At 35.1% G+C, this 58,466-nt stretch overlaps 2 protein-coding genes across 3 annotated transcripts in view; one reads left to right on the forward strand and one right to left on the reverse strand.

The window, feature by feature from the left end:
• The first annotated feature begins 2,832 nt into the window (after window positions 1–2,832).
• Window positions 2,833–29,636, forward strand: LOC125669769 (pyrethroid hydrolase Ces2e-like). The gene is made up of 11 exons (XM_048904524.2): window positions 2,833–3,187; window positions 5,655–5,813; window positions 16,190–16,343; window positions 16,717–16,902; window positions 17,240–17,427; window positions 17,637–17,784; window positions 19,151–19,249; window positions 24,938–24,999; window positions 25,442–25,571; window positions 27,735–27,870; window positions 28,559–29,636. The coding sequence occupies exons 1-11, from the start codon at window positions 2,999–3,001 to the stop codon at window positions 28,815–28,817; spliced, it is 1,710 nt and encodes a 569-aa protein (XP_048760481.2). The 5' UTR covers window positions 2,833–2,998; the 3' UTR covers window positions 28,818–29,636.
• Window positions 29,637–58,184: 28,548 nt separating this feature from the next.
• The window catches only part of LOC125669773 (uncharacterized), a 12,215-nt gene continuing 11,933 nt past the window's right edge, over window positions 58,185–58,466 (reverse strand). For both annotated transcript variants that reach the window (XM_048904534.2, XM_056162920.1), the window contains exon 4: window positions 58,185–58,466. This exon is cut by the window's right edge and continues 424 nt beyond it. The gene's annotated coding sequence lies outside the window, so the exon portion shown is untranslated.

A 58,466-nucleotide genomic window follows, 5' to 3' on the forward strand; every position in this document is an offset into this window, starting at 1 on the left:
AGCGACTCTGTAAATTTTGTTTTCTGTGTGTATAGGGATTAGCGATTCTGTAGATTTTATTTTCTGTGTGTATAGGGATTAGCGATTCTGTAGATTTTATTTTCTGTGTGTATAGGGATTAGCGATTCTGTAGATTGTGTTTCCTGTGTGTATTGGGATTAAGGCCCTTTTATACTGAGCGCGAACACGAACGCGACAGCGAACACGACCGCGAACGCGGCGTTCGCATTGGATTGCTTAACTTCATTTTAAATGATGTTGTTTATACTGACGGCGAACGCGGCCGAATTCATGTCCGCGCGGAACACCGCGGAGATAGCCTCCAGAGCGAATTTTTGGGAAAAGACCGCGCGAACAATTTTCATTAGCCAATCAGAATGTGAGGTCAAAAATCATACTTGTCTGTGACAATTCAGGCTTCATCATGCCAGGTGACAGAACAGAACAACTCATTCTCTTAATCGAGGAACATCCAATTATTTATGATATAAATGAAGATATGTAGCTCGCCATGGCCAAAACATAAATGACCTCGTGTCATCTGCGAATTTCCACGAGTATTACCGCTTTCAATACGAACAATGAATCGCGCGGAAAGTCGCGTGAAAACTCGCAGTGGTCGCGTTCGCGTTCGCGCTCAGTATAAAAGAGCCTTTAGCGATTCTGTAGATTTTGTCTTCTGTGTGTATAGGGATTAGCGATTCTGTAGATTTTATTTTCTGTGTGGATAGGGATTATCGATTCTGTAGATTTTGTTTTCTGTGTGTATAGGGATTAGCGATTCTGTAGATTTTACTTTCTGTGTGTATAGGGATTAGCGATTCTGTAGATTTGTTTTCTGTGTGTATAGGGATTAACGATTCTGTATATTTTGTCTTCTGTGGTTATAGGGATTAGCGATTCTGTAGATTTTGTCTTCTGTGTGTATAGGGATTAGCGATTCTGTAGATTTTATTTTCTGTGTGTATAGGGATTAGCGATTCTGTAAATCTTATTTTCAGTTTGTATTGGGATTAGCGACTCTGTAGATTTTGTTTTCTGTGTGTATAGGGATTAGTGATTCTGTAGATTTTGTCTTCTGTGTGTATAGGGATTAGCGATTCTGTAGATTTTATTATCTGTGTGTATAGGGATGAGCGATTCTGTAGATTTTATTTTCAGTGTGTATAGGGATTAGCGACTCTGTAGATTTTATTTTCTGTGTGTATAAGGATTAGCGATTCTGTAGATTTTATTTTCTGTGTGTATAGGGATTAGCGATTCTGTAGATTTTATATCTGTGTGTATAGGGATTAGCGATTCTGTAGATTTTCTCTTCTGTGTGTATAGGGATTAGCGATTCTGTAGATTTTATTTTCTGTGTGTATAGGAATTGGCGATTCTGTAGGTTATGTCTTGTGTGTATAGGAATTAACAATTCTGTAAACTGTGAAAGAATATATTGAATTTTTGATGATAGGGATTTCTGATTGGTAGGTCTATGAGTAAGTTAATGCTAGAAATAACATTATTGCTTTCCTACAATAGCAGTCGGTTATATCATTTAGTTTTTTCATTTGAATTGCTTTTATGATCGAAGATATTAGTGTGTCCTAAGTTTAGTGTTTTGTAATGGTGGGTCTGTAGCTCTCTGGTAAAGAGATGCAGTTTTGCAGCGTCTTTATTATAGTCAATACAAGAACAACAACAGGTGTGTTTACGAAGCTATCATAAGCCTAAGATATATCCTAAGTCTGTCTTAGGACACAGCTTAGTCCTAAGTCAGTTTCTGGAAATCTTCCTAAATCTAAAGCCTCGCCATGAGTTCTACCTATAACTTTAGAACAGCAGAAAACTTGTCCCAAGATCATTCTTGCTTATGATAACAAAATAAGGACACTAATCACAAAACTTTTATGGTGGCATATCTCTGCCATCAATTGTCAGATAATTATGTCCACTTGTCAGATCTTTATGTCGACTTGTCATATATTAATGTCAACTTGTCAGATCTTTATGTCGACTTGTCAGAAATTAATCACCATGACTAGGAACTCAGTATTTTGTTATTTACTCGTGTTAATTCCACTAATTGTCATCTACTTGTCATCATGACATCTGACTGAGACAAATCGACATAATTTCCTAACAAGTCAACATAATTATCTGACAAGTCGACATAATTTTCTGACAAGTCAACATGTCGACTTGTGAGATGATCATGTCGACTTGTCAGATAATTATGACGACTTACTGGAAATTGATGTCGACTTGTCAGATGATTATGTTGACTTCTCAGATCTTTATGTCGACTTGTCAGAAAAATATGTTGTCATCTGGATGGCACAAATTGGGCATGGACATATATATATATATATATATATAATATATATCGTATCTATTTTCTCTAGATGCCATTGTATGTAGATTTTAATTGTGAAGATGCAAATATGCCATTACATTACTTGTAAAAAAAAAAAAAAAAAAAAAAAAAAATTATGTAAAGGAATAAAAATACCCCTAAGTACTTTGGGTGAGCATTATAACCCATGGGACTTTAAATTCCGACAGTTGATTTTAAAGATTTGCACAAAAATCCATCTTAAATAAATGTCAGTTCCTATTCCAATAGATTTAATCGGGTTAATCCGACCATGATGCTAAATAATATGAAATCGGAATGTTGGTACCATTTAGTGCAGTGTTTTACACATTACATTCATTGATGAAAAACTACAGACTAACAAAATATACCGAAAATAAAAACATAATTATCCGTATGTATCTTGACGACCTACTGAAGCCGTGTTGACGAGACGGAAACAAATTGTAAACGACGTTACATGTAATTTATGTATTATAAACAAAGTTTGCGCGAAGAAAGCAACAAATGATCTCTTTTGCTAAGAATTTATCAGTTGAGTCGAAGATTGCGTCCCACAAGGCAGGAGTTTGGTTCACCGTATAAATATCAATCACGATGTATTAGCCTCAGATACTAAATGATATTCCTTGCAAAATGTTGTCAGTGTATCTATGTTTTGTTGTCTACTGCCTTCGCGTGTGCAGTTCTGAGGAGGACGTTATAAGACAGACGACCTACGGAAAGGTCCGCGGTTTTGTTACCGAGCGCATCCCCGGTAAAAGGATTTACACTTTTCTGGGAATTCCGTACGCTTCGCCACCCGTAAAGGAACTTCGATTTGAGGTATATCTCTGTTTGCTTAAATTTACTTTGTTTAATCATTTAAAAAAAAGATGAATATAACTATATGTTTTGGTGAACATAATTTTAAGATATAAGTAATTAAAAATAAGAACATACTTATTGAAAAAGGTCTTTACTGTCGCAATACATTTCGTCTTTTGAACTGACTTGGAACTTTTGCTTTTTGTAAGAATATACCCAGGTTCCAATTTTTTTTAGAGTGGTTCAAGGCAGTGGAGACAGTATTTCTGTAGTTCCAATCAATCGAGCACAAACACTAATACTGTGTGCATGTACAGATATTATAAGAAATCGTAAATTTATAGTAAAGGTGGCCTTGATAGATTTCTTGTCAAGCATTAGCAATATCCGGCGACAGCCATTACCCTGTATCCGAACAGACATGGACAGTTTTTGTTGAGTATATGGGATTTCAATGTGGCCGTTAATGAACTTTTATTGCAGATTGAGTACGCCACATCACATAAACGCTAGGATGCTAGTTAAAAAGCTATTCCACCATGCAAGAAGTAATATTCTAAGTGGATTGGGGTCCATTTGTGCATGTATTGAATCTCTGACCCAGGATTTTCAATGTCGCTTTCAAAGTTCATGTCGTAGAAATAAGCATGAAATTAAATCTTACTTTTTACACCATTTAAAATAAAAGCACACATTGTCAAACTTTTCAGTAGAATTTTTATTTAAATAGAAGATATGTTATGTATAGAAACATTGTGTTAAACTCAGCATCAGATTATTATCAAAGAATATTTGGAATTTTATTTTTAGATTAAGTGGGTGTTTTGGTGGGTTAGTGCGCTAAATTCTGTTTCCGGTAATGTCTTATTGTTCTTGTGAAGTAAGCACCTCTTAATCTGAAGAACGAAAAAAGATTAAATATTTAAATGGAGTACGGATCGGGAAACTTTAGAGACATTTTTATGTTGTTCTCGCATTTCATAATTTGTCCTCAAACTTTTTAATTTAGAAAATGATTGTTATAATGTTCGTCAGATGTCTGAATTTCTTGTATCAATAGCTAACTATCTATGGCGAGGGTAATATAAAGAATGTATCATCTTATATTTAAACTTCTTCAGCTATAAAAAAGAAACTCAAATGAATATATACCACTACCATTCTCAGATCTGTAACGAACTGTATCCTTGATTTTAGTGGGGGAAATATTGGAGATGAATGATATTTTGTATATATGTATATATGGTTTTGATATCATGAACAGGAAACCCCTCTCCAGTTTACTTTAAACAGCGGAGCTTGGTTTCCATTTTGACCGTGTCTGCCTGCTACACATTACCTGTCCCCGATGTGTAATGTAGAGATACAAATATTCAATAACTTTTAATAATTAAAATTATGTTCTTCAACTCATTCTAGCGTATAGATACCAGAAAACCAACACATTTTATTCAGATGCTGTTTGTTTCTTTTTGTATTTTCAAGAATTTTCAGATTTATTTTGCGCGTTGTTCTGGTATTTGACATGAAGAGAAAAAAGAAGCTATTTTTGGCATAAAATGGATCGACAAGGTTTATTCCTTACATGAACATCGCCAGCAATTCATTTGGGAGAGAAAATAGATAAAAGGAATATATATTAATATTTCATGCCATTTACTACATTGATTTAATCATGAGTAAAAACTGGAAAGTGTTTCGCAACATGAGAGATCTGTGATCCCATATATAATTTTACAATTGCAGAGATAACTGGTTTTTGGAATGGTTGCCGTTCAGGCGGCTTTTGTTTAGCATGTATGTTTTATCGTTAAATAAACATCCTTGCTACCTCAGCTGATGACCTAGTGTTAGTTTTGGAAAACACAACCCAAATTCTGACAGCAGGTCTAATTCTGTTTTTAAAACTCTGTTACTTCAAAAACGGTTCCTAAAGATAAGGACATTGTTGTCGAAACAGAGAACTCTGATTCCAAGCCGTTTGACATTCCGGAATATTTTACCCGCGCATGAATGAATGCAAAACACGTGCAAAATGTACGATCTGCGAACACAGCACCTGTAAATATTAACATTTTGGGAGGTTTATCGTGTCAAAAGTTACAAGTCTAACGTTTTAAGAATAAAAACTTGTAGTTACATTCGATGTCTTCGCAAGTGTGTCTATTAATAAGATTCAAGTGTCAAAATACGAGAGGGAATGCTCTCTTAATAGTAGGTGTGTTTGTTACATAACTGACGTAAATACTTGATATCATTAAAAAAATAATAAAAGAGAAGAAAAAAGAAGATTGAAATGCAATCACAGCTGATTTAAGTATGTTTTTGTGCATTGCTTAGAAACATCTTTCGGAACGTGAATACTTTCTCCGAGTTTTACATTTGTGACATTTTTAAAAAAAAAAGTTTGTACTTTAATTAATTGTGACTGGAAGAAAATATTTGGACCACTTTGAGCATTGTTAAATAGTTTTCTCTCTTTCAGAGACCAGTTCCTCCCACTCCATGGAAAAATGTACTCAGGGCTTTCACGTTACCACCGGCCTGCATCCAATACGACAACATGATGTACATCTTGGAGCATTTTCCTGGCTTTTACAACAACAGCGAAGATTGTCTGTACATAAATATTTATGTACCTGAGGTAATCATCATCACCATCATCGTCATTGTCGTCGTCATCATCGTTCTACCGAACCACCACTGCATTTCGAAATATAGAATTCTCATAAATTGAAATTCCGGTGAGCGTCCTTCAAAGACTTGAATTAACAAGCTGCGATTTATGAGTAGAAAGCAGTAAACTCAAATGCGATAATTATATACGAGGAATTCTTGTAATAGATAGTTCTAGCAAAACTACACTACAAATGCCATCTTGGAGTAAGTGATTAAGTTATCTATTGATATTAAATCCATAAACCCAAATCATGCTTGCATCTGCAAATCGCTTTCGCTCCCTCTGATTTTCCACAGGGGAAACATGTATTTTTAACAGTTGCTATCTGCTTCTTCTCAGTTTCTTTTCAAGACAAGTATCGTTTGGTTAACGCACCGCATCCTATGTTTTTTACTTTCTCCGACTCGTTTCATACTGTTTAATTTCATTGACTTTTCATGGCATCTAGGGAAAGTAAATATGTTTTGTGCAAGATATTCCATCTGTGGATTTTTTAAGTCCTCAATCAAAATGAAATTCTTTAGCGGACAGTAACACTTGCATACGTATACATAAACCGTCGACGTTGTCTGTAAATACCCGGATGTTGGCTTAAATCATTGAACTTTTTGTACTTTTCTTACAGAAAGATACATGAAAGAAAATTCATAATCAATCGGGACAGCGGTTGACGTAGAGCTGCACGTTGAATTGCTCAGGGAAAGCAGATTGCGTCAATTTGCTACTGTTCATTGTAATTGGTTTCAACGTAAAAATATGCGTTGTCTTTCAACGTCTGTAATGAAAACTGTGATTCGTCTGTAAGTGTTTAAATATTTAAGGAGCTATTATTCAAAGTCGAAGTCTATTAAATGACTGACATTAACTTATCTATATTAAAAGAAAAGGAAAATGACTGAATTAGCGGGAAGTAATTTTCACAATTTTCTCGCCATTCAGAAAATCTCAGCGGGTATGCACCGGGATTCTGTCTTATCACGGGAAATGGAGAATTCGTTCAGAAAATGTTTATAGAGCGCAAGCATTTTCATCAATGAATGGAAGTATAGTGCTTATTAAACTTTCGTTTGGGTTTAACTTTTAAAAAAAATATATAAATACGAATTTGTGTGAAACATTGCAATGAAGTTGATAAGGTAAATTATCGAAGATTACTCTCTACAGTTTCTAAAAACCTTTGAAAATAGAACTTTGATAACGTAGATTTCCAAACCAAAATCGGGTTTTGTTATGTATTTTTCATTGATTACCCCTCCCCAAAGTTTACACAATTACTTTTACCAAATTTACAATTTTTTGCTCAGCAGTTAACATAAGAAATTTTAAATCATAATGTAGCAAAGCATTCCAGAAGAATTTAATTGTGGATTTGATTTATCGGGAAATGAAAATACATTTCGAAATTGATAACTGATTCTTATATCAGTACAGCGTGTTTCAGAAAATTTAACAATATTTTCATTACATTTAGGCCGTTCTTAGAAATATATTTACCATTTAAAAGTGTACGATTTATTCATGCCTATATATCGTGACAAACAGAGTTGCTATCAGCATTGACTCTATAAAAATTATCATTGACTCTATAAAAATTATATATACATCAGTTTCTGCAAAAAGGTGCTTAAGTGTGCGACATCGTAAATGGTTTGTGTTTAGTCAAAGTCAGGGTAAAATAATAATTACAAGCACCACGAGAATAATGTGTTTCACTTCATAATGAACACTTAGAAAATGTCCATTCTTATTCACCTCAGAATGAAATGATAGCCTTCATCTAGGACTATCTTGTTGTCTCTTTCTATTTGTTCATATACCACATAGTGAAAGTTTATACTGGGCTGGCTTAGAAATAACTTCATGTTAGAGAAACCTGCAGACATGTTCACGGAGCTATATTAGGACTAAGACGTGTCCTAAGTATGTCTTAGGATACATCTTAGTCTAAAGTCAGTTTCTCGAAGCTTTCTTAAATTTAGGCCTTGCCATGAGTTCATCAAAACTTTAGGACAGCATAACTCTTGTCCTAAGATCATCCTAAGTTTGTATAAACATGGCGACAACGATGCTCTCTCTCTCTCTCTCTCCTGCATTCTGATCTGTATCAGTAACGGGTTATTGTAGTCATACAATATATGCTGATCTGTAACAGTAACGGGTTATTGTAGTCATACAATATATATTACATTCTGATCTGTAACAGTAACGGGTTATTGTAGTCATATAATATATACTGATCTGTAACAGTAACGGGTTATTGTAGTCATAAACTTATATTGGTGAATATTGGCACGAGTTGGCTGTAAAAATGCACGAGCTTGCGAGTGCATTTTGACAGCCAACGAGTGCCAATATTCACCTATATAAGTTCAATAACCCTTTTATTATATAGCTAAAGTATTTAGTTGTTAAATTATATCCCTTTTCACTAAAACTACTCCAAAATAGACGATGATTCATCAATATTGGCAGTGAGCATGCATTTCTTAACTGTTCAATAATTAACCCGTCATTAATGCATGAAGCAAACTGATTTTGTAAATGTGGACATCATAATTTATGTACAGTAAAAAACATTTTGCTTAAGTAAATATCAAATACCGGCTCTGTCAGATTCGGAGGACCGTTGTCTGCCATTTTGGCTTGTTTACGTCGTTACGGTAACGTCAATATTGAACGCTCATACTCGGAATGTTTCGGGCGCATACAATTTACGCAATGCAAAGTTAGCGTTCAATAACTTCTCAGGATATTGAACGCTAACATTCTCTAGATTTTACGCAGCTTTTATATTAGACTATTTATTAGCTATATAATAAATACTGATCTGTAACAGTAACGGGTTATTGTAGTCATACAATATATACTGATCTGTAAGAGTTACGGGTTAATGTAGTCATACAATATATACTACATTCTTATTTGCAACAGTAACGAGTCATTGTAGTCATACAATGTATATTACACACTGATCAGTAACAGTAACGGGCTATTGCAATGGGAACACCTCGCCCTTTCCTCCGTTCCTACGTAAAGGGCGAGGGGTCCCGATTGGGGCTATTGTACTCATACAATGTATACTGATCTATAACAGTAACGGGTTATTGTAGTCATACAATATATATACTGATCTGTAACAGTAACGGGTTATTGTACATGTAGTAATACAATATATACTACATTATGATCTGTAACAGTAACGGGTTATTGTAGTCATATAATATATACTGATCTGTAACAGTAACGGGTTATTGTAGTCATACAATACATACTACATTCTGATCTGTAACAGTAACGGGTTATTGTACATGTAGTAATACAATATATACTACATTCTGATCTGTAACAGTAACGGGTTATTGTAGTCATATAATATATACAGATCTATAACAGTAACGGGTTAATGTGGTCATACAATGTATATTACATGCTGATCTGTAACAGTAACGGGTTATTGTAGTCATACAATATATATTACATGCTGATCTGTAACAGTAACGGGTTAATTTAGTCATACAATGTATACTGATCCGTAAGAGTAACGGGTTATTGTAGTCATACAATATATACTGATCTGTAACAGTAACGAGTTATTGTAGTCATACAATATATATTGCATTGTGATCTGTAACAGTAACGGGTTATTGTAGTCATACAATATATATTACATTCTGATCTGTATCAGTAACGGGTTATTGTAGTCATACAATATATACTGATCTATAACAGTAACGGGTTATTGTAGTCATACAATATATACTGATCTATAACAGTAACGGGTTATTGTAGTCATACAATATATACTGATCTATAACAGTAACGGGTTATTGTAGTCATACAATATATATTACATTGTGATCTGTAACAGTAACGGGTTATTAGTCATACAATATATGCTGATCTGTAACAGTAACGGGTTATTGTAGTCATACAATATATATTACATTCTGATCTGTAACAGTAACGGGTTATTGTAGTCATACAATATATGCTGATCTATAACAGTAACGGGTTATTGTAGTCATACAATATATATTACATTGTGATCTGTAACAGTAACGGGTTATTGTAGGCATACAATATATACTACATCCTGATCTGTAACAGTAACGGGTTATTGTAGGCATACAATATATGCTGATCTGTAACAGTAACGGGTTATTGTAGTCATACAATATATATTACATTGTGATCTGTATCAGTAACGGGTTAATGTAGTCATACAATATATACTGATCTGTAACAGTAACGGTTATTGTAGTCACACAATGTATATTACATTGTGACCTGTAACAGTAACGGGTTATTTGCTAATACAACAAGTAATACATACCGAGTTGCAGCAATAATTGGTTATTGTAGTCATACAATTCTTATAACATACTGATCCGTAACAATAGCAGATCAATATTTTGTAGCGGTAGACTCTCATTTCATTTTTCTTTAAATAGAATTTTACTGATATATATTTTGAACAAAAATCCTTACAACGTTTTGATCTAAATGAGATTGTTTATTAAACTTCAGATGAACGCACTTGACGTTTTAAATACCTATAATAATAAAAAGTGTCTTCCTATAAGCAAACTAGTGACTAGTTTGTTTACAGGAAGATAATTTATTCATTGTAGATATCGTCGAGTGCCTGTGTTCATGTGATACTCTACAAACCTTAAAGGGACATTAGCTATCATTTTGTCATAAAAAATTGAATTCAATGAAAATTGCCCTATATTATATATTTCAGTAATAACACCAGTATTCAATTATTTCAAACACCTTTTTCTTCTCAAAGCAGACACATGAATTTTGGTGATTAAATAAGTATTGTCTTGCTTATATATTTCTTTACATTAAAACAATTATCTAACGTAGTTTTAATAGGTTTCTCTTGTTTTTGTACACGATAAATGTTTTTATTAGTCATTATGCTATTGAGAGATTTTGAGGGGAAAAAATGTTTCCCATCACTTTAACAACTAATGCCCCTTTCAACAGATACTCTCTAAAAATCTTAAACATACACTCTCTAAAAATCTTAAACAGACACTCTCTATAAATCTTAAACAGACACTCTCTAAAAATCTTAAACAGACACTCTCTATAAATCTTAAACAGATACTCTCTGTAAATCTTAAACAGACACTCTCTATAAATCTTAAACAGATACTCTCTGTAAATCTTAAACAGACACTCTCTGTAAATCTTAAACAGATACTCTCTATAAATCTCAAAACAGATACTCTCTATAAATCTTAAACAGACACTCTCTATAAATCTTAAACTTACACTCTCTATAAATCTCAAAACAGACACTCTCTATAAATCTTAAACAGACACTCTCTATAAATCTTAAACAGATACTCTCTGTAAATCTTAAACAGACACTCTCTATAAATCTTAAACAGATACTCTCTGTAAATCTTAAATAGACACTCTCTGTAAATCTTAAACAGATACTCTCTATAATTCTCAAAACAGACACTCTCTATAAATCTTAAACTTACACTCTCTATAAATCTCAAAACAGACACTCTTTATAAATCTCAAAACAGACACTCTATAAATCTTAAACAGACACTCTCTATAAATCTCAAAACAGACACTCTCTAAAAATCTTAAACAGATACTCTCTATAAATCTTAAACAGACACTCTCTAAAAATCTTAAACTTACACTCTCTAAAAATCTTAAACTTACACTCTCTATAAATCTTAAACAGACACTCGCTATAAATCTTAAACAGACACTCTCTATAAAGCTTAAACAGACATTCTCTATAAAGCTTAAACAGATACTTCCTATAACGCATTATAAAAAATATAATTTCATTTTGCTTAAGGAATGCAGTTTTCACGGTTGTAGGAAATCCCCTCGGTTTTATGGTCAAAATTGATAAATTACACTATCACATGCTATTGTGTATGATTTAATGATCCATTTACTTTCTATGTGTTGCTGGACTGTTATCATACTTCTATCACGCAGAGGATTTGGTTGCATGTTTATTGAAACACCCTGTATTTTCTATGTAATGGAATGCGTTTACCAGGTAAATTGCACGCACATATATTTCGCGTATTTCCTCTTAATTGATCTTTTTATTAGCAATTATGGTGGCCATGGAGCTATATATACCACACATTTATTCCAAAATGAAAATATATATCAAAATTTAATCTCATGGATTCTTATGAACTCAGACTGGTTGGCGTGATTCATCGTTTTATTATTTACCGATTAGAAAATATACACATGTACATGAAATTATTAAGAAAATGCATAATGCTTTCAAAAGTTTACAATCATCCTATGATATCTTATGCACAATTTCATTTAACAAGATGGTCCTTAAATGGTAACACGAGCACATTAGTGAGTAGAAATAGCGATTCTGGTCCACTGGCTGAAATGAGCCCCCCCCCCCCTTTTTTTTTATCAAAGTTTGGTCGTCTGTCTGTAGGTATATGTATAGTTAACATGTCATGTTTTTTTTTCTAGCTCTTCTCCAGAACCAAATGGCCAATTTCCACCAAATTCGCCACTAAGTATCACTTGTATGGCAATCCCTTTTACTATTTATTCGTAAAATAAGATATCTCTTTAAATAAGATAGATATCTTTTTACACTAAAGAGATATCTCTATTGGTTTTAGAGATATCTATGTAAGTTAGAGAGATATCTTTTTATGATAGGGAGATATCTCTTTAACCAAAAGATATATCTCTTTAAACAAGAGATGTCTCTTTACGCTAGGGAGATATGTCTTTCTCTTTGAGCGTCATCTTTTAAAGCTAGAGAGATATCTCTCAAAAAGAAAGAGAGATCTCCCTTGCGTAAAGAGATATTTCTCTATCAATGTAAAAAGAGATATCTCTTTAAGTTAGAGATATATTTCTTTAAATTTTCAACAACAAAAAAAGATATCTCTAGCTTAAAGATATCTCTTTAACTTAAAGAAATATTTCTTTAGATTAAGCAGACCCCCCCACCCCCAATTATCATAATGACTTTTCCCTGTTGCATCGCCATTGATATGGTGTAACCCTATTTTTTAACCAATCAAAATACTTCTAGTGTAAATAAGATAAGATAAGATAAGAAAACTTTATTTCAATTCGGCATGTATAAAACACAAATAACATAAGCTCTATAGAGCTTTTTACCGAATATAAAACATATAAAGATAGCGGAAAAGGTTGAAGGGTGGTTGGGGTAACATTATCAAGTTGCCGAGAGACTGTAAATGTAAATCCAGTCTAGCTCACATGTTTTATCAATTTATTGTCTTTGTTTTTTGTTACCTGTATACACTTCACATGCGGTAAACGCAAAATCTTCGCCGGGGATTGCAGCCATCATGGTAAGATTTGCTTTGGCGGGCTTCCGGTTTAGGGGGAATTCCTTAAGTATTCAAACTAATAAAAATATTGGAAAGAGATATCTCTTTTTCAACGATTAAAGAAATATCTCTTATACTTTGAGAGATATATCTCTAGGAGTCCTTAGAGATCTATCTCTTTAAGTGAAAGAGATATCTCTCAAAGTGAAAGAGATATCTCTCAAAGTGAAAGAGATATCTCTCTAATTGAAAGATATCTCTCAAAGTAGAAGACATATCTCTCTAAGTGAAAGAGATATATCTCTAAGTGAAAGAGATATCTCTCAAAGTGTAAGAGATATCTCTAAAAGTAAAAGAGATATCTAAGTGAAAGAGATATTTTTCTAAGTGAAAGAGATATATCTTTTTTAGAGAGATACATGTATCCTTAACATTAAGAGATATCTTTCATTTTAAAGACATATCTCTTTAAAATAAGAGATATATCTTTAATTTAAAGAGACATCTCTCAGAGTAAAAGAGATATCTCTTTAAGTGAAAGAGAAATATCTCAAAGTGAAAGAGATATCTCTCTAATTGAAAGAGATATCTCTTAAAGTATAAGAAATACTTCTCTAAGTGAAAGAAATATCTCTCAAAGTGAAAGAGATATATCTCTCAACGTGTAAGAAATATCTCTAAAATCAAAAGAGATTTCTCTGTAAGTGAAAGAGATATTTCTTTTTTAGAGATATTTCTCTAAGATTTAAGAGGATATCTCTTTCAAATAAGAGATATATCTTAAATTTAAAGAGATATCTTATTTTCGAATAAATAGTAAAAGGGCTTGTCATACACTTGCTTAAGGAGATTCAAATGTTTGCTCAAATGGAAGACTTCAAAATAGTGAAAATGGAATTAAGGTTAATTTTTTTTCAAGAACCACTAAGTCAAAATGACTAAACTGAAAATGAAAGTTGTTTATTAAGTGTAGATGCAAATTTGTTCAAGGCACGGCTCCTGGAATGAGGCAAAAATAGGGATTCTAAGTTATCTTATGAACAACAAGGCTACAATTTGTATAAACAATATTCAAACAACCTGCTATAGTTTACATTCTGGTTTTATAAAAACAGGACCCCAGAGGTCATGATGGAATATCGTTAGGAGGATCGAAGTATTGCTTAGGGAAAAAATCTAATGAGCATGCGCTACAACTTTTGAAAACAATATGCAAGCATCCTGAAATAGAGCCACAGTACTGGAAAAAATAAATCTTTAACGAACAATTAAGACTACACAGCTTCCTATGCATGCATCCTCGTGTACTTAGAATCGTTTTAATCAAACTATCGTCAAACCGACGGGTACATCAAAACGTTTACTTAGAACTTCTTTAAAAATGGATTAACCTTATCAACCAGGCTACGCAATTCTGCAAAATAATACGAGGCATCTATAGGTGGTGTAGATTCAAATCTGTATGAATTATGATACTTGTCCTAGAGTAAAGATTCAGAGATATCTTCGGGGAATCTTTTACAATGTGATTATACATGCAATAAATAATAATACGCTGACATCCTGAGACCTTTAGTGTATATAGTTGTTTTTCATCATTGTTGAGCCACTGTGAGTATTCCAAACGCATCTAGCTGTACACGAACTAGATGGCTTTTTGAATTGCATCAGAGAATCATTCCTTTATATACAATATACATGTAGATACGATATTATAGGTGGGGAGGGGGGGGGGCAGGGTTGGGGAGGGGGTTATATCCTACTGCATCAATACAACGGACTGAAGTAATAAAAAGTCCCAATTTTATCCATGAAAGAAGTTTTCCATTGGGAGAGATATTTTTTCTGCATCCTGTCAACGAACCGAAGTAAAATATTTTTTTAAAAGTCCCAAATTTACCAATGAATTTTACAGGAGTGTAGTATTTCAGGACGAAATTCGGCCCAAAGTTTCATTAAAAGTAAAGACTTGTTACACGGTCACGCATTATATGTCCAAGTCTCGTACATTTTAAAACTGAACGGAATTTTTTTCAATGTGTAATTTTTATTTAAAGAAATGTCATTATGCTAAAAATGTGGTGTTTGGGCAATGAACGCCACTGAAATTAGCTACGATACGATAATATTAGCTATTTGTTGCGATGCTGGGCATACATTGATTATATTTTTTCATACTGATACTCACTTAGCATGAGCGCTATATTCTAATTCTCAGTTTAACTTTTGATGATCCTTTTCTTACATGTAGCTTCCCAATGACGTTACCCAATGCAACATTTAGTTTTGTTTTAACCTGAAGAACGCTTATAAACACGGACTATATATAATAAAGCTCAAACTGGATTGATACGCCGTGACGCTATTCACTAAGCACATGGGTGCATTCTAATGGGGAAAATATACATTAGGTTTTGACCGATATTGAGGACACATAAAGTAAAGTTTTCAATTTCGAAATTTTATTTTCAATATTTTCCACATTCAATCATAACAGTTTTATCTGACGTTCTATATGTCCTTGAGATATAAAGGTCATGCCAATAATTTTGACGGTTGTAATTAGCGATTTCATTAATTTTTATCATATAAAAAGAAAATCATTTAAATATGCTGATCAGTATTTTGACAATTTGGATTCTATCGGCAAAATAATCCAGCCCCCCCCCCCCCAAGAAAAAAAAATTGCCACACGGAATCCTAGTGGCTATACAACTTCTTTAGTTGTGTGTGCACTAATTAAGTAGAGGTGAGCGCAACAGTAATTTGACAAATCCCCGAGGGACGAATTATTGCTTGGTGCGTATTAGTTCGGTCCCTAGGGATCTCACATAATTACTGTTGCCTTGAACCCCGGTGAATCTTGCACTGTTGGTGGGGGAGAAGCAACAGCCTATACCCGATCTGTATATTCTCTAGTAACTGTAGTACATAATGTTCCATTAAGATAAGTTTACGTACAATGTGCATCTCATTCATACATTAATCTACTCGCAGGTAGAGAGTAACAGAATCAAGAATACATCCGTGTTGGTGTTCATGCATGGAGGATCGAATCGTGTTGGTATGGGGTCTATGCTGGAGGGAGACATCCTGGCGGGGCACGGGGAGATCATTGTCGTGACATTTAACTACAGATTGGGGATTTATGGTGAGTCACATGGAGTCAATGGGAATGAATCAACTGTTTCTTGGAAGGAAACGATTCTAAAACATAATAAATTTTCGTTTTATCAAGGTTCATTTTTGTTGTCTGTCACTCTCAATCTGCTCTCCGTTGAATTGAGAAAACTAACCAACTTGTTCTTAAAAGATTCACCCCTTCTTTCTACGTTAATTGTAACTGTCTCCAAGTATAATTTGTTTCGCTAGAAGGAAGATGAATATGTAAAAGTTTATAGATAGATAGTGCGTACACACATCCAATGCTTCTGTCTTTCATCAATGTAAATTTCTTGTAGTGGTAATTTACATCGCTATGACGTGATAATGCCCAGGAATTTGACTTATTTATTTACTCCAAGGTTTCGTTGCTGCCAAGGATGAAGGATTGGAGGGAACTTATGGTTTCCTTGATCAGGTAGAAGTGTTGAAATGGGTGAAGGCAAACATTGGAGAATTTGGAGGAAATTCGGAGAAAACAACCATTTATGGCCACAGTGCGGGGGCAGCAGACGTTGGGTTTCATGCTATCTCGCCATTGTCTAAAGGTTACAAAATAAATTGTGATTCTTTATATACAGTTTTAAAAACCGATATATTCATAATTCACTACGGTATCTATTTCACAATTGGGATCCAAAATATTTACTTCCAGGAACTGGTCAAAAATGTTATTTCTATTTGAGTGCGATATGATACTAAAAGAATAATATCTTAAACAAAAATAACATTTTGAAAATAATATTTATAGATATTATATGTAATAAACATAAATAGCAGTGGCGAAAATTTTCGTCAGAAAATATTTGAAGATAACATGTCATTGTGCCAGTGGACGATGCTAGTGTAACATTATAGTTATACATATAAATTGTTTGATTACAGGTCTGTTTCAGCAAGTGATAGTCCACAGTGGGTCCCCCTTGGCCTTTTGGGCAACAACAGATCCACATTGGCCACAGGGGTATAATATTGACCCCTCGTGTGAAAAACTAGGAGGCTGTAATAAAAAAACTTACAAAGAACAACTGAAATCTCTAAACATTGAAAAACTTAACGAAATGAAAGGAATGGTAAAGAACTTCTTCTCTACAATACAAAAAAAAACCAAACATTGCCTCTCAAACAGAACTTTTAAAAAGTAGATGGAAATAAGAACATTTTAGATTTGTAAATTACTTTATTTAGATTAATACATCGACAAATGAATATTGAATGATAAGCATATTTTCGTCGTAGTGCGTTTATAATCTGGTAATGATGTCGCTGCTTTTTATTTTAGGATACACCGCGAGATTTAATCACATTTCCAGCCGTGATTGACGGTGAATTCTTAAGAGGAAGACCCAGTGAAACTTACAGCTATCAGCTGAATGTTGATCAGTTCCTCTTAGCTTTCGCCAGAGATGAGGGGTTTCCTGTAACTAAAGGCAGGCATCTTATTAAACATAGATTTATTGATCGATTGACTGATTTGACTGACTTATTGATTTATAATTGCGTTTATAGAGGGGAATATGTGTTTATTTCAGTTGTCTGTTAGCAGGGTAATGCAAAAAGTATGAAGTGCATTTATATGAAATTTTCACCAATGGTAGAGCTACTGAATACTACGACTGGCAGTTTTAAAATCCTATGTCAGTTGTTACGGTACAACTTCATAAAATGTCCATAACTCTCCAGGCTATCGTATCAGATAAAATAGGCACGTAATGTAATATTTAGGTTGTTAATTTTCTTCTTGGTAATCCTGGGTCAAAATAATTAAAAATGAATAAAGCAGGGATCGAGTTTTATGACAGGAAGGCAAAGAATTTTTAAAATTTCGAAGTTAGGAACAGAAGGGTTGATCACTAACCGAATTATTATGACTATGTAAGGAGTATGCATATACTTAATGATAGAAATAAAATGCTAGAAAATCGTGGAACACTTTTTGCACTCTGTAGTTATTGAGAAGAAGTAGCGTTTTAAGGTAGCTCCGCCCTCATGGGACTTATCAGAATTAATGGTTCAAAGTAGAAAAGTTGTATTGATTTCCACTTTATAGAGATTTATTTAATCAATAACCGTAGAAAATATATATGTTGCCAGATTTTTGAAGATGTCAGACATACAAAAACAAAAGTTTACATCAACATAAAATGTCGCACATTCTTATCAAATAGCAAAGTTAAAAATACATAAAACCTGGTTAACATGACAAAATTTTAATTTCATCAGTTTCAAGAAAACCGCTTCTTTAGAAATATATATGAATTAATTGTGGATATCAAGGAAATCATTGTATAATAAACAGATAATGAAGAAATACCAGCAGAGGAGTTATTGTCCTTGACAACATTTTTGTAATATAGATAATTGATTATTTATAGAATATTTTCAATATCAAATTGTTTACCAGATTTTGTATAATACACAGTGAATAAGATTCTTCCTAAAGATATATTTCTATCATGCACAAATTTTAATGAAATAAAGATTTTGCAAAACCCTATGACGTCACACGAGGATGGGATTACTTTAAGAGAATGAGAATGAGAAATGTACGCCAAAATACGACCTGTGCTATTGAGATGCACTCAAAATTTGATATCTAAAAATAGATTGGTCGAATAGTCTGAATAGGTTTTAAAATGTCAAATCTACACAACGTTTGTAAAAACTCGAATAACTGGTCTGTTATCTTAATTTTTTTCCATTAAATATGGGCAATTAAAAATCTGTCATAACTTTGAAAACAATATCAGTGTTTCTTAAATACTAAAGACACTATATTTCTTTGCATGGTTTCAGATGCTAGCCGGAATATTTTCAAAACTTTTACAAGAGAAGACTTGAAAAAGGTACTGAATTACTACAGCCCAGTGTATAGACACATCAAGAATTTCACAGGTAATTACATTTCTATAGGGTTGAAACTGTATGGTAACAACCTAACTACTGTCAGGTCCCAGACCATGGTGATATACAACTGCTCCTGTGTCTGTACTGCTGAGAATCACTAATCTTTAGTGTTTTATGTTGTCTGTACTGCTGAGAATCACCTGATCTCTAGTGTTTTATATTGTCTGTACTGCTGAGAATCACCTGATCTCTAGTGTTTTATATTGTCTGTACTGCTGAGAATCACTAATCTTTAGTGTTTTATGTTGTCTGTACTGCTGAGAATCACTAATCTCTAGTGTTTTATATTGTCTGTACTGCTGAGAATCACCTGACCTCTAGTGTTTGAAGTTGTCTCTACTGCTGAGAATCACTAATTTCTAGTGTTTTATGTTGTCTGTACTGCTGAGAATCTCCTGATCTCTAGTGTTTTATATTGTCTCTATTACTTACAGTCACCTGACCTCTAGTGTTTGAAGTTGTCTCTACTGCTGATATTATCACTAATCTCTAGTGTTGTATGTTGTCTGTACTGCTGAGAATCACTAATCTAGTGTTTTATATTGTCTGTACTGCTGAGAATCACCTGATCTCTAGTGTTTTATGTTGTCTGTACTGCTGAGAATCACCTGACTTCTAGTGTTTTATGTTGTCTGTACTGCTGAGAATCACCTGACTTCTAGTGTTTTATGTTGTCTGTACCGCTGAGAATCACCTGACTTCTAGTGTTTTATGTTGTCTGTACTGCTGAGAATCACCTGACTTCTAGTGTTTTATGTTGTCTGTACTGCTGAGAATCACCTGACTTCTAGTGTTTTATGTTGTCTGTACTGCTGAGAATCACCTGACTTCTAGTGTTTTATGTTGTCTGTACTGCTGAGAATCACCTGACTTCTAGTGTTTTATGTTGTCTGTACTGCTGACAGTCACCTGATCTCTAGTGTTTTATATTGTCTGTACTGCTGAGAATCACCTGACTTCTAGTGTATCGCGGTGTCTATACTGCTGAAAATTGTCTGATCTCTGGTGTTACAAACGAACCTTACACCAGTTGCACAGCCACTGAATATTTAATGTAAATATTTACTGTAGATTGCAATATCAGTTTTCCCCATTGTAACTTTAAATACATATTCAGTCATACTGTAATCTTAGAGTGTAAATGTGATATTGAAACCTTCGAGTATAAGTACATGCTTTACAATATAACTACTAATACTGTTGTCCTATTTGACATTGTAAACTTTAATGTACTGTAATGTATAGTCCCCGGTGTTAGATTTTTAGTGTTCATAAGGTTTTCTGAGGAGATTTTGTAAGAACATTAATTTTTACCATCGACTTTAATTATCTTTACGGACTGGTACAATATTAAAAATTGTCCGCTAATCGATCTAAAAGTCAGTTATTTTTTGTCAGGTTTACAATATTGCAGTTGTTGTTATATTGTACATTTTGTATCTACACCCAAGGAAATTAAAAAATGACAATTTTGAGCATAAAAGAATAGATTCGAGAAAAGGCGTGGCATTCGACTTTCCGCATATATATTGTACGTATACACGTCCGTACACATATATATTGTACGTATACCCGTCCGTACACATATATATTGTACGTATACCCGTCCGTACACATATCATTGTATATGTTAAAAAGCAGGATTTGAACCAGTTATATTATGTTTGCTACTCTAGATGAAGATTAAAATACAGTCATTTCTATGCTGTTGTAATTGGTATGTTAAGTGATTCATTAATCAAAGTTTGTTCTCCATAGAACATGATGCAGTGAATCATTGATAATTAGATATGATATTTTTCTTCAACAAAACAACTTCAGTGAATAATGTTTGGCGAATCACTGACCCTCGAGTGATCCAAATCGCCATATTGAATTATTTCAGTTATATCATTACTCCGACCGGGAAGCACGTCTTAATGGGGGATGATTAAAGGTATCAAATGTAATCCCTGCGCATGTTCTGCAATGTGGCGTATTATTAACTGTGTTTTGCTTTGATCAAAATGTAATGATTCAATTAAAATGTTTCGGTACATTTTCCTTTCACTACATTAAAAACTTGAAAAATGACATCAATAATATTATATGTAACGATATATAGGTTTTATATTTCATTTGTTTCGAAAGCAGAAGAAGTCCTTTACAAAGGTTAACTGCTAATTGAAGTATCCACGTGATGTGTCTATGAACTGTATCGCTCTCCACTATTTGAAGCTATGAAATTTGAACTACACATCAGTTATAGAATAATTATGTATTTTTTCGCTGTTAATGATAACTAATTGGACGTTTGTAATTACCTCATGGAGACAACATAAGTCATAAAAACGAAATTAGCTAAATTAACAGTTAGTCATCGCACAAAATCATCGTACGTTCTTCTAAACCACATTGGAAAAAAATAGACGATTGAAATAAAAGGTACTCAGTGATCTCAATTAGACAGCCCAAGGTCATATTGAAATTGTCTATAAAGTCTGAGTAAGCTATAATGAGCATATGAGTAGAAAATTGTGCACTCTTAATTTTTCTGTTAACCCAACCTAATTTCGATGTCTTCCGAATTCGATTTCGATAGGATTTTAAATTGGTTGAAACAGTAACAATTAAAGTTCATGATATTAAGGCTAATGTATTCCTAATGATTACGCCGATTCCTGTGGTTACAATCAGTTACAGCTTAATTCAATGTGCAGCAGAGTCCCTCTGTTGAGTTTTGCCTTTTGATAAGAAATGGTCAGAAGTTGTGTCTAAACTTCAACGATCTATCACTTTCTAGAATCTGTTCTGTTGGAAATATTCAAAATTTTACTCTACAAGATGTAGAGCTTGGACTTGTAACATTGATATCGATTGTGCACTTCATAAACCTTTTGTACATGCATATGCATATGCAATTACGGTGTCAGTAGTTGTATGTTTAATATAATGATAGCTTTGTAAAGACCTAAATGTCTTATGTATATATAGCATGTACTGAATTAAATGTCTTCTGTATATAGCATGCACTGAACATTTGTTACATCATAACACAATTATATTCGTATGATTTTTTCTCGATCACACTTTCCACATCCGATAGATTCAAAACATAACCCCCCTCCCCCCAAATAAAACAAACACGTATGTTAAGAGGCTTCTATAGATCCGGGTCATTCTCAAAACCTAATCACTTGTTCAAATCTAGAACTCTCCCCAAATCTAATTCAAAGTCCAATCACTTGTTCAGAAATAAGTCCAACCCCCATCTCTCCCCACGTGACTTGTTTGGATTCAGTCTTTCCTGAAGTCCGATTATTGTTCCGACCTAGATCTGTCCCCTATCTGATAAGTTGAATTACAGATCTTTCCCACAATCTAACAATTCTCTCCCACAATCTAATTAGTCGAAATGCAGATCTTTCCCTAAGTTGAAATGCAAATCCCCCTACAATTTCACAAGTTTAAATCCATATCTCTTCCACAATCTAACAAATTGTAATGCAGATCTCTCCCATAATCTAATAAGTCGTAATGCAGATTTCTCCCACGATATTAGATCAATAAGTCGAAATGCAGATTTCCCCACAGTCTAACAAGTTTAAATCCACATCCCTCGAATCTAATAAGTGAAAATCCAGATCCCTCCCCCAATCTAATCCTAGCAAGTTGAAATCCATACATATATCTCCCCCATCTAATATTTTCGCATAAATATTTTCATTTGTTCACATCTAGGACGATCTCTCCAAAATTGACTACTCACAAGTCGTCAGTTGTTTGGAACCCATACATTATATTTCAATCGCTTTCACTTTACGGTATGAAGTACATATATACATATACATTATTATTACGTGACAACAGAGTCATAGTCTGTATGTATCTTGTTTTACGTCCAATTTGAGAATTTTCATTTTTCAAGGATGTTATTACAACAGTTTATCATTATCAAAAGCATGTTCAAAACGTAGGACCGCCTAAATAAGTTTTGCTTTATGTCTCACTGATCGAAGATCATGAAGATTTAGGTGAAGTGTTTCAATTTTTTTTACCCAAGCATAGCTATAGCAGTGATGGTTCTTTTAGTGTGACACGTGACTGCCCGAAACACCCACGACTTTACTAATTCCTAGACCTCAGAAAAAGAACAGGACTGCATTCAAGATCGTAGCGCTAGATGAACGGACATCTAGGCTATCCCTACGTATAGAGACAACAAGTGTTAATCAATGCAATGCGTTCATTAGACCTAGATATCTAGCCTAGCAGGAATTAGAGTAACAAACCCCCGGATGCGTAACCCGGACTCAGTTTACCCCAAGATTGAGTAGAGGTATAAATGTCTAGGTGTTGCGTGATTGGCTAATATCAAGAGTGAAATTATTTGGAATTGAAAGAAATACATGTATTATAGAAGTTTAAATGAATCGTCAGGATGAAAAATTATCGCACAAAATCTAGAAATGACTGAGAAAATTACCACGGTAGCCCCTGTTTGAAATGAAGGATGTCATTTACTGCAGTACAAATATAACCTATAAAAGCAACGGGACCCTATATGAGTTTTGTCTTTTTTTTAATTAGCACTTGGAATGAACTTTGAAATGTTGGCAGTCATTTGTCTATAATTATGGTGAGGGTCAAAGGTTAGTATTGGGGTCTATGGGAAATAAATTGGTATTCGTTTCCCTATAGTTGATACCCATGTTAATTTATTTTACCTTGTGGCGCTGGAATCGAGAATCAATACCACGCCTGGTGGTTGCGATGCAAGCGCTCTAACCACTGGACTATCCCGGCAGGTAGATTAGTATTCATGCCGTTCGGTTCTACGTAGTGTTCGTTTTTCATCTTTGGGTTTAAGATTTTAGCCACGTTTCCTATCCGATTCATGCATACAGGTGTGGGATATAGTTTATTTTAGAACTGATATTATGTAATTGGAAGGGAAACTGAAATGCCCACGTTGTACGGGGTTGTCTCACTTTGTGGATAGCTTGTTTTAGATGACAAAAAAATATCTTGCTGATGCTACCTTATTAACAGTTAACCAAATTATGTGAATGAATCACAATATATATAATGTAGTCAAATTTAAGAAGCACCGATTTTACTCCACCTCAGTGGCTGAATCATCAGAAAGTACTGTGGTGTTACACACGGAGTTTTTACTGAATACGCAGTGTGTGTAATTGATTTTGATTATTCAATTTGCTGAACGTATGCTAACTAGAAATTATATAGATCGACCTACAGTTTTCCATTAAGGACAACAAGCTTTGTACTATTACGTTTTTGTGTCTGTTCAGCTTATGAATAAGACCCACCTGATTGTTGATCGCCATATTTGTATACATTTCACTCTGACCAGTATAGTCATATACATGTAGCATGTATACCTTCATACAAAACTCGACAGTGAGATGCTAGTATAAATGTCATCAAACTGATGTTATCCTTGAATGAGTTTTTTTTGGGGGGGAAGAGGGGTACATTGTAAAAGAAAGTTGATTTAATGTAAATTGTATTTTATTCAAATACTGAATGAGACTGGGTAGTAGGACAAACCGAAGTTAACCCTCTCCCTGGTAAAAGAAAGTTGCATCTCCTCAGGTAAGTTAAAGAACACCAAAATTTCATTCCAGAGTAATCTTCCAATATCAAAGTTGGATTTTTTCTGTTTATTTTCAGAAATGGTTGCCAATGAATACAAAGAATATGGAGACTTGTCGCCTTATAATCAACTCCATAGGGTGTGTATTTGTTTTATGATATATATAAAATTTATTTATACAAAAATCGTGTATTAAATTCAACTGCAGGAGGTGTTCGTCATTGATCATCTTACACAAACATCGCCGTATTTATCAAATTTTGACAGATAATCCAAATAACTGAAAGTTTCAGGTGTAAAAAGATTAGACTAAGATTACGTGAGGAACAATATGCAGGGCTGTTGAAACTGCTTTCCTGTCAATGTGACGTGATCCTAGGTTATCTCGAGGTGTCGAAAGCTGCCTGGATTGATTATGAACGAATCTGAGAACTGTTTTATCAATGAATTCTCTTATACATTCTCTAATCACGTGTAAATGTTTGTAGTATTGTGCAACATATACATAACATAAAATATGACTTCCCGCCTTCTGAAGGATCCACAAGTAATCATCTTTCTTTCTCTTGTCTACATTTCAGGTTGATGCTGATATGATATTTTATGCCCCCATGTTTCGGTTAGCGGATCTGATCTGTCGGTATATGAAAGATCTGTATCTCCTAAGCTTTGATCACGTGTCTGCCTATTCGCCTCACCCCGATTGGCAAGGTAAACTTTTCAGTTATCAGTGAATCATTACCAAACAAACGAGAGAGTAAGTCTGACATATAGTTTTTAAATTTAACGAGGGTGGTCACTCATCAGTTGATAACTACATAAAGTAGTTATAGCCATTGATAGTTCAAACTTTTTACAGAATTTGATGGATGAATGATGAATCGATATTTATCGATCACTTAAAATTATATATACCAACTGATGTGGGTGCGTAATAGTCTACCAAATCTGATATACAATAATTTAGTTTATGACTAGTATTCAATGATAACAATTTTATCATGTTATATCTATAGTATCAACTTGATTTGTACATAACACCAATGCATATACTCAATATACTCATAATCAATGGAGACAATATATATACTCGATACAACATACTGATAATCAGGGAAGACTATAATATGTGTCTTCAGTTTCTCATCCATTTAACTGGTCGCGGTAGCTCAGTTGTAGAGCGTTCTCTTCGTAACCGGGAGGTTATGAGCCCCGCTCGTGCCATGACCACGTCCAACCAAAGACGTAAAAAAACACACCAAGTAGTGATTGCTTCTTCGCCAAACGCTCGGCTTTCTGATATGTCCTAAAAAAACGGAGGTCCCGTGTCGCAGTCCCGAACGCTAAGCTTAGGACTAAATTTGTGGTACTTCATCTACAGCTGGTGACGTCTCAATACGAGTGAAAAATTCTCGACGAAACGCAAATCAATCAATCTCAGCTTTATATACAAGTAAATCCTTACTGTTTCGGGTACACTATAGTAGCCAAGTAAGAACATAGACGAACATACTACACAAAAAAAAAAGGTGAATTTATGGCAAAAATAGGATGACTGAAGAGGCGGACTAGATTCATTAATTCTGATACGACATCGAAACTAATTTAAGAGGTGTACGATGCAAATAGAGAAAATGAGTTTAATTTTCTAAATCCCGTCTCCTGCCGCTCCATGGTAAGGTCTAGCGATGCTTTACCGCGTTAAAATGTTTACATAAGTATTTGCATCTCACAGTATTGTTTTACTGTATGCTGTTCTAGTCTTACTCTCTTGGTCTTCGCCTTAATCTCTCTCAAATACCGAGGGCACATTGAAGGAAACGTTTGGTACACAGTGCGATGATGAAGAAGAATAGACATTTCTATCACGGTTATTGCACACAAAAGAAATACCGCGTCCATTATTCTCCAATACATACCTATCAATCAATATATTATCAGATTAAACTTCCAGAAGACAAATAGATATTTGGGTTTAAAATGTAATGCTTGTTGAGACCGTGTGTGTATTCCCTTAAAACAGCTGTTGCATTAAACCTATTTATAGCTTTTCCGCGCTCTTGCGTACTGTTGTTACACTTCATGTTATGTTAATACAACAATAAAATCGATAACTGATCATTTTATTTCACCATCATAGAAATAATCCATGTATGTTACAAACATTCACAAAAGACTGAAGGATGCCCTTCAACAAAAAAGCAATCGTCTGCGTTCGGAGATCGATAGACTTGTTCGGGCCACACCTGCTGTGACACGGGGCCTCGGGTTTTGCGGTCCCATCAGAAGGACCGCCCCATTTAGTCGCTTCTTACGACAAGCAAGGGGTACTGAGGACCTATTGTAACCCGGATCTCCACGGGAGTTTGGTTAATCTTTTAATAGAATTTGATCACAAGTTACACAAAATCTTCTATACATTTACTCGCACGTGTACGTTTTTGGACACAGCTCGTTCAAGTTCACATCGCTAAGGTTAAGGTCGTTCCTCAACAACAAAAACAAAAAAGAAGAAGAAAAAAAGATAAAAAACATGAAGGAGATATTCAATGAAACATTCGCTTTCTGTGCAATGATACAACAATATGATTCTCCTTTTCACAAATTATATTCATTCAGTGTAGATCACGATGAAAAAAATTCAAAAAGCCAAACAACTCCCAGTAATTGATTCAGGCGCTTGGTAGCCTTTAGCTTAATCAATCAATCTCTTTCAGAAATGTGAAAGATTAAGTACTCTATATCAATCTAGCAGTGATCAAATATGATCGATTACTGATTTGATTAATCAATCATGTCAGGATATTTTGATAAGCATCGATTTCAATGAACATGTGTAAGCCTATAGATGCATACTGTCCATACTTTATATAGGAGTTCCTCACGGAGTGGATCTGTTTTATGTGTTTGGTGTACCACTGGTCGGCCATCAAAGATATCAGTACGACGAACTAGACAAAGAAGCTAGCAGAAAGGTGATGACGATCTGGAGCGATTTTATCAAGGGAAAGTATGTGTCGAGTTTCTATATACCAGCATACAGTAACAATTCTTTTCACAAATAAACTAATAATTTGGCCAAGAAAACGGGAGGGAAAGGGTAGGGGATGGGGCGAAGCAACTGCACTCAGTTGAATCCAAGTCGCTTATCAAATAAGCGTCATTTCGCGAAACTAAACTGTAATGCTTGCGAAAAAATGATTTCATAATAAATTTTAGATAGATAGAATGTACACAAAGTTCCCTAAACAGTGATGTAAAATGAATATGTCATCTGTAAATATCAAACTCCATAGCAACGTCTAAAGGTTAAGTATGTCACATTTTTATCGCTGTCAGTCATATTGACCGATACTGTAGAAAAAGGATTAATTTGGTTTTCCTTGCATTGCGATGATCACTACCCATCTTTGCCTTTTATGATTTTTATTCGTTTTAAAAGACAATATCCTATAATGCAAAATAAAGAAAATATTCACGATTTATTATCATTGTTTGGTAAATCGACTTACTATGATTATTAATAAGATACATTCATAGGAGTATTTGAAAATTAGTGTAGTTTCATGTGAAATATGTAGCAATATAGGAAAATTACATTTGTTTATGATCCAAAGCTGTATAATGCAGAAAGAAACAAACCAGAAAGTTTACACATTTCTTTTCGGTTTTGTCATGAATCTCTCTTTTTTTCCCAGAAATCTTGAATTGTCACCATACCAAGAGAATAACAAACAATACTCCCGTCTTGTGTCAAGAAACAATGAAATAATGATACAGACGGATAATTCTTTTCGGCCAAGGAAAATGCACTTTTGGAATACTGTAATGCCGACCATCAATAACAGCAGCACTCAAAGAGCGAACGAAGTGAAAATGAACTCGTCGAGTGTATCCTGTGTTAACTGCTTTATTATTTTCATATCTTGTACAATGACGTTTGTTTTCTCTGTTTGATAATTTATATCCATATATCTGTGATTAGTTTGATTTCTTTTGATTATGAAGGAAAGAAATATACTTCTTTCACAGATGCTGCAAAAACTATGAATTATAGCGGGACCTTGGCGCCGCATCGGAGTTCTGGTTTTTTGTTATTTTGTTTTTAATATCACATCTCATTCTTCAGGAAACAATGGGATGGTTCTCTGAAGGTCATAAGTTTCATAATGGCACATATGTTTTTAAATGAACTGTAATATATTTCAGTAATGTATGAATTTATTTATGTATATTTTTGTATATGATGTATGATACAAGTTTTAAGACATTATGTATATTTTGCAGATATTGTGATATACCAAGAAGCTTATTTAATATTCTCTAAACGATAAATAAAAACCATTCTTTTCAAGCACCTGTAGCTATGAACTCAAATTTGATTTCAGTCTCTAGAGATCTATATTGCAAATTAGAAATTTTTTGTTGATACCAATAAACCTTACGAAAACCTCAGTACAGAATATTTATATGTAGATATATTTTCATTGAACTATCTTTCCTGAAATTACAGTTATATGACATGAGAGAGACATAATTTGCGTAGTAGATAGATTAGTTTACTGGGTCTCAATTTTCTAACACGAGTTCCAGATTACATATATACTATATGTGTTGATGTCAACTTTCCACCTGCAAATAACAAATTATTGACATTCGCCAAATGGAAATATAAGCAGATTTTCAATTGTATTTTTGGATACATGATCATCGTTTTATGAAAAATAAATGCAGTGTAAATAGTTGTAGTCTACAAATAAATGGAAATATTTTTTCTATCTGACTCATTACTTCGCAACACTAGTTTATGTGACGTTTTGTTTAAAATGCGTCAAAAGACACGAGGGTTACATGTATGTGGTTATAAAATGCAACACAGAAGTGCCTTTTAAAAGAAAGCATATCTTCATAAAAATATTTAAACATGTCATCCTAAAAAAGTACAAAGTATTTCAAGTACTCATTTAATAAGCTTTCAAAATTGTTGTATTGTTGAATCAATGTGTACATTTTGCTACATTGGGTTCGAATTTTCTAAAGAGCTATAAATATAGGGTACCCAAATTCGCTGATGTTAAAACAAAAAACCAAATGGTATGAAATTCTACTCTGTATTCCAATATATTCATACATAATCAATCTATATTACTACCAAAGTTCATCCCGAAATTTCGTATACTTCCCAAGATTTGCAGAATTCGGAAAAAATGCCTATTATTTTTTGGTCGACTTTTAGCTGGGCCCTGGCACTATATCTCTAAACAGAATGTTTGAGCATTGCAGCAAGCTATTACATAGAATGGGCAGCATTAGATACCATTTCTAAGTTGAATTTCTCACCCCAATTCATAAACTTAAATCCGTAATAGCTCCAAGTGACTAAAAATTTTAAAACCATCTGCACTTTCAATAATCACCGCCATTTTGACCGTGCCACTTACTACACAAATTAACATCATTGCTATAAATCGTCAAACACCTGTGTTAATGTAGTTTGGATAAAAATAGACATGATAAGACATTTGTATCTTTATAAAAAACTTGTTATTAGTATAATTTATATACTATAATGAATTATTATTTTTAAACAAGAGGCCCAAGGGCCTAGAATCGCTCTTCTGATAAATTGTACAACCCCACCATTTCTATTCTTAGCCTCTTAGTATTCTAAATCTTTAGTTAAATCCTAAGAATTCAAAAAAAAGTAGGTCAATGTGACCTACTTTTTGGTTTACACATTTTGAGAACCCAAGAAATATCAACTGACAAAGTTTGATGATTTTAAGCCAATTAGTATCTGAATATTGAAATATAGCTGTCAAATTCCAATCGTACGTCATGGTGACCTACTTTCTGGTCAGCGAACTCCGAACATGCAAGACCCATCAACTGACAAAGTTTGATGACTGTAGGTCAAATAGTATCTGAAATATATAAATATAGCCATCCAATTCCAAAAGTAGGTCAAGGTGACCTACTTTTTGGTCAGCACCCTTTGAACATGCAAGACGCATCAACTGACAAAGTTTGATGACTGTAGGTCAAATAGTATCTGAAATATATAAATATAGGTGTCCAATTCCAAAAGTAGGTCAAGTTGACCTACTTTTTGGTCGAAACCCTTCGAACATGCAAGACCCATCAACTGACAAAGTTTGATGACTGTAGGTCAAATAGTATTTGAAATATATAAATATAGCCGTCAAATTCCAAAAGTAGGTCAAGGTGACCTACTTTTTGGTCGACACACTTTGTAGACTCAAGATGCATCAACTGTCAAAGTTTGATGATTGTAGGTCAATTAGTGACTGAAATATATAAATATAACTGTCAAATGCCAAAAGTAGGTCACAGTGACCTACTTTTTGGTTGATACACTCCGAAGACTCAAGATGCATCAACTGACAAAGTTTGATGATTGTAGGTCAAATAGTGTCTGAAATATAGTAATTTAGCTGTCAAATATCAAAAGTAGGTCACGGTGACCTACTTTTTGGTCGACACAAACCGAAGACTGAAGACGCATCAATTGACAAAGTTTGATGATCCTAGGTTTTACAGTGCCCAAAATATGCATCTAAAATTGAAAATGTGAAATTTGAATATCTGCAAAATTCAAAAAGTAGGTCACTGTGACCTACTTTTTTTATAAATATGTTTCAAGGCCTCAAGATGCATCAACTTACAAGATTTGATGATTCTAAACCTCTCGGTATTTGAAATAACAACTTAAAATATATCTATAAATGATAAACCATAAAATTCAGAAAGTAGGTCACGGTGACCTATTTTTCAGTTGACGCATTTCAAGGTCCCATGATCCACCAACTGACAAGTTTTGATGATCATAGGCTTCAAAGTGTCCAAGATATGCATCAAAATTAATTTTAAAATAAATACCTGCAAAATTCAAAAAGTAGGTCACCGTGACCTACTTTTGAGACAACTTGACACAAGGTCCTAAGATGCATCAACTGTCAAAATTTGATGATCCTAGTCCTTATAATGACTAAAATATCTAAGATTTAAGGAATTTAAAAAATTTTTAAATTTAGGTCAACTTTGAAGTGACCTTGAGAACATGCCCTTTGCCCCAGGGTAATGCCTTGAACAATTTTTAATCTACAACATATCCTAATCCTCATGTGTAAGTTTGGTGATAATCTGCCCTGTGGTTCTTGAGAAGAAGATTTTTTAGCAACCACTACTTTTTTTTGTATTTTCCTGATTATCTCCCCTTGTTAAAAGGTCACATCCCTTTATTTAGTATGTATGAAAGCCCTTGGGCCAATGATACCCTGAAACAAATTTGAAAAAAATTGGCCAAGGGGTTCTTGAGTTATAGCCCTTTTTCTAAAAAGTTTACGCACACCGCACACCGCACAAATGGCCATAGCATTAGCTCTTTGAGCCTTTGGCTCAGAAGAGCTAAAAATAGTGTTTGAGTCTCTAAATCGTTATGGGTCCTTTCATCCCTTTTTGGGTAAACAGTTGCACTGGTCAAAATGGCTGCGATAATTGAAAATTGTTAAATTTTCGGGACGACCCGTCCCTTCAGGACAAACGAAAAGAATTTCAAAATGTGGCCAATATTAACAGAGAATAATAACAAAACAACAAAAACTACATATAAATACACCTAGCTCTAAAACTACACTAAATTTACAAACGTATTTACACCGCAGATTACATATTTTTGGTTTTTAGGCTTGCCAATCAATGCTAAGTTCGGAGCAAATAAGGACAAGTCTTTATCGTCCAAAGAGCAGATTCACAATGTACGAAGTAGTAATAATAGACTTAATTAATCTCATGTGAAACGAGTTAACTATTTTAGGTAGCAGGGGACAGTTTCGCACTATAGGCCAGTTTCGCACTATAGGCCCGCTATAGGCCCGGTCAACTTTTTCAAAAAATGGAAATACCCCATATTTGAAGTGATATTACATGTGTAAACATGTATACAATAATTTTAGGATGCATGTCAAATGTAGCTGAGTGCTTAATAAAAATGTTGATATACAACATGTAGGTATCACCATGATTCCTAGCATATAGATGGGTGCAAATACGAAACTAAGACACGTGGTCAGTTGCTGAAGAAATTCTGGTGAAAACATGCAGGGTCTAGCAAAAGGTCTGTAGCTGTGAGGGAAGGTGGATGGCCCCATATGAGAGGTAGATTTTTGAGAAGGGCAGATAGGGTTCTTGATTGTGCACAGTGTCTAAATCCCCATGTTTGGTACTGTGATGGTGTGGGGGTGGTGCGGATTAGCCCAAATGAGGGAAAATCAAAGCAAAAAAGGGGAACCTGCTCAGAGCATGTTTTGTGCACCAGCACCAGTATTTATAGATTACATGTAATTTAGGGCCATAATTTATTAACTACACTAATATGAAATACAAGTATTGACGTAAAAGGGAAATGTGATTTTTCATTAGTCTGTCATAATCTGACTTTGGTGCATACCCCCTATCCACATGTTTCAAAACCAAAGAAACTGTCCCCTGCCACCTTACGTTAATAAATAATAAAGTTAACTCGTACCTGGGGAAATTCTAAAGTTACTGTGCATTAAAGCTGACATGAATTAATATATATAGTATAATTCTTTATGTCCGCCATATTTCTTTGCTAATCCGCCATATTAGTTGGATATTCTATTGTTATATGTATCAGGGTTCGCATGGTATATAAGGGGACGAGTTTTGCTACGCTTCATTTCACATCAGTGTCTTCGATTTACCTGTGCGGGTAGCTTCGACAGGTAACACGTACATCTCCGATACTAATTTATAGGACATCAAGAAGAAATGAAATTACGTTTTGAAACACCATGCAGTGCTCAAAATTACAATAAACATATCGTACAGTAGTAAATCATTCTAAAAGCTTTGGATAAATAAATATAGAATGCCTTTTCTTTACGTGAATGCGCGTACATTTGCAATAAATATGTCAAAACTATACAAAAACGCGGAGAAATATTTCATCTATTATCTAGATCTATTGATGAAACGGAATAAGCAAAGGGTATAAAATCTATACCATTCACACTTACTTCAAGCAAAATGCAAATACATAAATGCTACTATACGTATAAAGAAGACATGGTCATGTACGCTCGTCATGAACAAGCATCGAATGCGGATGACTATTTACCTGGGTCTACTCGTAATATCTGTAAAGGACCGAGGATGTACGTGTACACTTGTCGAAAATACTCAAAGTAGTAGTAAAACTCCCTTTATTAGCATAATCCATGAAACAAAACGATACACTCCATTTGTATTCATTGTACAGACTGCGACACACTTAGCCCGTGCCGATCAGCTATCTTCAATCAGGGGAAGTATCAGAGTAGAATAGTTACCCTGTATTGTGCATGAATCCTTATACTGTATGATTTACTTATCAGAGTATTGCAGATTTATAAATCAGGATATCATTTAGGTACATAAATCCTTTGTGCATAGATAATTTGCATATACAACACTGCATGCGTGTATGGAGAGAGAGAGAGAGAGAGAGAGAGAGAGAGAGAGAGAGAGAGAGAGATTCAAACGATGATCTTGTAATAATCGCCCTCTTATTAAGACAAATGATATCGTTAATTCAATATAAGAGAACAGTAACTCAATATTGCTCTCATTAATTGATAATACAGATTTATTTGATTCATTTAAAGCACGCAATAATTAAAAATTAAACATATCTTTAAATAATGTTATTTTCAATTACTTCATTTTATGCTAATTCGGCGCTCAATAGATCTTATATATCTATGCCATTTTGCTTTATTACATTCTGCGTTGAACTCGACGCAAATTGTAGTAATGCAAAATGTAATAATTGAGAGTTTATCATATGCGTAGTTATCAAGCACATAGATTTTTTTTTTATTTAAACATATTTTATTGAGAAGCTCAACAGGATTGGGCAACAGGCATAGCCTATGTAGGCCCTCTCCCAAATACAAAGGTCAAGACAAAGTACTTAGAATCAAGGGGAGGGGACAAGAGTGTCTGTCCCCCACTTTTGATAACAATATCCATTTTCCCCCCTAATGTTTTCCGCCACACTCAACAATTTTTCAGTTATCTGGTGGCACCCAGTTTTTGTTGGTGGAAGAGAGAAACCAGATACAATGTACCTGGGAAGAGACCACCGACCTTCCGAAAGTAAACTGGAAAACTTTCTCACTTACCGGCGCGAGCGGGTTTCGAACCCGCGCCGACAGAAGTGAGAGGCTGTTATTTTGTAATGCAAGTAAAAAATATATTGGGTGACAACCCCCCCCCCCCCAAACTTGACCCCAGCTTGAAAGTTCTGATATAATAGTAGAAGACACACACCACCACCAATTAAGAAAATGAAGATATTATGAGGCACTCATAGTAGAGGACTCTAACCACCCCATCCCACCCCCAACGATGGAAGAAAATGAAGTGTAGGGGGAAATTATTGAGGCAGTCAAAGTAAAAGACTCTTTTAACCCTTCACCCCCACTTTAGGACTTTGAACATCGGATAAAACATCTTGGTTTGTTTGGGTTTTTGTTTTATTTTATAACTGTTTTCGTTCATCTTTTTTAATTATTATTTTGAATGGCAAGAAATTTTGAAGAATCCAATTTTCCATTTTTTTCATCCTGTTGTACCCCCCCCCCCCCCCCCATGAAAAATGACGATACATGTCTGGTTATTACATGTACATTTTACTTTTCAACACATGCATGCATAGTAATTGTATGGTGTAGAATTGCACCCTTTACCAAGTTTTCCTTCATTTACACAGTGTAAGGAATGGTAAACCAAAATCACAAAACAAAATGCATAAAGGCCAAGATAGTTTTAAGCGTAGGAACTTCATTCACGAATACATAAATACATGTATTCAGAAAAATCGCATGCATGCATTGCAGGACTATAGCATGTGTGTTTTAACGTTTCTGTAACATGCCATAATGATTATTTTCATTTCATAGATCTGGCGCAATGGATATAGTCTGAAAATAGACATACTGCTGTACGTCGAAATTTCATATCCAAATGTATTCGATAAGATGTTAGTATTCATAAATCAGTAAAATTCGTGTTGAGGTTTTATTTGATATGATACAGTGTCAATCTACTGTAATGCATTAGTAGGATATGCAAAAGGCAAGAGTATAAACATTTTCTAGTATCGATATCTATATGATCACGAAAAAACATCATATAATTTGTATCCGGATTCATATGCCGATTTAGATATCAATAAAAACAAAGCTGCATAGTTTGGGGGAGGGGGTTCAAATGAGTCTGATGAAATTAAAAGAAGGAACTCCACATTTGCATTCAAACTAGGTGTACTTCAAAATTAATTCATTTCTGCTCTGACTGAAAGCATGATTCTAAATTCGGGAACGAATCTTGCATACAAAATAATTAATAGGGGAACACATAAATTCGAGCTCCTTTGGAATTTAATGAAATGCAGATATGCTCCTTTCTTTCAACACGAATTGATGTGTTGTTTCAGGCACGTATACAGGGGGTTGGGGTTGGCAGGGAGGCTGGGCTGGTCTGCTCTCCCCACTTTTTTGACAATTTACTTTTTCCCGTTATTCTAACATACAAAGTCAGTATTTTCTACATGCAGTTTAAACTGGTATATATATATATTTTAAATTTGTAATGAATTCAATTATAAGCATCAACTCCTGTAAGTTTTTAATATATTGTCAATAACAAATTTTTTAAATAGCTGGACTTTTTTAATGCTTGTAAGCTTACCATTATATCAGTGATCAATTGTCTTTCCTTCTGTGAAATGATATTGTACATCGAAGTAGGACAGTCTCTCTCTCTCTCTCTCTCTCTCTCTCCTGTTCAATCAATGAATATGGACATACAGAGACCGTAAATAATTATGTGGTTCCCAATGAAACAATAAAACTATATTTTCGTTTATACATTTCCTTTTATATGTGTCTTTGTGTAATCAACTGTTTATTATGGATTGCAAATGTAATACCCGCATTTTTAAACAGATGTATATTTTCGATCATTATTCCCTTATTTGTATATCCAAATTTGTATATGATCATCGATAAATTTTGAATTGAGCACGTAATATATCCAACCAGATGCTCAGTGTATATGATTAGATTCCCGATTTCTATAAACTGCAAAACCTCGACCAGACAAGCATTCAATACAGGAATTATTTTCGACTCTGATTGAAGACACCCTATTTGGCACGGGTGAAGTGTGTCGCAGTCTGTATAATGGAATGGCAACGTGTTGTAAAGTTCTAACGAGATACAAATGGAGTTTATCATTTTGTTTCGTGGATTTATCAGAATAAAGAGAATTTAATATTTTCGGTAAGTGCACATCTCCGATACCTGTTGAATAGACGTCCGTATTTGATACGGTGTTTTTTGTGGCAAATATGCCATGTGCATTACATATTATGCATATGGCATGGACCTGTATTTTGCAAGAATTGATTTAAATAATATATTTTATGCTCTTTGATTATTCCATTCTATCAGTATGTAATTGGCAAATGATTTCTCCGCATTTATTTCATAAGAAACTGCAAATACTTGCTTGCACTTGCAAGTATGCAAGAAAAGCTTTTTTTTTTTTTGCATTTTTTTCTAAATTATCTAAACTTTCGGAATTTTGCATTGGTATACAATAAATATTTTGTAATTTTGAGCAAAGTATAATGTTTTAAAATGTGATTTTATTTGTTTCGCATTTCCCTATATATTACTATCGGAGGTGTGCACTGGTCGAGTCCACCTAGAAAAATCATTCAGGTGTGACAATCCCATTTGGGGTATATACGGGTAGAGTAAATTAGGCTACCTGAGAGAAATATGGCGGATAAGATGAAAAAGGTGTACGTATTTATTAATTCATGTCAGCTTTAAGAATTAATAGATGATTTATGAATAATAAAAAATAAAAATACTAGGCTAGATGAATAATAAAAGAACTATATATTTGAAATAATATATAAATAGTAGGGCACCTATTTCGCACTATGAGAATAGACGCTTTTATCGAGGAAGCGCAATTTTCATTGAGGTATTTCCCTTGGTGATTGTTGGAAGCAGCCTAAGTACAAATTATCTAACTCGGGTATTAAAGAAGGCGCTGTTGCAGCAACCTCTCTCTTTGCTCGTAACAATCCAGTTGTGAGGTTGGTTGTGTTTTTGAATAAGAAATGTCTTGCCAATAGCAGTTGGATATACAATTTAAAATTACATATTTAAGATTAGTAACGTTTTATTATTTGATTGATTTATATGTAAGGCGGTATTTCTCCATTTATTGTCTCGATTACATAGGATTTTATGTTTGTTCAGGTATACATGTGGGACATGTACTTCTCACACCATGCGGGTTTTGGATAATTAGACGTTTGCTAATGCTCCTTGTAATTTGTTATATATGTGTACTCTTGTTTCTATTTATTACGGTCTACAATATGCCGCGCACTAAAAGAACCACCAGAGCCTCTCGGCGTTTCGACCCAGGAGTAAACTTGGAGAATCGGGGCCGGCCTAGAAGCAACAGGCGTAGGAACCCAAGCCCGCTAAGCGTTCCTACCCCTGCGGAGAACCGGCCGCAGTTGCAACCTCTTACACAAAACATTGGACCGCAACAGCCCAATTTTCGCCTGAATCAACTCCAGCCAATTGCACAGTCACAACCCATGATTCTGCCTCAACCACAGCAGACCTTCGGTGAACCTCCACAATCCCGGTCCTGCCCCAACCACAGTAGACCTTCGCTGTACCTCAAACCACACAAAATTTGCACCAACAGGCACTGGCCCAGACACCCTAGAACCATGAGGTTGTTTCAGTCCAGTCTGTTTGCACATTAATCAATCTCTTCAGCAAAAAATTATCAAGGGTAGTTTTGTTGAATTACATTAACTCCTTCCTCCAGTGGAAGTGATAAAACCTTGACTATCGGTCTTACAGGGGAAATGTTACAAAAGAAAATGTTTCCAAGATATTTTCTATTGAAAAATGAACTGATGTTATGTTAATATCTATCTACACAACAGCTCATCCAGACAAAGCTGTTGAAATGTTTAAGTTTATTCATACTGTCCGTCTGGGGGCGTCAAGGGGGGGGGGGGTACTGGATGACACGAATATGATACACAATATCGTCTTCGCAAATCCAATACCCCTGGTAGCTCTTGGGCCATGGTTGATCCAGAGTTATGGTTGTTGTACTCGTACATGACTCCCAATTCTCATCTCAACCCCTCCCACGCTCAACAACCACAAGTTAAGAAATGTTGCTTTGATTTCAACTTTAAGGGGTTCTCTATGCGAAATCCTTGTCAGTATGTGCACACATGTACACGCTGCGCAGGCAAGCACCCAGTCATGCACTGCACTTGGCAACAATCAAAGCCAAGTCCTAGCACTGCATTTCAGAACCCCACAAGTTCCTTTCGCCCCCCAGTCCAGGCCTCCTTCCTCTCAGTACTACAGAATACCAAACACTACACCCCAACAAAACTATCTCGGCTCCCCAACCCAGACCCCTAACTACAGGGGAAATGCACAAAAACATTTGGGCACTTGGAAAAACACCAATTAAAATTCCTGTATTGTGCAAATATCTTGTCAATCATCCCAACAAACCACTAGCTCATAAACTAGGTTTTTCTGAAGGTTTCAATTCATGTTATTCTGGTCCATGCAAACACTTAGAAAATCACAACTTAGTTTCGGCGTATCAACACCCATCAGGAATCCAAGAAAAAAATAACAAAGAGGTGGAGTTAGGTAGGGTGGGGGGTCATTACAAGTGCCTATTTCTAATCTTCGCATATCTCCTGTAGGAGTTGTTACAAAAGGTGATAACTGGTTGGCGTTTGATAACCCACTTATCATACTCTGCAGAAAACAGTGTTAATTTTTACTTAGACTCCCTTGAGTCAACAGTTCATTACACGTCCTTTGATATGTACAGTGAAAAGAATGTTAGCCAGGATTGGCAAAAATGGATATAAAATCGGTTTCAAGGTCAATGGTCTGTACTACATTGAAAAATGCCTACCAATGGGCTGTTAATTGTCATCTCCATATGAGTGAAATATTCTCGAGAGGGACGTAAAACAATATTTAATCAATCAATCATTCATGCAAAGTTTTTTGAAGAATTTGCCACATTCTTACATTGGGTTACTCAACAACTTAGTGGTTCTAATACCTTCTAAGATCATTATTTGGATGATTTCATTTTCGCAGGAAAAGATCAAGTATCTTGTTACAAACTGATGCAAACAGTGTGTACTGAACTCGGGGTCTCACTTGCAAAGGAAAAAAAACCCCAGTTTTTCCTACTCGTTGTCTTGGTTTTTCTGGGTCTGGAAGTTGACACCATGCAGATGATGGTTCGAATACCTGAAGCAAAATGTAATGAGTTGTTGGCATTTTTGCAGGAACATCTAAGTTAAAAAACATTCTGCTATGGCAGTTACAGTCCCTGCTGGGGAAGCTTAATTTTTTCACTAAAGCCATTTCATCGGGAAGGACATTTGTGAGGGGTTTGTACAATGCAACCCATGGAGCTAGTAAGCTACACCATCATATCAAACTCAATAATGAAATGAAACAAGAAATTTGCATGTGGATAATTTTCTTAGAATGTTTTAATGGCCAAGTTAACTTCCTATAAACTGATTGGTCATCTAACCTGGTCTTGGATTTGTACACAGACAGTACTGGTTCTACCCATTTGGGTTGTGGTGCCTACTTTCAGGGTGAGTGGTGTAATTTTCCTTGGCCACGTGATTGGTATGACTCTGACATAATGCGTGATATGACAACTTTAGAACTTATTCCAGTGATTTTGGCCATCAAGTTGTGGGTCAGTAGATTATCAAATAAAAAAGTATTTTTTTCATATTGATAATGAGGCATTAATGGTAGTTTTGAATAAGCAGTCCTCCAAATCCAAGCAGGTTATGAAGTTAATCCGTCCATTTGTCATAGATTGTATGTTTCACATACCCACTAGAGCTAACATTAAAGCTGACATGAATTAATAAATACGTACACCTTTCTCATCTTATCCACCATATTTCTTTCAGGTAGCTTAACTTACTCTACCCGTATATACCCCAAATGTGAATGTCACACCTGAGTGATTTTTCTAGGTGGACTCGACCAGTGCACATCTCCGATACTAATACACAGGGAATGCGAAACAAATAAAATCACATTTTAAAACATTATGCTTTGCTCAAAATTACAAAATATTTATTGTATACCAATTCAACATTTCGAAAGTTTAGATAATTTAGAAAAAAAATGCAAAAACAAAAGCTTTTCTTGCATACTTGCAAGTGCATGCAAGTATTTGCAGTTTCTTATGAAATAAATGCGGAGAAATCATTTGCCAATTACATACTGATAGAATGGAATAAGCAAAGAGCATAAAATATATTATTTATATCAATTCTTGCAAAATACAGGTCCATGCCATATGCATAATATGTAATGCACATGGCATATTCGCCAAAAAAAACCCCAAAAAACAACCTCGTATCAAATACGGACGTCTATTCAACAGGTATCGGAGATGTGCACTTACCGAATATATTAGATTCTCTTTATTCTGATAAATCCACGAAACAAAACTCCATTTGTATCTCGTTAGAACTTTACAACAAGTTGTCATTCCATTATACAGACTGCGACACACTTCACCCGTGCCAAATAGGGTGTCTTCAATCATGGGAGATGTCAGAGTCGAAAAATTTTGCTTGTCTGGTCGAGGTTTTGCAGTTTATAGAAATCGGGAATCTAATCATATACACTGAGCATCTGGTTGGATATATCGCGCGCTCAATTCAAAATTTATAGATGATCATATACAAACTTGGATATACAAATAAGGGAATTATGATCGAAAATATACATCTGTTTAAAAATGCAGGTATCACATTTGCAATCCATAATAAACAGTTGATTACACAAAGACACATATAAAAGGAAATGTATAAACGAAAATATAGTTTTATTGTTTCTTTAGGAACCACATAATTATTTACAGTCTCTGTATGTCCATATTCATTGATTGGACAAGAGAGAGAGAGAGAGAGAGAGAGAGAGAGAGAGAGAGACTGTCCTACTTCGATGTACAATATATCATTTCACAGAAGGAAAGAAAATTGATCACTGATATAATGGTAAGCTTACAAGCATTAAAAAATTTCAGCTGTTTAAATTTTTTTTATTGACAATATATTAAAAACTTACAGGAGTTGATGCTTATAATTGAATTCATTACAAATTTAAAAAAAAAATATCAGTTTGAACTGTGCATGTAGAAAATAGTGTCTTTGTATGTTAGAATAACGGAAAAAAGTAAATTGTCAAAAAAGTGGGGAGAGCAGACCAGCCCAGTCTCCCTGCCAACCCCAACCCCCTGTATACGTGCCTGAAACAACATCAATTCGTGTTGAAAGAAAGGAGCATATCTGCATTTCATTAAATTCCAAAGGAGCTCGAATTTATGTGTTCCCCTATTGATTATTTTGTATGCAAGATTCGTTCCCGAATTTAGAATCATGCTTTCAGTCAGAGCAGAAATGAATTAATTTTGAAGTACACCTAGTTTGAATGCAAATGTGGGGTTCCTTCTTTTAATTTCATCAGACTCATTTGAACCCCCTCCCCCAAACTATGCAGCTTTGTTTTTATTGATATCTAAATCGGCATATGAATCCGGATATAAATTATAATGTGTTTTTCGTGATCATATAGATATCGATACTAGAAAAAGGTGATACTCTTGCCTTTTGCATATCCTACTAATGCATTACAGTAGATTGACACTGTATCATGTATTAAAAAAAAACCTCAACACGAATTTTACTGATTTATGAATACTAACATCTTATCGAATACATTTGAATTTGAAATTTCGACGTACAGCGGTATGTCTATTTTCAGAATATATCCATTGCGCCAGATCTCCGAAATGAAAATAATCATTATGGCATGTTACAGAAACGTTAAAACACACATATGCTGTAGTCCTGTAATGCATGCATGCGATTTTTCTAAATATATGTATTTATGTATTCGTGAATGAAGTTCCTACGCTTAAAACTATCTTGGCCTTTATGCATTTTGTTTTGTGATTTTGGTTTACCATTCCTTACACTGTGTAAATGAAGGAAAACTTGGTAAAGGGTGCAATTCTACACCATACAATTACTATGCATGCATGTGTTGAAAAGCAAAATGTACATGTAATAACCAGACATGTATCGTCATTTTTCATGGGGTGGGGGGTACAACAGGAAGAAAAAAAATGGAAAATTGGATTCTTTAAAATGTCTTGCCATTCAAAATAATAATTAAAAAGATGAACGAAGACATCAATAAAATAAAACATAAAACCCAAACAAACCAAGATGTTTTATCCGATGTTCAAAGTCCTAATGTGGGGGCGAAGGGTTACAAGAGTCTTTTATTTTGACTGCCTCAATAATTTCCCCCTACACTTTATTTTCTTCCATCGTTGGAGGTGGGATGGGGTGGTTAGAGTCCTCTACTATGAGTGCCTCATAATAATTGGTGGTGGTGTGTGTCTTCTACTATTATATCAGAACTTTCAAGCTGGGGTCAAGTTTGGGGGGAGGGGGTTGTCACCCAATATATTTTTTATTTGCATTACAAAATAACGGCCTCTCACTTCTGTCGGCGCGGGTTCGAAACCCGCTCGCGCCGGGAAGTGAGAGAGTTTCCCAGTTTACTTTCGGAAGGTCGGTGGTCTCTTCCAGGGTACATTGTATTTGGTTTCTCTCTTCCACCAACAAAAACTGGGTGCCATCAGATAACTGAAAAATTGTTGAGTGTGGCGGAAAATATAAAAAAAATCCAAACAAACAAAATAAAAAAAAAATGGATATTGCTATCAAAGGTGGGGGACAGACACTCTTGTCCCCTCCCCTTGATTCTATGTACCTTTGTACTTGACCTTTTAAATAAAATAAAAATTCTATGTGCTTGATAACTACGCATATGATAAACTCAATTATTACATTTTGCATTGCTACAATTTGCATCCAACGCAGAATGTAATAAAGCAAAATGGCATAGATATATAAGATCTATTAAGCGCCGAATTAGCATAAAATGAAGTAATTGAAAATAACATTATTTAAAGATATGTTTAATTTTTGATTATTGCGTGCTTTAAATGAATTGGATAAATCTGTAATACCAATTAATGAGAGCAATATTGAGTTACTGTTCTCTTATACATGTATTGAATTAACGATACCATTTGTCTTAATAAGAGCGCGATTATTACAAGATCATCGTTTGAATATCTCTCTCTCTCTCTCTCTCTCTCTCTCTCTCTCTCTCATACACTCGTGCAGTGTTGTATATGTAAATTATCTATGCACAAACAATTTATGTACTTAAAAGATTTCCTGATTCATAAATCTGCAATACTCTGACAAGCAAATGATACGGTATAAGGATTCATGCACAATACAGGGTAAATATTCTACTCTGATACTTCCCCTGATTGAAGATAGCTGATCGTGTGTCGCAGTCTGTACAATGGACAATGTTGTTTAGTGTTGGAATACAAATGGAGTGTACCGTTTTGTTTCATGGATTATGCTAATAAAGGGAGTTTTACTACTACTTTGAGTATTTTCGACAAGTGTACACGTACATCTTCGGTCCTTTACAGATATTACGAGTAGACCCTGGTAAATAGTCATCCGCATTCGATGCTTGTTCATGGCGAGCATACATGACCATGTCTTCTTTATACGTATAGTAGCATTTATGTATTTGCATTTTGCTTGAAGTAAGTATGAATGGTATAGATTTTATACCCTTTGCTTATTCCATTTCATCAATAGATCTAGATAATAGATGAAATGTTTCTCCGCGTTTTTGTATAGTTTTGACGTATTTATTGCAAATGTACGCACATTCACGTAAAGAAAAGGCATTCTATATTTATTTATCCAAAGCTTTTAGAATGATTTACTACTGTTCGATATGTTTATTGTAATTTTGAGCACTGCATGGTATTTCAAAACGTGATTTCATTTCTTCTTGGTGTCCTATAAATTAGTATCGGAGATGTACGTGTTACCTGTCGAAGCTACCCGCACAGGTAAATCGAAGACACTGATGTGAAGTGAAGCGTAGCACAACTCGTACCCTTATATACCATGCGAACCCTGATACATATAACAATAGAATATCCAACTAATATGGCGGATTAGCAAAGAAATATGGCGGACATATAGAATTATACTATATTTATTAATTCATGTCAGCTTTAATGTTGATTCAATTTCTCGCCAACAGTGGCACCGTTTCAGGCAAGATGTTCCCCATTCACAGGCATCACCATGCACGATACCAACCACATTTCATTCGCTCATCTCCAGTTTGAGTTAAACAAGTTGTTAGCAGCAGCCTTGTCCTAAAACATATGCAAGGCATATCATATGGGCCTTAAACCTATTTTAATTCTTTCATGATTCAGGGTTTAAATACCCCTTGGCCACCTACTTCTGAATTGCTAGTCATATTTGTCGCCCATTTGTCATTCGGTCATACCTGACATCAATATCCTACTATTGTAAACTTCAAGGTCTCGAAGATCCAACTGTTCAATTCCTGGTGCAAAAATTGTTTAAAACTCAAGTCTTCTAAGATAGATGGAAGACTGCAAATCACCAAGACCATTTTAGATCAGTAATTATAGTTCTACCCAGTGTTTGTTCAAGTTCATATTAGAGAACGCTGTTTTCATCAGCTTTCTCTGTTGCATTTTATGGCCTCCTTTGGACAGGAGAACTTGCAATTTCAAGCAAGTCTCCAGACAGAGTTCTTATGATCAATGATATTCAGGTTGATGAAAATAGCTCCTTGCTACACTTTGCAATTCATTATTCGAAAACTTATCAGTGTGGCAAAGGTACAGTTCTGCAATTGCACGGCATAGGTGATCTGACATGCCCAGTGGCAATTCTGCAAAGTTATATGTATTTAAAAATCAGAACCGACCAAGCTGGCCCATTATTCTGTCATTTTGCAGGCAGCCCTCTGTCAAAATATCAGTTTACCGCTCTGCTGTCTAAATCAATTTCTGCATTTAACTTGGATGTCAAGGACTACAAATCCCACTCTTTTCGTATTGCCTAAGTATAGAACTAGCACTAAAAGGATTCACCCCCACCCCCAAGTAATCCAATCATCTGGAAGATGGAAATCCAATCGTATTCCAAAAATTTGATAAATTAAATCAAAAGATGTCATTTCAGATCCCCAAGTCGTGTGGTTGTTTGGGTCATATATTATCAAAAGGACATTTATGGAGGTCAAGTCTAGATCTGGTGGGTGTGATTTAAATTTACAAAGATGAAATATTTCAATCTGGTGGCAAGGGTATAGTGGCTTAGAGTTCAAAGATGCTATAGCAAAGTTAAGGCTGCTTAAAAGGGTTGGTCCTATGCCTAATGCTATTTTGGTGCATTGTGGTGGTAATGACTCCTTGCTATGGAATATTTAGATTATCATCGCGGAGCAGTTCCCTCACACACATATCATATGGTCACATATTTCCCCCCGCATACATTGGCGGTATTCCTCAAATGGTAACGCCATGGATAAGACCAGAAGGAGGTTCAACTCCTTAACAAATTAAGTAAGACAAGCTGGGGGGGGGGGGGGGGGGGGGTGTTAGTCATCCAACACCCCAACATTACAAATCATATACATTTTTTTGTCAGGGATGGAGTTCATCTATCTAAATTGGGCAACATTTTATTTCTCAATACAATTCAAGGGCTTGGAAGCAATCATAGGCAATCGAACACAATTCTATCCACCCCAGTAAGCATTCACCATTGGTAGGGTATGAAAGGGCACGGCTGTTTGACATCGCTTAGGACCCTCACCAGTCAGTGGTGAAGCCCCCATGCATAAATGCTATGTTAAAGCATTTACTTATGGGAACTGAGCGGCATACATCAATTTAACTCTAATTTGTCTGTTTTGGACCACTGAACCACCCAGGATCACAGTAGAAGATCATGTAAATATTGTGACACTTGATTTATTTCCCCTTGACCTCTGCACCTATCAGGGTCATGGACATTTAGACTATATTTACATTAAACCTTCTATTCTTTGACCATGACTTCTGCATCTCCCAGGGTCAAAGTCATATAAAGTTGTGATTTTGTATTGAAATGTTGTAGTTTGTTGATTGTGTTGCTGGGCCTACCCGTTGTTTTGGAGGCCGTTGTATTATCAGCCATAAACGCCAAATAAATGTAACCCTTCATTTGTTTGTTTTTTGATTGCGCATGTACGAGATAAATATATATATATACACCAGATACTTAGAACTCTCTCTCTCTCTCTCTCTCTCTCTCTCTCTCTCTCTCTATATATATATATATATTTATATTGGTACCGTATAAGTTTTACATTATGACCCCTGGGTCGAGGCCTCTGCTGGTGGACTGTTAGTCCCCGAGGGTCTCTACAGTCCAGTAGCTAAGTACTTCGTTACTAGCTTGAAAATACGAATGTATATTTAATTGCTGTTATAAAATCTAGAAATTCATTTCCAAATTAAGGATTATCTCCCTCACGCATAGCTCTTATCCTTAGACAAATTTGACTCCACTTTTTTGGCACACTGTTTTTCCCTATAATAGCTCTAAAACTTCATTGTTATTTCGGATTTCAAACATTTCGGTTGAGCATCACTGAAGAGACATTATTTGTCGAAATGCGCATCTGGTGCATCAAAATTGGTACCGTATAAGTTTTACATACATATTATATATATATATATATATATATATATATATAAAGCACTAAAATCCAACAACACTCAACATCCAGGATATAAAGAGCACTAAAAATGACCAACGACACGTACAACAGTGAATTGTCAAATTTTCGGGACGACCTGTCCCTTCTTCAGGACGATATAATATTTACATAGAAAAGTAAGGAAACTAAAACTACAACTAAACTACAAAAGGTTATAACAAACAAAACGTCTACATATTAAAATTATCGAGTGTAATTTTTCGATTTTAGTGCTTTCTATATATATATACTAACTAATCTACAAACGTATTTACAACGCAGACTACTAAAGACCAAAAAAACATGTAGTCTGCGTTGTATATATAGATTAGTGTAGTTGTAGTGCTATATGTATCTATATGTAGTTTTTGTTATTATTCTCTGTTGATATTGGCCACAATATGTAATTCTTTTCGTTTGTGCGAAAATTTGACAATCTGGTTGTTCGTGTCGTTGGTTATTTTAGTGCTTTGTATATATATATATATATATATATATATATATATATATATAATTTCCGGTTGAGATCCATCTCTTCTTTTTCAATGTAATTGCCCACTAGTGCCAAAGGGGTTCAAGTACCATCAGCCCAGAACTGACAACGTCAGGGTCCTCTCCATTGACCTACTCCTCAACTACCATCACGACTTCTTCGTCAGACCGGAAATGACGTCCACGGATATCGTTTTTTTTAAAGTTTGGGAATAGGAATAATTCGCTAGGAGCTAGGTTAGGCGAATAGGCAGGATGTGGTATTAATTCATACCCGTTTTCCTCTACAGCATCCACTGCAACTTTGCAAGTGTGGACTCTCGCGTTGTCCTGTTGCAGCAAAACACCTTTAGAGAGTTTACCTCGGCGTTTTTCACGGAAGGCGGTTCTCAGCTGGTCTAGCAAGTTTGCATAGTACACTCCAGTTATTGTACTTCCCTTGGGTAAAAAGTCCAACATAATAACGCCTTTTGCGTCCCAAAATACTATGGCCATCACCTTGCCTGCGTCTTGAACTTCTTTGGCCGCGGGGACCCAGGCTCTACCCACTGACGACTCTGTGCTTTATACTCATAATAATGAATCCAAATCTCATCTACAGTCACCAGACGCAAAAGAAAATCATCTTTTGACCTAAAACGATTCAAAAAGGCGCTGCATACTGATGCTCTTCTTGCCATTTGCTTATCGCTAAGGGATTTGAGAACCCAACGGACTGTTAGCTTGTGCATACCTTAACGATCATGTAATATTGTTGAAACGCTACCATGTGAAATGTCTAATGCCTGAGCTATTTCTTCCACTTGAATTCGCCTATTAGAGTATACCAGATCCCGAACTTTCTCGCACATTTCTTCGTCTGTGGCATCCAGTGGGCGTCCAGACCTGGCGTCATGTTCTAAAGACGTTCTACCGCGTTTGAATTCCCCTACCCAGAATTTGAGCATAAGATGGTGCAGAAGACCCATAAACATCGGCTAACTCGCTACGTATTTCCTTGTCTCTTTTACCTTTTAAATACAAGTACCGAATTATAGCACGGTTCTCAACTTTAGATGAAAAGCATGCCTTTGCATCACTAGCCATGTTTGACAATCAATATCTTATTAAAGAATGACTCGATACCCGTGTAATTTTGTACACAGGTATAAAACATGTATTGAAACAAGGCATGAAAATCGTGACCGTCTCGGTCAATTGGAAATGGGATAGGCTGGTTACTTATTGACTCGCCCTTGTATATATATATAAGCACTGAAAAGGCCATGGCACTGTTGATTATTTAAACCTCAAATTTTCGACGCAACCCGCATCTTTATCAAAAGACAGATATTACATTATACAAATCTCACACACCACCAAAAATAAAAACCCGACAAATATTAATCTACATTGTTAACAAGAATGATACACTGATGTACTGAATTGAGAAAATGGTTTCATTGTAAGCATGTCTACAGACGATAGTGAAGAGAGTTTATACTATGGTCGGGTCAGGATGAAAGTAGAATTATTTTTTCAAAATTATTAAAATGAGACAAATTTAGAGAGAAAACTTCCAAAACAACGTGATTGTAAAGTAAAATGGTGGGAAGATAATGATTTGGAGTGATTAAGGTGGCAGGGGACGGTTTCTTTGGTTCTGAAACATGTGGATAAGGGGTATACATCAAAGTCAGATTATGACAGACTAATGAAAAATCATATTTTCCTTTTATGTCAATACTTGTATTTCACATTGGTGTAGTTAATAAATCATGACCTTAAATTACATGTAATCTATAAATACTGGTGCTGGTGCACAAAACATGCTCTGAAGAGGTTCCCCTTTTTTGCTTTGATTTTCTCTCATTTGGGCTAATCCACATCACCCCTACACCATTACAGTACCAAACATGGAGATTTAGACACTGTGCACAATCAAGAACCCTATCCTCCCTTCTAAAAAATCTACCTTTCATATGGGGTCATCCACCTCTCAGCTATAGACCTTTTGCTAGACCCTGCATGTTTTCACCGGAATTTCTTCAGCAACTGACCACGTGTCTTAGTTTCGTATTTGCACCCATCTATATGCTAGGAATCATAGTGACACTTACATGTTGTATATCAACATTTTTATTAAGCACTCAGCTACATTTTACATGCATCCCAAAATTATTGTATACAATTTTACACATGTAATATCACTTCAAATATGGGGTATTTCCATTAAAAAAAATTGACCGGCCCTCTAGTGCGAAACTGTCCCCTGCTACCTAAGTTTATCGCAATTCACCTTTGAATTAGAACGCTTTGGTCGATATAGTATTGCGTTGTGTGACGACACAATTGAATCTTTCTGTAATACAATTGCGAAATGCAACAGAAACTCTCATTGGTCCATATGTATAAGTCCGCCCAAATTCCCTTATACGGGAGTAGTCAGCATTTAAAAACATGACGGCCAGATGCTAGATGAAAAAAAAACTTCAAAGGAAGAAAGAAAAAAAGTTGTATTCTTGTGTTGTTGTCTCATAAATTTAATATCAAAAAATTCCTGACATTATACAGGCTGTCCAGCGGCCCTAAAATTCCTAATTTTTTTCAGTTTTGCTAAAATTCCTTAAAAAAAATGTAAAATTCAAGGGGAAATCCTAAAAAAGCCCTTATTTTTCATGTCAATTCCTACTTTTTTATCAGTCTTGAAAAATCAAGATGCATTCATACAAAATGTGTGTTATTAACGTAGATTGCAGTTCTTATTCAGATAATGCTGATGCAGTGAAGGCAGTTGACCTGTGGATCCATGTGTCAAGCTTGTTTATTGGTTGTGACTTTGTGATAAAGAGTTGAGATTTTAGGTATGTAAATAGTAATATTTTTTAATTAGCAATTTATCCCAATGAAGAATATCTGAGGGATGTTTGCTCCTTCATTGAAAGTGTAGCAAGCTGTTCACTTATTATTAACTACCTGGAATTGTTTTCTATGGGACAGGAGTTTATTACATTGTAGATTCACTATTTTTCAGTAGACACTTGTGTGTGTGTGTTATCTTTGATTACTTGGTATTTTGCTGTTTAGTTAAGTAAAATTGTGCAAATGTCTACTAGCTATAAACACTTCATGATCAATGCTTTAAAATATGTTTACAAGTAATGAACTCATTATCATTTAAAAATTTTATTAGTTTGTTGTACAATGTAAACTTATAACAGTTTAATAAATTTAAAAATAATTGGTGAGGAAATGTGGTGGCTGAAAGGGGAGAAGAGGAGGCCACATCAATGAAGCTTTGATTGATATAAGATATATAGCTAGTGGAAACTTGCTCAAATGCTTTTTAAAATGTGGTTTTCTAATCTTAAAGGAAATTATTACATTATAATTCTCTATATTTCAGGTTATAGCCAATAATAGCTGAGACCATGGAACACTGGAATACGCCCTTCCTGTACTTACATCTTATTTGTGTGTCATGTGAGTTTCTTTATTGTCAAATTTGACAAGGTAAGTCCTTTTAAATAATTAAAACTTCCGCAATTTGGTTAAAAATTCCTAATTTTAGCCCTAATTTAGCCCTAATTTTTTAAAATTTTACCCCTAAAATTTGCCCTTATTTTTTGTCCAAGGGTGCTGGACAGCCTGGACATATTTTCCTACTATACTTATGTCCAAACATACCTTCAAATATTTATTAAAGCCCCATACGACCCAAAAACTCGATCACAGCTTTTGATGATTTCGTTATTAGACGTAGCCATGTTAGGTAGCCAGTCAATTCGAATCCCGGTTCATTTCCATACTAGCACAATAGCGTCTAGATGTGTACTAATACCCCACAAATATTTTAGCTAAATAGTTTAAATAATATACCACCCCAGCCCTATTAAATGATAATTATTCAAATAGCTAAACTCACGGCAATGCGGCTTTCATTAGTCATGGGCGGCCGCGCCGGCCGGTCTCCATCTAATGGGCTTGTGTAGCATTTTCGTTCATCAAGAGCTTATTTTACCTTTACAAAACCTGGTACAAAAAATGTTTTAATTTCTATTAATTGTTCGTGTTGATAATAAATGAAGAGCGAATACATAACTTACAACCGATTTTATGAATAGATAAGTTCGAATTGACCGGCTACCTAACATGGCTACGTCAACAAACGAAATCATTTGAAGCTGCAAGTTTTCGGGTCGTGTGTGGCTTTAATGAATATTTGAAGGTATGTTTGGACACAAGTATATAGTAGGAAAATATGTTAAGATTTTTTTATATTGGGTTTATGAGACAGCAACACAAGAATATACCAATATCAGGCCTCAACCGTCAACAGCTTTTTGTGACCCGTAAATCGAAGGTTTTTATATGTACACTGAATACGCTCGAAAAAGTGGGCGGGCTGTAATTGGCCAATGAAAACTCTTGTTGTATTACATCAAACATGTCATTCAAATTGTTCAATCGTCTTATTCAATTGTGTCGTCACACAACGCAATACTATATCGGGTAAAGCGTTCTAATTCAAAGGTGAATTGCGATAAAACAAAATTTGGTAATTCGTACCATTGTGGATTCGGATATGGTAAGATAGTGCACGGCTGGTGTGACCGGTCGACAGGGGATGTTTACTCCTCCTAGGCACCTGATCCCACCTCTAGTATATCCAGGGGTCCGTGTTTGTCCAACTCTCTATTTTGTATTACTTACAGGAGTTATGAGATTGATCACTGTTCGTTATATTCACCTTTCACACGTGACATGCTTGTTGCTTGCATTTATACAGGATATGCTATATTCTATGAGATGAAGTGCATACCTCCAAAATCTTTCCATGTTACTGTGTTTGATTAATCATTCTTGAATCAAATGATTGCATAGCATTGCCATACTGAAAGGCTAAGATAACGAACAGTGATCAATCTCATTGCTGGAGACAGTGAAGTTTTTTTCATCCCGCCGACATCTTATTTGTATTTGCCTTAGATTCGTATTTGAACTAGTTGTAAATTTTAATGCTATCTAATGTTCTAGATGTTTGTGAATATCCACAAAATTAATGTTTGAACATGTTTTACTAAGATTTATCAAGAGTTTTACATTAAGGTGGCTCACTACACCCTGAAATAGTTTCTCAAATCATTACGAATTGATTTAATTATAAAAGATATGATGATATATAATACGTATATATGCAAAAAAGACAGAAAATATGCAAATTTGGATTAAAACATGATTTTCAAAAAAATTATTTCAACGCATATGAACAAAAGACTGGCGGATTTGAACTCGTGAGCTGCTGTTCACCAGCCCAATGCTTTAACCACTGGGCTACGATGATAGATAAACGAATCGATTGATATAAATAATTTCACAAAACATTTAAATCGCCATCTTGTGACGTAGTGTCATAAAGAGTATAAACTTTAGAGTAGTGAATTACCTTAAACGGAATTTATTGCTAGTTACAACTTTTCATTATGTCAGGGATATTTGAATATCGTCTGCTGTACTACTATATTTTTCCATTATGAAAAATACGCTTAATTCACACGAACTGTTTACTTACAGTTGATGAAAACATCCTCCAGATTCATATCATGTTGTTATAATTTTTATTGTAAAAGTAAAATCCATTTTTATCGTTAAAGTCCACATTGTACGGCAGCTTTGTTTGACACTGTTTGACATATCTCTGTTTGTACGGCGCCGTACAGTGTTGCGATTGGACGACCGTCACCGTACTGTAGTTTCATTTGTTAATTTGTGTCACATGACTACTTCAGAAACTTGTAAATATAAAGGCCTCTCCAGTTTATGGCAGCTAAGTTGCACCATCAGCATTCCCAGTATCAAATACTAGGTGAGAAAAACTACCAATTATCTCCCAACACACTGGACACCTAATTATAGTTCTTTTGAGTTGTTGCTTTCTAAATCAACCTTTTACCCTTGAATGTACGGTTGACGCCACCGACCAAAACAATTATTACTTTAAAATATCTATGAATAGCCTGTGTATATGTTTGCTTACCATACTGTTGTATCCTGTTAAAGATCAATTAATAAACCAATATTATAAAGGATACCAAGCCTTATTCTTACATAGAAACATGAAACAAGAATCAAGAAGTGACCTTAAAAAATGTTGTATGTTAAGTACATTGTATAGCCCCTATTCCAGGATGGCCATCCGTAGGGAGCTTACAACATCATATGCAGGTGATAATGGAATATTGCTACATAAATATGGGAAGTTGACGATGGAGAAGCTGAAATAATCCCGTTTGTCATAAAGTTGAGTTGTTAGTTTGCCGTTTATATTTACTTTCATTAAAATATCTAAGTACGAAGCAGAAGTGGACGACTCTGTGGTGTCTTTCATTTCGAGTTCACTGGGATATATCGAATCAACATATGAATGAAAATGATTATTTTTAATAGATAAAACGTCGTCAATATATCTAAATGTCGAATTGAAGGCCACCGCAAGAGATTTGTTCTTCTCACGTAGAAGTTTTTGAATAAATTCTGCTTCATAGAAATATAAAAACAGGTCAGCTAACAAAGGAGCACAATTCGTGCCCATGGAGATTCCAACAGACTGTTGGAAGACCTGATCACCAAAGACCACGAAGATATTGTCAATGAGGAACTCCAGCATATTTTTTTTAAATTTCAACTTCAGAGTACTTGTGCGTGGAATCAGAGTGGCGTTTAACAACGTAATTTTTTGGATGAGTGATCACTAGATAGGAATATTTGCGTTTATCGTTAGGAATGGTCGTGTAAAGTGTTGAAAAGTCATACGTTTTGATGTTGTTGATTTGAGAAAAGTTTTGCGATTTTAAGTTTACTAAAAGTTCTTCAGGATTTTTTAAAATCCAAATTGTTGCTTCGAAAAACACGCATGTCGCTTTATGTTGAAATATCAAGTCTGGCATGCTACACATTGATGTTTAAGAGAGGGATTCAAGTATTGTTTTTTGCCTTTGGATTTTCATTAATTTGCAAATACAGCATTAAAGGAGGGTTGACTTGTATTATGTTTTTCTGTTCATGAAATGGAGGTTTGGCTTTATACTGTTTAACGTCCCTCCTGAGAATTTTTCACTCATATGGAGACGTCACCATTGCCGGTGAAGGGCTACAAAATTAAGGTCTATGCTCGGCGCTTACGGCCTATGAAGAGGGAGGGATCTTTATCGTGCCACACCTGCTGAGACACATGGTCTCGGATTTTGTGGTCTCATCCGAAGGACCACTTCATTTAGTCGCCTCTTACGATAAGCAAGGGGTACTGAGGACCTATTCTAACCCGGATCCTCACGGTATCATGAAATGAAGACAACCACTTTCATCTATAATACGAGATACTGACATATTGCAGACGGCTGGTACTGGCCTAGAATCAAGCCATTCTCACTTAGGCGACATCTTACAAATTTTTCAACTGTTCAGTTCATGACTTTGCCCACCCTTTTAGCATGCTTTTGGTATGTTAAAGTAGTTGTACCCTCACTGTTCCAAAAACATCTGTTTCCGGTTCTTTATAATGTAAACATCTGTTTCCGATTCTTTATAATGTAAACATCTGATCTGATTCTTTATAATGTAAACATCTGATCCGATTCTTTATAATGTAAACATCTGATCCGATTCTTTATAATGTATCATGAACAACCACGTACACATAAACCCGATTTTCACTTGTAAGAAAATGGAGGCAGTTGGAACTATATTTTGCGGCATACTGTTATCGTGTAACACCCGTCGTATACATGTTCATCTTTAAAAAAGACAGAGAAGAAAACTAGCGCTGCTGCCACCCCCCCCCAACACAATAACCATACATTCAAGCATTAACTTTATTATTTTTGTTGTTGTAAATTTTTTCATTCATATAAAAAAATGAAAAGAATAAAAAACATTCTGGGAGCAATACATATCCCTTACTAGCGGCCCATTAAATGACGGATATAATTCGGGAGAATGTACATCTAATGTTCCTTGAACTGTGACCTAAATATTGGTACCAAGTCACCAGTTTACCAGTATCGAATTAGTTTGATGTTTTGTTGTTCGTACAGTTGACACATGTAGTTTTTATCAGGGATGAAATAGTCTTGAACTCTATAATTTTTAAATTCAATTAATAAACATGTAACATATATCCTAAATGTCACATAGTAAATCTGGGTTTCATACTAGTAACTATAATTATAAAAATTCGTAACTCCCTCATCATGCGACGTACCGTTTGCCTAGTTTCGATGCATTTCAAAAAGCATCAAATCTGGGTCGCCGATTTTGCAAAAAATATGGGGGGGGGGGGGGGGGTAATTGATATAACATTCATATCAGCATTCTAATTATTTAACCCTGTTCGTGTGACTACTTATTATCAACTGTTCGAAGGCCGATTTCAAATATAATACTCGCGAATTCAGTCGGATTGCAGGAATGCGGTAGATCTACTACTGCCATCTAATCAGATTTCGTTCACCGACTACAGAAAAATAATCGCGTGATTGATTATCAATAACAAGTATTTACACATTCAGCGATCAAATTTGTCACCTGCCTCTGTACTTTTACAACATTTCCATCGGAACACGATCCCGATGAATATATAAAAAAAAATATTTCTTTCACATCTGTCCATCAAACGATACGAAATTCGAACTTGATCTGTACATAGTGGTTTACCACTCTCGAACTACATATAAGTTTCAAATGAATCTCCCAAGCATAATGGGGGGGGGGGGGGGGATCTGGAAAATCAATGGGACAGAAAGAGGGACGGACAGACAAAACATAGAAGAATCCTATAGCCCCCTTTCGGCTTTACAAACCGGTTGGTGACTAATAAATATGCACGTGAAAAACAAGAAATTGTTGATAAAGCTGCTAGCAGTATGATTGTAAGAAGCTGGTTTTTTGTTTTGTTGTTGTTTTTTTTAGTGTTTTATTTATTTATTATTATTTTTTTTTTTTTTTTAGATTTTGTACACCTGCTCTCCTAGGTTCAGGATCCCCTGGGTACAATGCTTTCTGATACAGCACATCCATAATTCCCTGCCATGAAATCGAGTCTGCGCACTCAAGCAAAAACCTAATGGCTAATGCTATCACCCGAGAGCCATCATGTACAATGCCACATGCGGGGACCGTGATCGGTGTAGCGCGGGGATGTGAATTCGAAGCGAGGAAAGTAGGTCAATAAGTATTCAAAGACTGATTGTGTTTAATCAAAATAAATCTAGATAGTCAAAAGTATTGCACGGAAGACAATGATTATTGACAAGCTAGCACTAGCAATTGGGCAGTCTAGAACTCTTTGGCAATATTCAAACACTTCGACAATAAACAAGTAGGGTAGGCGCCGGGCATATTTTTCGGTGTATTTAATGAGAAATCTTCATTCCTACTACATAAAGTCTCAAGTTTTATTGACCAGAAACATTTCCTTTGAATGGGAACTCAATATCCGACTGAAGAAACCAACACAAAATCATGATATGCCGAGTATATGACTGAAAACCCCATATAGCGTGGGGGGGGGGGGGGGGGGGGGTGAAAATCAAAGGATGCATGTCAAATGTAGCTGAGTGCTTAATAAAAATGTTGATGTACAACATGTAGGTGTCATCATGATTCCTAGCATATAGATGAGTGCAAATACGAAACTACATGTAAGACACATGGTCAGTTGCTGAAGAAATTCCGGTGAAAACATGCATGGTCCAGCAAAAGGTCTTCTGAGAAGGACAGATAGGGTTCTTGATTGTGCACAGTGTCTAAATCCCCATGTTTGGTACTGTGATGGTGTGGGGGTGGTGCGGATTAGCCTAAATGAGAGAAAATCAAAGCAAAAAAGGGGAACCTGCTCAGAGCATGTTTTGTGCACCAACACCAGTATTTATAGATTACATGTAAGTTAGGGTCATAATTTATTAACTACACCAATATGAAATACAAGTATTGACATAAAAGGGAAATATGATTTTTCATTAGTCTGTCATAATCTGACTTTGATGTATACCCCCTACCCACATGTTTCAGAACCAAAGAAACTGTCTCCTGACACCTTACCTTGGCGTCAAAATATGGGATATGAGTTATAGCAGCAATAAAGAGTTTCGTTTTCAGTTGGGAGAATTGTAATGACATTATAATCATGAAATAAAGAATGTCATGAAGAGACTTATTTGCTCGGCAT

Source organism: Ostrea edulis, chromosome 4 (genome assembly GCF_947568905.1).
Source record: "Ostrea edulis chromosome 4, xbOstEdul1.1, whole genome shotgun sequence".
Lineage (NCBI taxonomy): Eukaryota > Metazoa > Mollusca > Bivalvia > Ostreida > Ostreidae > Ostrea > Ostrea edulis.

Coding starts and splice junctions, on each gene's coding strand:
- LOC125669769 (XM_048904524.2), top strand. CDS start 2,999: ATGTTGTCAGTGTATCTATGTTTTGTTGTCTACTGCCTTCGCGTGTGC. Junction 16,344..16,716: donor CTACAGATTGGGGATTTATG/GTGAGTCACATG, acceptor ATTTACTCCAAG/GTTTCGTTGCTGCCAAGGAT. Junction 25,000..25,441: donor CTTATAATCAACTCCATAGG/GTGTGTATTTGT, acceptor TCTACATTTCAG/GTTGATGCTGATATGATATT.